General features: G+C 49.2%; 2 protein-coding genes across 2 annotated transcripts; both read right to left on the reverse strand.

The window, feature by feature from the left end:
- Nucleotides 1-24,178: 24,178 nt before the first annotated feature.
- On the reverse strand, nucleotides 24,179-31,220 carry LOC137834153 (pheromone-regulated protein PRM7-like). Its single transcript, XM_068642217.1, has 6 exons — nucleotides 31,114-31,220; nucleotides 28,921-29,250; nucleotides 28,206-28,808; nucleotides 27,864-28,064; nucleotides 25,183-26,373; nucleotides 24,179-24,965 (listed from the first exon to the last, which is right to left on the reverse strand). Exons 1-6 carry the CDS (start codon nucleotides 31,218-31,220, stop codon nucleotides 24,179-24,181), a joined length of 3,219 nt encoding a protein of 1,072 aa, XP_068498318.1.
- Nucleotides 31,221-42,450: 11,230 nt separating this feature from the next.
- On the reverse strand, nucleotides 42,451-43,457 carry LOC137834154 (pheromone-regulated protein PRM7-like). The gene is made up of 2 exons (XM_068642218.1): nucleotides 42,853-43,457; nucleotides 42,451-42,751 (listed from the first exon to the last, which is right to left on the reverse strand). The coding sequence occupies exons 1-2, from the start codon at nucleotides 43,455-43,457 to the stop codon at nucleotides 42,451-42,453; spliced, it is 906 nt and encodes a 301-aa protein (XP_068498319.1).
- Between the last annotated feature and the right edge of the window lie 27,845 nt (nucleotides 43,458-71,302).

Here is a 71,302-nt window from a genome sequence, read left to right on the forward strand (position 1 = left end):
TAACAAACTAAAAATATATTATAAATTGTTCACTATTGTTAAGATAATCATTATTGTTAATTTTATTTTTAAAATAAATATAGAATATAATATTAGTTATTTGTTTTCTTACGAACCTTAAAAATAATTTTAGAATAAAAATGATATAGTTAAAATGATATTTGAATATCTTAATATTAAAGTAAAATGTTTATATAAATAAATAAAAATTAATTATTTAGATTTTATTTAAAATAATTATAATTTTTTTTTCTTTTCTCTTCTGAACTTTTTGAAGAGAATAGAACAAAGTTGGTTGATTAGACTTTTGTTTAGAGTAAGTTTTTTTTGTTATTTTTTTTAAGTAGGTTTTAAGTTTTCTTTTATACATGGATAGACATATTTTGTATGTGGTGTCTGCGATTAGTTCAGAGTCCCTCTGATGTGTTCACAAAATTGATTAGGACTCTGGGTGCATGTTAGGTTATCTGTACCGTCCAGGTAGTCGGAAGTGATGACGTGGCACCAAGCTACAGTGTAGGCGTGTTGACAAGGCGCCAGGTTGACAGAAGGGGAGGAAGTCGGGGGGCTCGTGAAGTCGCCAGATGTAAACTCAGGCGACCAAGCGATTGGAGATCGCCAGAGCAAGCACATCGCCAGAGATGAAAGTGGTGCAGATTATGAAGGCGGCCGGCGAGACCACAGGGAAGGTGTACGAGGGCACCCTAACTCGCCATTTCCAGTAGAGATCGCGCTTCCAAGTTAGCTATGCACTGGGCAGTACCTTGCATAGATAACTTAGCCAAAAAGAGAGTCAGAAGCAGCGCCCAAGTCAAGGAGGCTCCAGATGATGGCACGTGTACGACTGGATGCGAGCCACGTGTCCAGGTCTGTAACTGCCAGGAGAGAGAAAGTGACCAGGTATATAAGAGTTCTCAACAAACTTTCTGAGGTATGCACGTTCAGATTACACTCTTTACGCTTGCGAATTCTAGAGCTTACTGTGAGAGAGAACATTGCACGGTTCCTTGAGTTTTCTTGAGTGTTCTTGCTCTTAGTATTTGGTGGTTCGGTCACTGACTTGGGCGTTGGAGTGCGATCGGCCGCAGCGGCGCCGCTCTGTTCTTTTGCAGGTTCTTGAGGTGGATCTCGAAGAAGGACGGAGGTTCGAAGCGGTGCACGAGTCGATCCTTTGACGAGGCAGGTTCCAACGTTCTGGTCAACAGGCAGGATCATCAGGCGCCCACCGTGGGGCCGTGTAAAACCTGTTCCCATCCACAGCGCGAGTTCTTGGAGGTTTTCGTGATTTTCTGTGTGGTTGTGTGCTGGTGCAACCGTTGTTTGCTGTTCGCTTGAGATTTGTTCGGTGTTTTCGCATTTTTCACCGTTCGTTTGGATTTTTGTTCGGTGAAGTGAAGCTTTCTGCTGTTTACGTGCGATCTGTTCGGTGGAATTTGAGTTCCCTCGCTCGTTTGGTTATCTGTGGGAGAAGCGGTGGTTTCTGGTGGAGTTGCAGGTTTCGTTGAAGGTTCGCGGTGTTCTTAAGCTTTGCAGAGTTACGCGCAGTTTTCCCGATTGATCGCTGAATCGATCGTAGCTGAAGTAGGTGTTGTTCGCTGCATTCTGTGAGTCGCTAAGTTTCATGAGAAAAATGAGAAGCAATCGTTCAAGTCCGGTTGCGCCCGTCGCTGCTGAAGGCGCCGCCACCATGACCATGGCGCAGATGGCGGAGATGATGCGTTCGTTGCAGGCAACTGTGGAAGCCTCGCGCATAGAACAGGCGAGAATGCATGAGGACCTGGTCACCTCTCGCGCCAGGAATGAGGAGCTTAGCAAGGTGACTGAGGAGCTGCGTCAAGCTCTTCAGGAGCAGCAAGGGCGTTCTTCTGCTGAAGAGGTTGCTCCGTCGTCGCCACCTCGTGTTTTTCCTATGCCTTTTGTTCAGGCGATTACTGACAGGCCCATTCCTGCGAGTGTGGTTCCTGTTAAGGCTGTTTTCACCGGCGTGGAGGATCCCGAGGCTCATCTCACCACGTTCCACACGCAGATGATGCTGTCAGGGGGATCGGACGCCGTGTATTGCAAGATGTTCGTGAGCACGCTCCAGGGAACGGCGCTGGAATGGTTTGTGAGCCTGCCCAACGGTCACATAACCAGTTTTCAACAGTTCTCGAAGATTTTCGTCGAGCAGTACATCGTGAATAAGGCACCGCCCAGGGTGTCTTATGATTTGTTTGATATAAGGCAATATCAGGGAGAGTCCCTCAGAGACTACCTGAATCGCTTTGGGGCGCAGATGGTCAGATCGCCGGCCAAAGATGAAGAAATGCTGGTCTATGCATTCAAGAAGGGCGTGTTGCCGGGACCATTCTGCGAGGCGTTGATCAGGGCGCACCCCGCCACGTTTGCTGAGGTTAGGCGACTTGCGGTGGCCCACATCGCCGACGAGAGCGAAGTCGCCGAGAAGAGAGGAAGCGTGGCTCCTGCTAGGCCACGCGCCCAGACGAGGATCCAGCCGCAGAGGGTGCTGGAGACAGCGGCGACCAGGTGGGATCAGAGGACTCGCCATCCTTATGATCCAAGGAAGAACAAGGGTAGGGGCCAAGGACGCCAGCAACCAGCACGCTGGGAATACAATCGCCCGCCTAAGCACAAGTTTGTCATGGGATTGGCGGATCTGATCGCCATTCCCAACATATCCGCTAGGTTGAAGGCGCCAGAAAAGGTGGGCGACAAGGTGCTGGGACCAAAGCCAGACGCTTGGTGTGAGTTTCACCAGGGTTTTGGCCATACAGTGGACTCGTGTTTAGCATTGGGATACCAGCTCGACGATCTGGTAAAGAGCGGGTTCCTAAATGATTATTTGCTGGACAGAAGGACGGGGGGCGCGTCGAGCTCCCAACCAGCAGGTGCTGAAGCTCAGCAGCACGAGATGCCCACGCATGGAGAAATCCACACCATTGCAGGGGGTTTCTCAGGCGGTGGATGCACCGCATCACAGAGGAAGAAGTACGCGAGGTCTGTGATGACGGTGGATATGTTTGAAGACCACTCGCCAGAAGTGGATATTACATTCACCAAGCAAGATCTCCGGGATGTTGTGCCTCATGACAACGATCCCATAGTAATTTCGTTGATAACAGCAGGAAGAAAGGTCCACAGGGTGCTGGTGGACCAGGGAAGCTCGGCAGATGTGATGTTCTGGCCGACTTTCACGCAGTTGGAGCTGCCCCTTGACCAGTTGAGGCCCTATGGAGGGTGTTTGTATGGGTTCGCTGGTGACCAGGTGGAGGTCAGGGGGTACATAGAGTTAAGGACAACGTTTACAGACGTGGCGGGTTCAAGAACGGAAAAAATCAAGTATCTGGTTGGAAACGCTCCTTCAGCGTACAACATCCTGTTGGGAAGACCCACGCTCAACAGGATAGGTGCCATACCATCAACCCGGCACATGAAGGTGAAGTTGCCGTCCATGGAGGGGGTGGTCATCACCATCAAATCCGATCAGAAGGAAGCAAAGAAGTGCTATGAGAATAGCCTGAAAAACAAGAGATCGGTGAGTTACGTAACAACCACCCCGCCTCCCGGTGTGAAGCCCAGACCGGCGGTAACAGAAGAGGTCGCCGGGAGGGACGTGGAGATGGTAGACGCTGAGCTGGGGGAGGGGAATGCTGGTCTGGAGGAGGAAGAGGCAAGGAATCACCCTAAAGAAGCGAGAGAACTGGGAATCGCCAGGGCGGTGATCGCCAGAGAAACCAGACCAAAACCCGTCGAGCAGTGGCTCGAGAGAGAAATCGGGGGAAAGATCTTCAAGCTGGGAAGATCCCTGGAGGTTGAGCTCCAGGACCAGATCGCCAAGGTGATTGAGCGGCATCTGGACGCGTTTGCATGGTCCGCTTCGGACATGCCTGGGATCGATCCCGACTTTTTGTGCCATCATCTGGCGATGGACAACTTGGTAAGACCAGTGCGACAAAGAAGAAGAAAGTTCAACGAGGAGAGGAGGCAGGCGATCACGGACGAAACACAGAAACTCCTCGCTGCAGGCCACATCAGGGAAGTTCAGTACCCTGAATGATTGGCAAATGTCGTGCTGGTGAAGAAGAGTAATGGGAAATGGCGCATGTGCGTAGATTTCACTGACCTGAACAAGGCTTGCCCAAAGGATTCGTATCCTTTACCAAGCATAGACGCCCTGGTGGATAGTGCTGTAGGGTGTAAGCTGTTGAGCTTCCTGGATGCCTTCTCGGGTTATAATCAGATTAAGATGCATCCCATGGACGAAGAGAAGACAGCCTTCATGACGGAGAGATCGTGCTACTGCTACAAGGTGATGCCGTTTGGGCTGAAGAACGCGGGGGCCACGTACCAGAGGCTGATGGATCGAGTACTTGCACCGATGTTGGGAAGGAACGTGCAAGCGTACGTCGATGACATGGTCGTGACCTCGCCGAAAAAAAGCAAGCACGTTGCAGACTTGGAAGAATTGTTCACGACGATCGCCAAGTTCAGATTAAAGCTTAATCCAGAGAAATGCATTTTCGGCGTGGAGGCTGGAAAGTTTTTGGGTTTCCTCTTGACTGAAAGAGGCATAGAGGCCAACCCTGATAAGTGTGCCGCCATCCTGGCGATGAGGAGCCCAGCTACGGTGAAGGAGGTTCAACAGCTAACAGGTCGGATGGCAGCCCTGTCTCGCTTTGTGTCAGCTAGCGGAGAAAAGGGCCATCCCTATTTTCAGTGCTTGAGACGCAATAACAAGTTTGCGTGGACGAAGGAGTGCGAGGAAGCCTTCGTCAAGCTGAAGGAATATCTGGCGAGCCCGCCGGTCTTGTGCAAACCGCTGGTGGGAACTCCTCTCAGGTTGTATTTTGCTGTAACTGAGAGGGCGGTGAGTGCGGTGCTCGCCCAGGATCAAGATCAGGCTCAAAAGCCTATTTATTTTGTGAGTAAGGTACTGCAGGGCCCCGAAACGAGATATCAGGCCCTGGAAAAGGCTGCGCTGGCTGTGGTATTTTCGGCGAGGAGGTTGCGCCACTATTTCCATAGCTTCACCATTCTGGTGATGACTGACCTGCCCATCCAGAAGGTCTTGAAGAAGCCTGACGTTGCAGGAAGAATGGTGAAATGGGCAGTAGAGTTGTCAGAGTTTGATATTAAAGATGAGCCTCGAGGCCCGATCAAGGGGCAAATCTTTGCAGATTTCGTGGTTGAGCTCTCATCTGAGGCGACGCGAGTTGAAGGGGACGACTTCCGTTGGGTACTCTCGGTGGATGAATCGTCGAACCAGCAGGGCAGCGGTGCTGGAGTCATTTTGGAAGGACCCAACGGCGTGCTGATCGAACAATCTTTGAGATTTGCCTTCAAGGCCAGTAACAATCAAGCAGAATATGAGGCGCTGATCGCCGGGATTTTGCTGGCCAAGGAGATGGGAGCCAGGGTGTTAATGGCTAAGAGCGACTCGCTGCTAGTCACAGGGCAAGTAACAGGCGAGTTCCAGGCTAAAGATCCACAAATGGCGGCCTATTTGGAGTATGTGCAGGAATTGAAGAGTTCCTTTGCCTCCTTTGAAGTAGTGCATGTGCCCAGAGAACAGAATGCCCGAGTTGACTTGCTAGCTAAGCTCGCCAGCTCAGGCAAGGGGGGTAGGCAGAGGACGGTGATTCAAGAAACTCTGAAGACGCCGAGAGCATTCGTGGCAGATCACCTGGTTCTTCAGATAAGCAAGTCGACGGAGAAAGCAGCGAGAAGTCATAAGTCCCTGACGCAAGAGACTTTGAGATCGTCGAGAATTAGAGCATGTCGAGGAGAGAAGGTGAACATGACGTAGGTCTGCGCGATCCATGAGCCAGACACCTGGATAACACAGTACAAGCGATGCCTGGCAGATGGCCTTCTCCCACTAGATCCGACAGAGGCTAGGAAGGTAAAGAAAAATTCTAGCAAGTACACATTGATTGATGGCGATCTGTACAGGTTTGGGTTCACTCACCCACTCCTGGAATGCGTACATGGCGAGAAGTGCACGAGAATCATGGCAGAGCTCCACGAAGGTATATGCGGAAGCCACGTCGGGGGTCGAGCTCTGGCCGCAAGGACTCTCCGTGCAGGGTATTACTGGCCATCGATGAGAGAAGACTGCAAGAAGTATGCCCAATGTTGCAAACAATGCCAACGGCACGCCGATTGGCACAAGGCGCCTCCCGAAGAGTTGAAGTCGATCTACAGCCCTTGGCCGTTTCATACGTGGGGAATCGACATCCTGGGACCTTTCCCGCTGGCGATCAGGCAGATGAAGTACTTGGTGGTGGTGATTGAGTATTTCACCAAGTGGATCGAAGCAGAGCCAGTGGCCCAGATCACCGCACACAAGATCGAAGGTTTCGTGTGGAAGAATATTGTGTGCCGGTTTGGAGTGCCCAAGCGCCTGGTGTCAGACAATGGGACTCAGTTTGCAAGCCACTTGTTGAAGAAGCTGTGTGAAAGGGTGGGAATTCAACAAGTGTTTGCATCCGTCGAGCACCCTCAGACGAATGGCCAGGTGGAGTCAGCTAATCGGGTGTTGCTGAGAGGTTTGAAAAGAAGACTAGAGAAAGCCAAAGGAAGCTGGGCTGAGGAGGTACCCCGTATAGTCTGGGCGTACCACACCACGGAGCAGTCAGGAACCCATGAGACCCCGTTCAGCTTGGTCTATGGGTGTGATGCAATGATTCCAGTAGAGATCCAAGAGAGCTCGCCGAGATTCCAGAACTTTGTAGAGGAAGACTCGAATGAAGAGAGAAGGCTGAACCTGGATCTACTGGATGAAGTCAGGGAAGAGGCGAGATTGAAGGCTGAAGCAGTGAAGAGAAGGGTTGAACGGAGATACAACTCGAAGGTGATGCCAAGACAGTTTAGAGAAGGCGACCTGGTGATGAGAAAAGCCCACCAGTACGAGATGGAGAATAAACTGTCGCCCAAGTGGACAGGGCCGTTCAGAATAACCTAGGCGCTCGGGAACGGCGCCTACCGCTTAGAGACATTGGAAGGAGGGGCGATTCCTCGCACTTGGAACGCCACGCACCTGAAGTTGTATTACAGTTAAGAAGCCTTGTAAGTAAAGACAAAAGCGAAGTTATATTACAATGTCTCTGTTAAAACAGTTTGAAGGGGGCACTCTTTTTTCCCTAAGGAGGGTTTTTAATGAGGCCACCCAATAAAGAAGAGTTTTCGAAGTACAAGTTGTTTTAGATTGCGTGCCTGTTGTTTTCAGAAAAGTTTTGAAGAAAGACCTTGTCACTTGTATGTGGCTTAAGGCAAGTTAAAGATATTGTTGCATGCATTCTAAAAAGTTTTAAGTCCTCATCGTCTTTCGGCGATCGAAGGCACCAGTTAAAAGTTTTAAGCCCTCATCGTCTTTCGGCGATCGGAGGCACCAGTTAAAAGTTTTAAGCCCTCTCATCGTCTTTCGGCGATCGGAGGCACCAGTTAAAAGTTTTAAGTCCTCATCGTCTTTCGGCGATCGGAGGCACCAGTTGAAAGTTTTAAGTCCTCATCGTCTTTCGGCGATTGGAGGCACAAGTTAAAAGTCCTCATCGTCTTTTGGCGATCGGAGGCACCAACTAAAAGACCTCAACGCCCTGGCGCGTCCTGAGGCGAGTTAAAGACCTCCTCGCCGTCGAGCGAGTGCAGGCGAGGAAGAGCGAAAAGTCCTCAGTGTTTCTGGGGGCAAGGAGATGTAACCCCTGGGGCAATGTAGAGGCACCAGTGAAAAGTCCTCAGTGTTTCTGGGGGCGAGAAGATGTAACCCCCGGGGCAATGTAGAGGCAAGTAAAAGACCTTCTCGCCCATGAGCGAGTTTAGGCAAGTAAAAGACCTTCTCGCCTATGAGCGAGTTCAGGCAAGATAAAATCCTTCTCGTCTCGAACGAGTTCAGGTACGGTGTTAAGGGTGGACGAAGTTTGGAAGGTGGCTAAGGTAGGTTCGAAGAGAACGCCTAGCCACCCGGTCTTTTATTCTGAGGTTCAGGAAGGTAGAGAAGGATCCGAAAGGCGCCTCTACCCCCAGATAAAAGAACAATGGCCAAGGCATGAAGCCAGAAAGAAGTTGATATCGCCAAGAGTCTTTGGCGACCAGGAAAAGTTCAAGCAGCGGCGAGAAAGTTAAAGACCCGTGCTGATGGAGCAGATCGGGTGAAGAAATGTTTTAAGCCAGTGGTTGACTTGAAGTTCGTTGCTCGAAGAGTGATTTTATGTTAAGGTTAATTGCCTTAAGATTACGAGCTGTGAAAGTGATTATTATTGCTTGAAGTTGAAATGGTTCGAAACAGTTAAGTGCAAGATCGGTTCCACAAAATTGCTAAGTTATTTTCTCTGAAGTAAAATTGCGCAAGGAAAGTTGAAGCAGGCAAAGAAATTACAGGAAGAAATACAAGGGCGATTTCATTAAAGTAAATACTAGTTCAAAGCACATGTATAGAAAAAGAATAAAGTTCTTTACAACTGCATACAAAGAAAAAGCATAAAGGTTTTTTTGAATTGCGAGAAAGTTCTTTACAACTGCTCCAGCTCTTCAATTTGTTTCTTGAGTTTTTCGTTGATCTCTTGAGCTTGGAGAAGGTCTTCAGCAACCTTCTTGGATTCCGCTTGCACTTGGCCCAGTTCAGCAGTGATTTTCCCTTTCTCCTTGTTGGCCTCAGCAAGCTCAGCAATGGCGTCGTCCCTCGCCTTCTCCACCTTACCCAGGAAGATCTCCCGATCAACAGACCTCTGCTCCAGTTTTTTTACCTTGGCGGCGTCAGTTTTTATCAAGCTTCCAAGTCAGCCACCTTAACGCGATAAGGCACAATTTTGCTCTCTAGTTCAATCTTTTCTTGCCAGTTGTTGTACCTTATGGCAGAGTTCAGTGGCCTCCTTGCGCGCCAATCGGAGCTCGGTGCTCATCGCATCTTCTACTCGGGAGTGTTCAATCTCCGCGAGCGTCAGATTGAAGGACAACTTCTCCACCTCAACCTTCATGGTGCTGTTCTCAGTTTTGAGGTTGAAGAGGTCGTCCTGGAGCTTCCTGGTGGAGCTCTGCACCGCTCTAGTTATAATGGCGGGGATATCTTCTGCTATCGTCTTCAGCTTAGCAGATAAAGGCTCCCTCATCCTCGTGACCTCAAGAGGGAGGTTTGCAGCTTGGAGAGGCGCTGGGTGGGCCTGTTGTTGGTTTTCGTCGCCACCTTCTTTAGTTGGTTCTTCAGTAGGCGCTTCTGCTCGTGGTGGCGACGTCGGGGACTCGGTGATCAGAATCGGAGAGGTGTGGGCAACCTCATCCCCGATTGGAGCAACATCCGCGGCTGAGGCGTTGGAAGGAGGTCCCCCTCCAGCTGATACATATGGCGTGGAGGCGCTTGGGGGGTCTTCCAAGAAATTGTCTTCGGCGGCCTCAACCGCGGGTGGTGCAGTTGCCAATGGAATGGCTTGGACTGGGGAAGCGGGAGCTGGTGGAGATGGCATTGTTGGAGGTGGAGCAGGCGTGGATGGCGGTGTTGAGGTTGGAAGAGGGGGTGGGGCAGGAGGTGAAGAAGGTGCCACCCTCTTCCTCTTTGTAACGAGGCCATCTTCGGTGACCTCGTCATCTTCTTCCTCCTCCTCGTGGACTACCTGGGGAGCTTTCCTCTTGGGCCTTTTGAGGACGAGTTTTTTACGCTGGGCGGCGGGTTGGACGTCGGAGGGAGCTGGGCCCTTAGGTGGCGATCGGCCCTGTGCGGCGACGATCTCCACCACAGAATTTGGCACTGTTTAAGAGCCCGTGGCCAACCCATGGAGTCGGGCGAGCGTCCTCAATTCAGCAAGCTTGTCCTGGCCCAACATGTTATCTGCATAAGAGCAAAAATGCATGGGTTAGTTCAGAGAGAAGATAAATGCATAAGGCAGTATGTAACAGCAAAGCAGACAAATAGTGCAGAAATATAAAACCAAAGTCTTGCGCACAACGCACAAGACGCCCAGAAATAGTTAACAGAAGCAAGTATTAAGACAAGAGGCTCGAATGTTCTAACCTATTCGAATTTCGAGTTGATCCTCAAAGAATTCGAAGCAGATCAGGGTGGTGGTGAGGAAGGTGATGTTGGCATCCGCCACACTTTTCCAAAAGAAGCAGAGATCCCTGTCCAGTGCACCCATGCTATCAGGACTTCTGGGTCTCCTGAAGCAGCTCTTGGACTCTTTGCTCCCCTTGTTCACCCAGTACAAGGGGAAGCCGTCGAGTAGGGAAGTGTCCTTGTCGTTGGGGCGCACTTGGACGAACTTTCCCTTCCAGTCTTTATAGGACTGCTGGAAGATGGAGAGGATCGACCTCCCAGCAATCCCATTCAAGCTCACTCACAGGCGGTCTCCTGGGTGCTTGGCTTAAAAAAGGAACAAAAACACATCTACGGATGCGGGCAACCCCAGATGGTCGCACATCACTTGGAATGCTCGCACAAACGCCCAGCTGTTGGGGTGGAGCTGGGCGGCAGCAATGTTGAGCTCGGTGAGGAGCTCCCTCTCGAAACGTGTAAAGGGAAACCTTAGTTTCACCTTCTTGAATAGCGTTGTGTAGAAGAAGCAGAAGGGCCCGTCATTGCTCGCCTTATCGTCGACACAAACGGGCAGATCGGGGGGGCAAGGTAGCACTGTCACCTTCTCATCGTGCTCCTTGTGGAATGATTGATGAAGTTCATCCCCCTTCTTCAACCGCAAAACTGCCCCCGCAGTGTTCACAGAAGATGTTTCCCTCAGCAGGGTCGAGTTGGCCCAGGGATACAATTTTTTGAAGTCTGGTGTGGGGACAGAGGCTCCTCCGGTGACTGGCGGAGTAGCCTGGGCCAGGTTGGGGCAGGAAGGTGCAGGCCTCTCAGCCTGGGAAGATGAAGCACCGCGTGCTCGCGGTGGGTTGAGTGCTTGAGAAGAAGGGTTTCGCGATGAAGGAGGAGGATTCAGGGTGATCTTGGTGCGAGTCATGATGGAAGCTGCAAAGGAAGAAGAAAAGGAAAAAATGATCAGGGGTCACAGAGGCTGACTCGATCATGGAAGAAAGGTGAAAAACGAACGAACGTAGGTTCGTTGCAACGATTGATGAAGCCCTAAGTTACGAAGAAGGAGAAATGGCAAAAGCAACCCACAACGTATGCACCAGGCAGTTACAGGATGATGCGAATCGGCTAAAATGCAGGGAAAACCAGCAGAAGAAGAAAAGGAAGTACCTTTTTATGATCAGAAAGGCGATGAAAAATGTTGATGATTCGGGAAGTTGAAGAGCGTCGAGAGCTTTTTCCCAGAAGAAGGTTGGAGCGTTTGTGAATACGAAGAAAAGTGATGGAACAGTGTGGAGTGAAAATGGGTTTAAGGGTTTTTCGAAATGGGTTTGGGAAGCGCAAACGGTAACTGAAGGTAACCGTTGATGAAGCCACGTGTCGAGCGATGGGTGAGGGGTTTGGTGGAGCGTCAGAGGAGCAGAGAGTACAACGGCTTGGAATTCTGCGTCAGTGCCACGTAGGTCGGTGTTTACGTGACTCTTTCAGTCTTTTCGCTGAACAAGTCTTCGCTTAAGACTGGGGGGCTTGTGTACCGCCCTGGTAGTCGGAAGTGATGACGTGGCACCAAGCTACAATGTAGGCGTGTTGACAAGGCGCCAGGTTGACAGAAGGGGAGGAAGTCGGGGGGCTCGTGAAGTCGCCAGATGTAAACTCAGGCGACCAAGCGATTGGAGATCGCCAGAGCAAGCACATCGCCAGAGATGAAAGTGGTGCAGATTATGAAGGCGGCCGGCGAGACCACAGGGAAGGTGTACGAGGGCACCCTAACTCGCCATTTCCAGTAGAGATCGCGCTTCCAAGTTAGCTATGCACTGGGCAGTACCTTGCATAGATAACTTAGCCAAAAAGAGAGTCAGAAGCAGCGCCCAAGTCAAGGAGGCTCCAGATGATGGCACGTGTACGACTGGATGCGAGCCACGTGTCCAGGTCTGTAACTGCCAGGAGAGAGAAAGTGACCAGGTATATAAGAGTTCTCAACAAACTTTCTGAGGTATGCACGTTCAGATTACACTCTTTACGCTTGCGAATTCTAGAGCTTACTGTGAGAGAGAACATTGCACGGTTCCTTGAGTTTTCTTGAGTGTTCTTGCTCTTAGTATTTGGTGGTTCGGTCACTGACTTGGGCGTTGGAGTGCGATCGGCCGCAGCGGCGCCGCTCTGTTCTTTTGCAGGTTCTTGAGGTGGATCTCGAAGAAGGACGGAGGTTCGAAGCGGTGCACGAGTCGATCCTTTGACGAGGCAGGTTCCAACGTTCTGGTCAACAGGCAGGATCCTGGGTGCATGTTAGGTTATCGATTTCATTTTAGGAGTTGAAACTCTTTGTGAGTACCTATACTACTAATCGGTAAGGAATTTTAGTTTTATCTTTCAATAAAACTCTAGGTTTGAGGATCTGTATGTGAACTTAGTACCATTAGTGATGTTGGTAGTAATAATACTGATGGTACCATTAGTGTTATTTGTAGTAATAACACTAATACTACGATCAGTGTTATTGGTAGTAATAATCCTGATGGTACCATCGGTGTTGTTGGTAGAAATAATACTGATGGTACCATCAGTGTTGCTTGTAGTAATAATATTGATGGTACGATCAGTGTTGTTGGTAGTAATAATACTGATGGTATCATCAATGTTGTTGGTAGTAATAATACTGATAGAACCATCAGTGTTGTTGGTAGTAATAATATTGATAGTACCATCAGTGTTGTTGGTAGTAATAATACTGATGCACTATTAGTGTTGTTGGTAGTAATAATACTGGTGCACTATCAGTGTTGTTGGTAGTAATAATATTGATGGTACCATCAATCTTGTTTGTAGTAATAATACTAATGGTATGATCAGTGTTGTTGGTAGTAATAACACTGATATACCATCAGTTTTGTTGGTAGTAATAATATTGATGGTACCATCAGTGTTGTTTGTAGTAATAATACTAATGAGACGATTAGTGTTATTGGTAGTAATAATACTGATATACCATCAGTGTTGTTGGTAGTAATAATACTTGTACCGATCAGGTAATCGGATGTGGGAGTCACGTCGGGGGTCGAGCTCTGGCTGCAAGAACTCTCTGTGCAGGTTATTACTGGCCAACGATGAGGGAGGACTGCAAGAAGTATGCACAGTGTTGCAAACAATGTCAGCAGCACGCCGATTGGCACAAGGCGCCTCCAGAAGAGCTGAAGTCAATTTACAGCCCTTGGCCGTTTCATACTTGGGGAATTGACATTCTGGGACCCTTCCCATTGGCGGTTAGGCAGATGAAGTACTTGGTGGTGGCGATTGAATATTTCACCAAGTGGATCGAAGCGGAGCCAGTAGCCCAGATCACCGCACATAAGATCGAAGGCTTTGTATGGAAGAACCTCGTGTGCCGGTTTGGTGTGCGTAAGCGCCTAGTGTCGGACAATGGAACTCAGTTTGCGAGTCACCTGTTGAAGAAGCTGTGCGAGGAGGTGGGAATACAACAGGTGTTTGCATCCGTTGAGCACCCAGAAACGAATGGCCAAGTGGAGTCTGCCAATCGGGTGTTGCTGAGAGGTTTAAAGAGAAGACTGGAGAAAGCTAAGGGATCGTGGGCTGAAGAGGTACCCCGCATAGTTTGGGCGTACCATACCACTGAACAGTCAGGAACCCACGAGACCCCGTTTAGCTTGGTCTATGGATGTGATGCGATGATTCCAGTTGAAATCCAGGAAAGCTCGCCGAGATTCCAGAACTTTGTGGCGGCAGACTCGAACGAAGAAAGAAGATTGAATCTGGATTTACTGGATGAGGTCAGGGAGGAGGCAAGAGTAAAGGCCAAGGCAGTAAAAAGGAGGATTGAGCGAAGGTATAACTCTAAGGTGATGCCAGGGCAATTCAGAGAAGGCGACTTGGTGATGAGGAAGGCCCATCAGTACGAGATGGAGAACAAGTTATCGCCTAAGTGGACGGGACCGTTCAGAATAACCGAGGTGCTCGGGAACGGCGCCTACCGCTCGCACCTGGAACGCCACACACCTCAAGTTATATTACAGTTAAAGCTTTGTAAGTAAAAACGAACATGAAGAGATTTACAAGCTTTCTGTTAAAACAGTTTGAAGGGGCCACTCTTTTTTCCCTAAGGAGGGTTTTTAATGAGGCCACCCAATAAAGAAGAGTTTTCAAAGTTTAAAGTTTCTGAGATTGCATGCTTGTTGTTTCGAAAGTTTTAGAAAAAAGACCTTGATCCTGCCTGTTGACCAGAACGCTGGAAACTGCCTCGTCAAAGGATCGACGTGTGCGCCGCTTCAAACCTCCGTTCCTCTACGAGATCCACCTCAAGAACCTGCAAAAGAAACAGAGCGGCGCCGCTGCGGCCGATCGCACTCCAACGCCCAAGTCAGTGACCGAATCACCAAATACTAAGAGAACAAGGACTGTGCAAATCCTCTCTCACAGTAAGCTTTATAACTCGCAAGCGTAAAGAGTATATTCTGAACGTGCGTACCTCAGAAAGTTCGTTGAGAACTCTTATATACCTGGTTACTTTCTCTCTCCTGGCTGTTACAGACTTGGACACGTGGCTCGCATCCAACTGTACACGTGCCATCATCTAGAGCCTCCTTGACTTGGGCGCTGCTTCTACTCTCGTTTTGCTAAGTTATCTATGCATGGTATTGCCCAGTACATAGCCAACTTGGGAGTGCGATCTCTACTGGAACTGGCGAGTTAGGGTGCCTTCGTACACCTTCCCTGTGGTCTCGCCGGCCGCCTTCATAATCTGCACCACCTTCATTTCTGGCGATGTGCTTTCTCTGGCGATCTCCAATCTCAAGGTCGCCTGAGTTTACATCTGGCGACTTCATCTTTAACCCGGTGATCGCCGATTCTGGTATGCTGGAGATCGGAACACGCCACCTTAATAACTGGCGACTTCACGAGCCCCCCGACTTCCTTCCTTTCTGCCGACTTGGCGCCTTGTCAACACGCCCATACTGTAGCTTGACGCCACGTCATCACTTCCGACTACCAGGGCGGTACAGACCTTATGACTCGTACGTGATCTAAGGCAAAATTATGCTGCATGCTATCAGTTAAAAGTTTTAAAGTCCCCATCGTTTTTCGGTGATTGGCGGCATCAGTTAAAAGTTTTAAAGTCCCCATCGTTTTTCGGCTATTGGCGGCATCAGTTAAAAGTTTTAAAGTCCCCATCGTCTTTCGGCGATTGGCGGCATCAGTTAAAAGTTTTAAAGTCCCCATCGTTTTCGGCGATTGGCGGCATCAGTTAAAAGTTTTAAAGTCCCCATCCTTTTTCGGCGATTGGCGGCATCAGTTAAAAGTTTTAAAGTCCCCATCTTTTTTCAGCGATTGGCGGCATCAGTTAAAAGTTTTAAAGTCCCCATCGTTTTCGGTGATTGGCGGCATCAGTTAAAAGTTTTAAAGTCCCCATCGTTTTTCGGCTATTGGCGGCATCAGTTAAAAGTTTTAAAGTCCCCATCGTCTTTCGGCGATTGGCGGCATCAGTTAAAAGTTTTAAAGTCCCCATCGTCTTTCGGCGATTGGCGGCATCAGTTAAAAGTTTTAAAGTCCCCATCGTTTTCGGCGATTGGCGGCATCAGTTAAAAGTTTTAAAGTCCCCATCCTTTTTCGGCGATTGGCGGCATCAGTTAAAAGTTTTAAAGTCCCCATCTTTTTTCAGCGATTGGCGGCATCAGTTAAAAGTTTTAAAGTCCCCATCGTTTTCGGTGATTGGCGGCATCTGTTTAAAGTTTAAAGTCCCCATCGCTTTTCGGCGATCGGCGACAGTAGCTAAAGTTTTAAAGTCCTCATCGTCTTTCGGCGATCGGAGGCAACAGTGATGGTTAAAGACCTCAACGCTCTCGTGCGTCTTGAGGCGAGAAAGAGAAAAGACCTCCTCGACTTTGAGCGAGTGCAGGCAAGAAAAAGTCCTCATCGACTTTGAGCGAGTGCAAGCAAGAAAAAGTCCTCCTCGACCTTGAGCGAGTGCAGGCAAGAAGAAGTCCTCCTCGCCTTTGAGCGAGTGCAGGCGAGAACAGAAGAAGTCCTCCTCGCCTTTGAGCGAGTGCAGGCGAGAATAGAAGAAGTCCTCCTCGCCTTTGAGCGAGTGCAGGCAAGAACAGATTGAAAGACCTCTCTGCACCAGCAGATAGAGGCAAGATTAAAAGTCCTCAGTGCATCCAGGGGGGAGAAGATGTACACCCTGGGCAAGTTGAGGCACCAGAAAAAGTCCTTCTCACCTCAGAGTGAGTTTAGGCAAGATGAACTGAAAAGTCAGGGGTGTTCGTGACCTTAAACGATGGGAAGGGAAGGAAAACGCCTTTCCCCCTTTAAGTGAAACATCAATATTGACTCAGTAAGACCAGAGAAAGCTTCCACGCTTGCAGGCGGTGTGAAGACAGATAAAATCCTTCTCGTCTTGAACGAGTTCAGGTATGGCGTGAAGGGAGAAAGAAGTTAAAAAGATAGCTAAGGTAGGTTCAAAGAGAACACCTCACTATCCAGCTCATTGCTCTGAAACTCAAGGAGGTAGAGAAGGATCCGAAAGGCGCCTCTATCTCCCAGATGAGGGAACAATGGTCAAGTCATGAAGGCAAGAATGTTCACATCGCCAGAACCCTACGGCGATCAGAAGAACTCCAGGTGATGACAGGAATAAGGGCTCACTTTGCTGGGCAGATCAGGTAAACTGTATTGTGATACTAGTTTATGTTAAAACCTGCTGCCTAGTAAGTAACTTATGTTAAGGTTTATTGCCTTGAGTTCACAAGTTATATTAAATGTCATCGCTAAAGAGTTAATAGTTGCTCAAGTTTACTTTGAGTTAACAGTTTGATAAGTTGTTATAAGGTTGACAGTTTATTCAAGATCGAAGCAGTGTGTGAAAGGTGAGGCTCGAATGTTGCTGAGTTAATTCGTTTGAGTAAGTCTCACCAGTTATGTTGATAAACCACACAGCAAGTAAAGATAAAAGCGTGCAAAGTAAATAGAAAACGATATATGAGAAGTGAAAATCATATAAGAAGTTGCAGTTCGAGTTTGCATATAAATGTAAACAGTTACATAAGCAGTAATTACAGATAAAGTTTTTACAAAAGAAAAGGTGATGGAGGAAGGCAGCTTGTCTTCGGAGGGTAGAATCTTCCCATCCACCACCTCGTTGCAGATCGACACCATGGAGAGGTCGAGCTCGGGGTATTGACATGCTACTTGCTCCAGAGCAGCGTCAAACCCGGCGGTGAGGACTTGGGCAGTGCTCTGCTCGAGCTCTTGTGTTTGTTTCTTCAGCTCTTCGGTTTCCTCGCGAGCTCGAGCAAGTTCTTCAGCAGCCTTTTTGCCTTCGTCTCGAGCCTGGGCCAACTCTGCAGCAATCTTTTTGGCCTCCTCTCGAGCTTCGTCGAGCTCAGCAAGAGCATCGTCCCTTTCTTTTTCGACCTTCCCAAGGAGAACCTCCCGATCTGCTGACCTTTTCTCAAGGTTTTCCACCTTGGTCGCATCCGCCTTTTTTGCGGCCTCCAAGTCTGCCACCTTAAGCCTATAAGGGACCAGCTTGCTTTCCAAGTCGATCTTCTCTTGGACTTGGAGATGCAGTTTCTGGCGCAGGTCGGAGGCCTCCTTGCGCGTGCTTCTTAGCTCAGCGTCCATGGCGTCCTCCAGCCTTGAGTGCTCAATCTCCACCATCAGCAGGTTGCACGTGAGCTTTTCAGCCTCAGCCCTTGTCATCAGATTTGACTCCTTCAGCGCGAAGTTCTCATCTTGGAGCTTCTTCAGTGAGTCCTTCATAGCTCTTAATACAATCGAGGGAAGATCCTCCGCCATCATCTTCAGTCGGGCTGAAGGGTCCCAAGATCTCTTTGAAGGAGGTTGGGGGGCTTGAGGTTGTTGCTGGAGGTGCTGGGGGCGTTTGGTGCTGACTTTCACCACCACCCTCTTCAGTTTGTCGGGCAAGTGGGGCTTCTTGGCGTGGTGATGAGGTCGGAGATTCCGTTATGAGTATCAGCGAGATCTGAGCGCCCTCATCTCCTCCTAGTGCGGCCCCAACAATAGAAGTGGTGGAAGGAGGACCCTCTCCAACAGATACGAATGGTGTGGAGGCGCTTGAAGGGTTCTCTATGAAGTTTGGGTCACTGCTCTCGACCACTGGGGGCGCGGCGGCTAAGGGCGTCGCTTGGACTGGTTGTAGTGGAGCTGGAGGTGAGGGCGGTGTTGGTGTTTGGAGTGCAGGTGGTGAAGAGGGGGCCGCCCTTGCTCTCTTAGTAATGAGGCCATCCTCAGTCTCTTCATCATCCTCTTCTTCCTCTTGCACCACTTGAGGAGCCTTCCTCTTGGGTCTCCTCAAGACTAGTTTCTTCCTTTCTGGGGCGGTTAGTACCCCAGAAGAGGTTGGACCTCGGGGAGGGGTCTTGCCTTGAGCAGCGGCGATCTCCACCACCGAGTTGGGCACGGTTTGGGAGCCCGCTGCGAGCTTGTGAGATCGGGCGATCGCCCTCAGTTCTGCCAGTTTCCCTTTGCCCAACATGTTATCTGCACAAGGTAAGGGATAGGTAAGCAACCAAAACAGAAGCAAAAGATACAAGTATATTCATGCAGAGGTAACACAAGCAGCACATGGATAAGTAATGGAATGCCAAAATAGAGTGGTAAAAATTCAGAGTTAGTTTTAACGCGAAGTGGGAGACTTGGTGTTGAGGTAGGGGCTGACCTATGTGAGCTTCGAGTTGGTCCTCGAGGAACTCGAAGGAAATTATTGAGGCGGTGGGGAAGGTGATGTTGGCAGCAGCCACACTCTTCCAGAAGAGACAAAGATCTTTGTCTAGCTCCCCCATGTTGTCAGGGCTCCTTGGTCTCCTGAAGCTTTCTTTAGAGTCTTTGTTCCCCTTGTTTACCCAATACAAGGGGAAGCCGTTGAGCAGGGAGGGGTCTTGGTCATTTTGGCACACCTTGATGAACTTTCCCTTCCAGTCTTTGTAAGATTGCTGGAAGATCGAGAGGATTGACCTTCCAGCAATCCCGTTCAAGCTGACCCAGAGGCGATCTCCGGGATTCTTTGCCTTGAACAGAAAGAGGAAGACATCCACCGAAGCCGGTAGCCCCAAGTGTGCACAGATAATTTGGAACGCCCTCACGAACGCCCAGCTGTTGGGATGGAGCTGGGCAGGGGCGACGTTGAGCTCGGTCAGTAGCTCTCTCTCAAAACGGGTAAAAGGAAGCCTAAGCTTCACTTTCTTGAAGAAGGTAGTGTAGATGAAGCAGAACAACTCGCCGTTGTTCCCTTTATCGTCTGCGCAGATCGGTTCACCCGGGCAGCAGGGCAACACGGCCACTTTGCTATCGTGCTCCTTGTGGAAGGAAAGGTCGGACTGATCTCCTTTCCTCAGTCGGTGCACGCCCAACTCGGTGGTTATCGAGGAAGTCTCTTTCAGCAGAGTTGGGGTGGCCCAAGGGTAGAGCTTCTTATAGTCTTGCGGAGGAATAGAGGCTCCTCCGGCGAGTGGTGGAGTTGCCTGGGTAGGGTTGGCATGAGAAGGAGCAGGCCTCTCAGCCTGTGCAGAGGGAGCACCAGAGGCTCGAGATGGGTTGCGTATCGATGGAGGATTTCTCCCAGGGACAACCCTACTGGTTTTGGGTGTAGGGTTTCGCGATGAAGAAGAAGGGTTAGCGGTGGACTTCGTGTGAGCCATCGCAGGAACTGCAAAGGAAAGAGAAAGGGATGAAATGAAGATAGCAGAGAATGACTCGATTGGGAACGAAGAAGATAGAACGAACGACTGAGGTTTCGCTGGGATGGACGTTATCAGGGACGAAACCTTAGGTTGCGAGAAAAAAGAAAAAACAGCCCACAACGTATGCTTCAGACAATTAATGGATGATGCAAACCGATTAAAATGCAACAAATATCGATAGGAGGAGTAAAAGGGGTACCTTTTTATGATCGGATGAGCAATGAAGAAAGTTGGAGATTGAGAGAGATGAGAAGCTTCGTGGTTCGCAGAGAAAGCGTTTGGAATGCTTGAGTATGAAGAAAGATGATGGAACAGTGAAAAGAGCGAAAGAGTTTAAGGGTTTTCGAACGTTTTAGGAAGCGCAAACGTCAGTTAAAGACGACCATTGATGAAGCCACGTGTCGTGTGATTGAAAAAGGGGTTGGTGGAGCATCAGAAAGGCAGAGGGTACGAACGTACGGAAATCTGTACCAGCGCCACGTAGATCTACAATGACGTGACCTCTTAGTCTTTTCGCTGGACAAGTCTCAGCTTAAGACTGGGGGGCTTGTGTACCGATCAGGTAATCGGAAGTGATGACGTGGCAGCAAGCGATAATATAGGCGTGTTGAACGGGACACCTGGCTGACAGGAGGGAAGTACATCAGGAAGTCTGTGTAGTCGCCAATCGTTGAGTTGGCGTTCTCCGATCTCTAGTATGTATAACCGGCGGTCACCAGGCTTGCGTCATAATCGCTGTATGAGAGTTTTAGGCGACCAAGTGGTTAGAGACCGCCTAGAGGGGCACATCGTCGACAGATCAGGAAGGCTCGCTTAAGGCTTTCAAGGGGTACAAATACGAAGGACGAAGTTATCAGATGATCATTCCCGAGCCAGAAGTCGGGGCAAGGGAACAGTTTACCAGAACATGCACGATGTGCAAGTGAAGCAAATCGTGATAGCGGCAGGTGAGACCACAGAGAAGGTGTGCATGGTGACACCCCGTACTCGCCGCTTAAGGGGTCGCGCTCCAAGGAAGCTATGCACCGAGTTACTCCTTGCATGGGTAACTTAGTCGAATAGCTTGAAGAGTAGAGGTGACGCTCAAGTAGAAGGGGGCTCCAGATGGTGACACGTGTACAGCTGGATGCGAGCCATGTGTCCAGAGGTGTAACCGTCAGGAGAGAGAAAGTGCTCTGGTATATAAGGAACTCTTAACAGACTTTGAGGTACGCTTTCTGAGAATACTAGAGTACGCTTTTCAGAACACTGAGATTCACTGCGCACGGTTCCTTGAGTTTTGATATTCTCTCTGAGTATTTGCTGATTCGGTCACTAACTTGAGCGTCGGAGCGCGATCGGCCGCAGTGGCGCCGCTCTGTTTTCTGCAGGTTCTTGCGAAGAATTGAGGTGTGGAGGACAGAATCTAACGTGGTGCGAAGCTGATCCAAAAGGAGAAACCTTTGACGTGGCAAGGCTCTTGCACTCAGGTCAACCGGCAGGATCAATACTCATGGTACGATCGGTGTTGGTCGTAAAAATACTTATGATACCATCAGTGTTATTTGTAGTAATAATACTGATGGTACAATCAGTGTTGTTGGAGGTAATAATACTGATGTACCATAAGTGTTGTTAGTAGTAATAATATTGATAGTACGATCAGTGTTGTTGGTAATAATAATACTAATGGTACCTGTACCGCCCTGGCAGTCGGAAGTGATGACGTGGCATCGAGCTATTATATAGGCGTGTTGTACGGGACACCTGGTTGGCAGAAGGGAAGGAAGTCGGGAGGCTCGTGTAGTCGCCAGCCATTAAGTTGGCGTGCTCCGATCTCTAGCATACCTAAACCGGCGGTCACCGGGTTTGAGATGAGGTCGCCAGATGTGAACCCAGGCGACCAAGTGATTAGAGATCGCCGAAACAGGGACATCGCCGAAGATTAAGTCAGATAGTTATTTCCCAGCTAGCCAGAGGATGAGCTCGGGAGATAGCTTACCTGAACATACACGGTGAAGCGAGTAAAGTAGATAGTGAAGGCGGCCGGCGAGACCACAGGGAAGGTGTATACGAAGGCACCCGATCTCGCCACTCAGAAGAGATCACGCTCCAAGGCAGCTATGCACTGAGTTGTGTCATGCATGAGTAACTTAGCCGCAAAACCTGAAGAGTAAGAAGTGGCGCCCAAGTCAAGGATGTTTCAGATGGTGACACGTATTCAGCTGGATGCGAGCCACGTGTCCAGATGTGTAACTGTCTGGAGAGAGAAAGTGCGTAGGTATATAAGAGATTCTAACGAACTTCTGAGGTACGCACGTTCATATTACTTCTTTACGCTTGCGAGTTTTGAGTACGCTGAGAGAGAACTTTGCACGGTTCCTTAGAGTTCTTGAGTTTCTCTTAGTATTTGGTGGTTCAGTCGCTGACTTGGGCGTCGGAGCGTGATCGGCCGTAGCGGCGCCGTTCTGTCTTTTGCAGGTTCTTGAGGTGGATCACGGCGAAGGACGGAGGCTAACACGGCGCAAAAGTCGATCTAGATTTGACGAGGCAAAGCTCCAGCGTCTTGGTCAACAGGCAGGATCATCAGGCGCCCACCGTGGGGCCGTGTAAAACCTGTTCCCATCCACAACGTGAATTCTTGGAGGTTTCTGTAGTTTCTGTGTGGTTGTGTGCTGGTGCAACCATTTTCCGTCGTTCATCTTGAGGTGGATCACGGCGAAGGACAGAGGCTAACACGGCGCAGAAGTCGATCTAGATTTGACGAGGCAAAGCTCCAGCGTCTTGGTCAACAGGTAGGATCATCAGGTGCCCACCGTGGGGCCGTGTAAAACCTGTTCCCATCCACAGCGTGAATTCTTGGAGGTTTCTGCAGTTTCTGTGTGGTTGTGTGTTGGTGCAACCATTTTTCGCCATTTATCTAGGCTTTGTTCGGTAGTTTCGTGCTTTCCACCGCTCGTTTGAGTTCTTGTTCGGTGAGATCTAAGTTTCGCCGCTCGTTTGGATTTTCGTGGAAGAAGCGGTGGTTTGTGGTGGAGTCGTGAGTTTCTGTGAAGATTTGCTGTTGAGGTTGTGTTCTTGAAGTTCTTTGGAGTTTTGCGAAGCTTTGACCGATTGATCGCTGAACCGATCGTCGCTGAAGAAGGTGTTGTTCATCGCTCTTTGTGATCTGTCAAGTTTTCATGAGAAAGATGAGAAGCAACCGCTCAAGTCCAGTTGCGCCCGTTGCTGCTGAAAGCGCCATGACTATGGCGCAAATGGTGGAAATCATGCGTTCGCTACAGGCGAATGTGGAAGCCTCGCGCATAGAGCAGGCAAGAATGCACGAGGACCTGGTCGCCTCTCGGGCCAGGAATGAAGAGCTTAGCAGAGTGACTGAGGAATTGCGCCAAGCTCTTCAGGAGCAGCGAGGGCGTCCAGTCGCTGAAGAAGTCGCGCCGTCAACGCCTCACGTTTTCCCTATGCCTTTCGCTCAGGCGATTACAGACACGCCTATCCCTGCGAGTGTGGTACCCGTGAAAGCTGTTTTTACCGGCGTGGAGGATCCTGAGGCACATCTCACCACGTTCCACACGCAGATGATGCTGTCAGGAGGATCGGATGCTGTGTATTGCAAGATGTTTGTGAGCACACTCCAGGGGACGGCGCTGGATTGGTTTGTGAGCCTGCCTACAGGCCACATAACCAACTTCCAGCAGTTTTCGAAGATCTCCGTCGAGCAGTACATAGTGAACAAGGCGCCGCCTAGGGTGTCTTATGATCTGTTCGACATAAGGCAGTACCAGGGAGAGTCCCTCAGGGACTACTTGAATCGTTTTGGGGCGTAGATGGTCCGCTCGCCGGCCAAGGACGAAGAGATGCTGGTCTACGCATTCAAGAAGGGCGTGCTGCCGGGACCCTTCTGCGAAGCGTTGATCAGGGCTCACCCCGCCACGTTTGCTGAGGTTAGGCGACTTGCGGTGGCCCACATCGCCGATGAAAGTGAGGTCGCCGAGAAGAGGGGAAGCGTGGCCCACGCTAGGCCACGTGCCCAGACCAGGATCCAGCCACAGAGGGTGCTGGAGACAGCGGCAACCAAGAGGGATCAGAGGACTCGCCATCCTTATGATCCAAGGAAGAACAAGGGCAGGGGCCCATGGCGCCCGCAACTAGCACGTCGGGAGTACAATCGCCCGCCGAAGCATAAGTTTGTTATGGGGTTGGCGGACCTGATCGCCATTCCCAATATAGCAGCCAGGTTGAAGGCGCCCGAGAAGGTGGGCGACAAGGTGTTGGGACCAAAGCCAGACGCCTGGTGCGAATTCCACCAGGGCTTTTGCCACACCGTGGACTCATGTTTGGCTTTAGGATACCAGCTCGACGACCTGGTCATGAGCGGGTTCCTAAACGATTACTTGCTGGACAGAAGGACTGGGGGCGAGTCGAGCTCCCAGCCTGCAGGTGGTGAGGCTCAGCAGCACGAGAAGCCTACTCACGGGGAGATCCACACTATTGCAGGAGGTTTCTCGGGTGGTGGATGCACCGCATCACAGAGGAAGAAGTATGCGAGGTCTGTGATGACGGTGGACATGTTCGAGGACCACTCACCAGACGTGGACATCACGTTCACAAGGGCAGATCTCAGGGATGTTGTGCCACATGACAACGATCCAATAGTCATCTCGCTTGTTACGGCGGGGTGGAAGGTCCACAGAGTACTGGTGGACCAAGGAAGCTCGGCAGATGTGATAGTATTCTTACTACCAACAACTATGATGGTACCATCAGTATTATTACTACCTAGAAGACTGAGTGTACCATCAATATTTTTACTAACAACAACACTGATTGTACGATCAGTATTTTTACTACCAACACAACTATTGGTACCATGAGTATTATTACTACAAACAACACGGATGATACTATGAGTATTATTACTAAACATAACATCGATGGTACCATCAGTATTAATACTACAACGAAAACTAATGGTACCATATATATTATTACCACAAACAACATTTTTGGTAACATCAATATTATTACTACCAGAAATACTAACGGTACCATCACGAATGATACCATCAGTATTATTACTACCAACAACACTGATGGTACCATCAGTATTATTACTACCAACAACACAGATGGTACCCTTAGTATTATTACTACCAACACAATTGATGGTACAATTAGTATTATTACTACCAAAACCACTGGTGGTACCCTTAGTATTATTACTACCAAATACACTAATGGTTCCATTAGTATTATTACTAACAACTCAACAAATAGTTCATCAATATTATTACTACCAACAACAATGATGGCACACTAAGTATTATTATTACCAACAACACTGATGGTACCCTCAATATTATTACTACCAACACAACTGCTGGTACAATTAATATTATTACTACCAAAAACACTGGTGGTTTCCCTTAGTATTATTACTACCAACAACACTAATGGTTCCATTAGTATTATTACTAACAACTCAATAATTGTTCATCAATATTATTACTACCGACAACACTGATTTTTCCATCACTATTATTACTACCAAATACACTGATGGTTCCATCTCTATTATTACTACCAAATACACTAATGGTACAATCAATATTATTACTACCAACAATACTAACGGTACCATCACGAATGATACCATCAGTATTATTACTATCAACAACACTGATGGTACTATCAGTATTATAACTATCAACAACACTGATGGTACCATCAGTATTATTACTACCAACAACACTGATGGTACCATCAGTATTATTACTACCAACAACACCAATGGTACCGTCACCATTATTACTACCAACAACACTGATGGTACCATAAGTATTATTACTACCAACCACATTGATGGTACCATCCGTATTATTAATACCAACAACAATGATGGTACAATCTATATTATTTCTACTGATGGTGCCCTCAGTATTCTTTCTACCAACATAACTTATGGTACCAACAGTATTATTACTACAAAAAACATTGATGGCCCCATCAGTATTGTTACTACCAACAACAATTATGCTACAATAAGGATTATTACTACCAACAACACTGATGGTACCATCAGTATTATTACTACCAACAACATGGATGGTACCATCAGTATTATTACTACCAACAAAACTGATGGTACTATCAGTATTATTATTACAAACAACGTTGATGGTAGCATCTGTATTATTAGTACGAACAAGACTAATGGTACCCTCAATATTATTATTACCAACACAAGTGATGGTACCATCACTATTATTACTACGGAACACACTGATGGTACCATTAGTATTATTACAACCAACAACAATTATGGTACCATCCGTATTATTACTACCATTAACAGTGATGGTACCATCAATATTATTACTACTAACAACAGTGATGGTAACATCAGTATTATTACTACCAACAACACTGATGGTACCATCAATATTATTACTACCAACAACACGGATGGTACTATCAGTCTTATTATTACCAACAACACGGATGGTACAATCAGTATTATTACTACCAACAACATTGATGGTAGCATCAGTATTATTACTACTAACAACATAGATGGAACCATTAGAATTATTACTATCAAAAACAGTGATGGTACCATCAGTATTATTACTACCAACAACACTGATGGTACCATCAGTATTATTACTACCAACAACAGTGATGGTACCATCAGTATTATTACTACCAACAATACTGATGGTACCGTCAGTATTATTACTACCAACAAAAGTGGTGGTACCATCAATATTATTATTAGCAACTGCACTGATGGTACAATCAGTATTATTACTACCAACAACAGTGATGGTACCATCAATATTGATCGTGCCTGTTGACCGGAACGCTGGGAACTGCCTCGTCAAAGGATCGACGTGCGCACCGCTTCTCACCTCCGTTCCTCTTCGGGATCTACCTCAAGAACCTGCAAAGAAACAGAACGGCGCCGCTGCGGCTGATCGCACTCCAACGGTCAAGTCAGTGACGGTATCACCAAATACTAAGAGAACGAGAACCGTGCAAATCCTCTCTCACAGTCAGCTATATCACTCGCAAGCGTAAAGAGTGTAAACTGAACGTGCGTACCTCAGAAAGTTTGTTGAGAACTCTTATATACCTGGCTGTTTTCTCTCTTCTGGCAGTTATAGACCTGGACAAGTGGCTCGCATCCAGTCGTACACGTGCCATCATCTGGAGCCTCCTTGACTTGGCGCTGCTTCTACTCTCATTTTGGCTAAGTTACTTATGCATGGTACTGCCCAGTGCATAGCTAACTTGGGAGTGCGATCTCTACTGGAACTGGCGAGTTAGGGTGTCCTCATGCACCTTCCCTGTGGTCTCGCCGGCCGCCTTCATAATCTGCTTCTCCTTCATCTTTGGCGATGTGCTTTCTCCGGGGATCTCCGACTGCTTGGTCGCCTGGGTCTACATCTGGCGACTTCATCTTTAACCTGGTGATCGCCGACTCTGGTAAGCTGGAAATCGAAACACGCCAATTTAACAACTGGCGACTATACGAGCCCCCCGACTTCCTTCCCTCTTGCCAACCTGGCGCCTTGCTAACACGCCCATACTTTAGCAGGATGCCACGTCATCACTCCCGACCACCAGGGCGGTACAAATATTATTACTACCAACAACATTGATGGTACAATCAGTATTATTACTACCAACAATACTGATAGTATCCTGAGTATTATTACTACCAACACAACTGATGGTACAATTAGTATTATTACTACCAAAACAACTGGTGGTACCCTTAGTATTAAAACTACCAACAACACTAATGGTTCCATTAGTATTATTATTAACAACTCAACTAATAGTTCATCAATATTATTACTACCGACAACACTGATTGTTCCATCACCATTATTACTACCAAATACACAGATGGTTCCATCACTATTATTACTACCAAATAGACGAATGGTACTATCAGTATTATTACTACCAACAACAATGATGTACCATCAATATTATTACTACCCAGAAGATTTATTGTAACATCAATATTATCACTACCAACAACACTGATTGTATGATCAGTATTTTTACTACCAACACAACTAATGGTACCATGAGTATTATAACTACAAAAAACACGGATGATACAATCAATATTATTACTTTACACAACACCAATGGTACTATCAGTGTTATTACTACCAACAAAACTCATGGTACCATCAATATTATTACCACAAACAACATTTTTGGTAACATCAATATTACTACTACCAACAATACTAACGGAACCATCAAGAATGATACCATCAGTATTATTACTACCAACAACACTGATGGTACTATCAGTATTATTACTACCAACAACACTGATGGTACTATCAGTATTATTACTATCAAAAACACTGATGGTACCATCAGTATTATTACTACCAACAACACTGATGGTACCATCAGTATTATTACTACCAAAAACACTGATGGTACCATCACTATTATTACTACCAAACACATTAATGGTTCCATTTGTATTATTACTACCCACAACAATGAGGGTACCATCAGTATTATTACTACCCACAACACTAAGTGTACAATCAATATTATTACTACGAACAACACTGATTGTACCGTCAGTATTTTTACTACCAACACAACTAATGGTACCATCAGTATTATTACTACAAACTACACGGATGATACCATCAGTATTATTACTACCAATAACACTGATGGTACTATCAGCATTATTACTACCAACAATACTCATGGTACCATCAGTATTATTACTACCAACAACAGTAGTAGTTCCACTAGCATTATTACTACCAATTAGACTAATGGTACCATCAATATTATTACTACCAACAACACTAATAGTACCATCAGTCTTATTACTACCAACAACACTGATGGTACCGTCACTATTATTACTACCAACAAAAGTGATGGTACCATCAATATTATTACTAGCAACTGCACTGATGGTACAATCAGTATTATTACTCCCAACAACAGTGATGGTACCATCAGTATTATTACTACCAACAACAATGATGGTGCAATCAGTATTATTTCTACCAACAACACTGATGGTATCCTCAGTATTATTACTATCAACACAACTCATGGTACAATTATATTATTACAAGCAATAACACTGATGGTACCCTTAGTATTATTACTACCAACAACATTAATGGTTCCATTAGAATTATTACTAACAACACAACTAATGGTTCATCAATATTATTACTACCAACAACACTGATTGTACCATCACTATTATTACTACCAAATACACTAATGGTACCATCAATATTATTACTTCCAACAACAATGATGGTACCATCAGTATTATTACTACCCATAAGATTAAGTGTACCATCAATATTATTACTACCAACAACACTGATTGTACCATCAGTATTTTTACTACCAACACAACTAATGGTACCATAAGTATTATTACTACAAACAACACGGATGATACCATTATTATTATTACTACCAAGAACACTGATAGTACCATCAGTATTATTTCTACCTATAACACTGATGGTACCATCAGTATTATTACTATCAACAATACTAATGGTACCATCTGTATTATTACTACCAACAACACTGATGGTACCACTAGCATTATTACTACCAATTACACTAATGGTAGCATCATTATTGTTCCGTCCGGTTGACTGGGACGTCTTCGTGCGCGACCTCAACCGTCAGCTAGGGACTCCTTCCCACTGGTTACCTGTGGATTCCTGCAAAAAAGAGGACAAAGGGGCGCCCTAGCGGCCGTTTGCACTCCGACGCTCAAGTCAGCCAGCAAGAAACACCAAAACTGTGCACCTCCGTCTCTGAGCACCGCGTATGTCACTCTGATGGTGGTAAAAAGAGTTGTGTATTGTGTGTGTGTTTTTCTCCCTCAGGCAAAGATCTTTTTCCCAGTCCCTTGTACGTAACCTCAAAGCACGAGCAAGCGACTCGAGAGTTCTGGTAAATTTTGCCAAAAGTTCGAACCCCGTTCCCAACATTCTCAGCGCTATTTAAACTACCCAAGCATTTAAAGCGCCTTAAAGCGCCTTTAATTACAAATGTAACGCACTCAATCAGCGTATCTAATTAGAAACGTAGCGCAATTAAGACGTTGAAACGCTTGGGAGCCATTATAGTACCTGAACGCTCGAAACAGAAACTGTGTTGAATGACTTTAATTACCTGACACCTGACTAAAGGGTGTTTCTATTCTGACATGGCTGTCGTACACGTGGAGGGCCTCACGACGCCGTGACCCCATCTGGGGGCGTTTCTGCCCATCTGGGGACGTTTCTGCGTGTGAGTCCTCCTGCTTGGGAGTGCTACTGCGCTAGGGGTGACTCTTTGGGTGCCAACTCATGCCCCCAATCATCTAGTCACTTACTTTGAGAGCGTATCTGCCTTCCTCTCGTACCCTGCACCCGGCTACCCTGGGCGTGACCTTCGTCTTGGGTCGTATCTGTCCCAAAGGCGTCTCTGGGGCGGCAGGGGTACTTCACGAGTCAGGCTGCCCTACACTGGTGCTATCACTATGGCCTTGAAGCCACCTTTTCCTTCTCTTTATCACTGCCCTGGGTTATCGGGATCTGAGGCCTTCCCACGGCGTCGCTCCCTCCATGGTCTTTCCTACCCATGGGTATCGGGAAACCACACTGTGATTGCCTTGCTTTGGTAATGTTTGATCTGGCGACGCCCTGGTTGGGCGACGCCTTCACTTAGGCGACGCCTTGCCTTGGCGATGCCTCTTCCTGACGATGCTGCTACCTAGCGTCTCTTCGCCTAGGCCACGCCTTGTGCTGACTTTGACTTTGACCTTGACTTAGTCAACGCCCCGGGTACGGGACGGTACACAAGCCCCCCAGTCTTAAGCCGAAGACTTGTCTTCAGCGTAAAGACTAAGGCCTCGCCCATGCCGTCCACGTGCCACCCTGATGACGTGTCGCTCCCTGGTGACTCAACAATTCTCGAATTATTGACGTGACACTCTCTGAATCATACGAGTGCTCTTAATGGTTGATTGGACATCCTCTGTACGGGGAAAGCAACGCTTTTTGGGGTCACGCTTAATCGCGTGCCACGTGGTTCATCGCGCGGTCATCCTTAAGAACCTCTTGCGCTCCCCTTGAGCACCTAATCCTGCAACACGTGGCATCATCGCACAGTCACCATTTGTTGTCCCTCGCGCTCCTTGTAACGTTTAAGTTACCCAAACCCCGCGCTTGGAACCATTGTTACATCCACTTTCTCTGCCTTTCCTAACTGTTCATCTTCTTTGAATCCCTTCTCTCGCGACCCCTGCTCTTTCGTGCTTCCGCTCTCCACGCCCCTCAACCGCCAAAGGTACGGTTTTTTCCTCTCCTTGATGACTCCCTTTACCGCATGAACTGCCTGGGACTGTCCATGTTACTGCATTTCCTTGGATATCGTTTGTATGCTTCTTCGTTCCTCTCGTTCCTCTTTTCTCTCGTGTGGGTAGGGTTCATCTAGGATTCTTCCATTTTTTCCCCTTTTCATCTCCCCACCCCTTTTTCTCTGAACCCTTTCTTTCTCTTTTGATCTTCAGCTTTGGCATCAATGGCGAAAACTAAGACCGCCGCGCCTCCCCCGCTCCCTAAGTCTTACTATAAAGGCGAATACGACTGGGACCCCGACGATCTCCTCGACGAATGCTCCACCCTAAACTCTGTTGAGGACGTGGAGGCTCACAGGGGGGACCCTGCGCTTTATAATTTCAACGCCTTCCATAAAAATCACGACTCCCACGTCCTGGTATGCCGGGTGAGACCTGGGATGCCCGTTTGTGTGGACTCAAGAGACACTGGGGGAAGTCCCTTCTTTTTCCATTATCAAATGGTACTCAAGAGAGTGGGTCTGCGTCTGCCTCTTACTTCCTTCGAGAAGCAACTGCTTACAGAGATAAACACCGGCCCAGCCCAGCTCCACCCCAACAGCTGGGCTTTCGTGAGGGGGTTTCAGATTCTCTGCGGATATCTAGGTGTCCCCTCTTCCGTAGACGTTTTCCTTCACTTTTTCGAGGTAAATAAACAGGGGAAGAGCCTATGGATGAGCTTTTCTGGCATCGCCGGGTGCATCATCCTTACGCTCTTCCAAAATTCGTTCAAAGGATGGAAAAGGAAATTCTTCAAAGTACGTGCGACCAAGCGCGATCCTACCATCCTAGAGGGCTTTCCCCTATACTGGACGGATAAGCCCATAACCATGAAGGCCCTGGCTTTGGATGAGCTTACCCCCTCCGATCGGGACGTGTGCAAAGCCTTGGCAGGACTGGGGGTAGTTTTTGATACCGCCAAACTCATCGCGAACGAATTCAACGCCCATGGGCTCTCTACCTACTTTGGTATCTGCCCTTGGTTGTTTATACTGCATTAGCTGTTGTGGTTATCTGCGTGTGTCTGGCCATAGAATTTCCCTTCTGCTTTATCTGAATTAACCTTTACTCTACTATTCTTCACTGCCGTAGGTTCAATGATGACTTGCTCGAGGCGGCTTGCTCTTGCCAAATTTTTGAAGAAAGCAAAATCTGCCAAAGAGGGTGGGGACGTCGTCGCCTCCGACGTGCCCACCGTCGCTTCCCTGCCGATTCCTCCACCGTCTGCTTCTCCTCCTCCCATTGCCGCGGTTCCATTAGCCATGGCGTCGACCCTTGCCCCAGCACGCCCCAACAAAGGGAAAAGGGTGCTGATAGTAGACTCTGACAGCGAAGACTCGGGTACCGCCCTGATTTCCCATAAGAGGAGGGCTACGGGCCTTCCTGTCCCATCAGCCGCGCCTCCCGGTGATGGGAGTTCTCTCAGGGACGACCCTCCTAGTGCTACATCACCTCCACCTCCACCAGCCCACGAGGAGCAAGAAGAAAGGATTAACTCGGTTCCCGCGCTCTCGCCATTGCATCGTGATGCCGCTGAGGCCTCGGGCTCCGCCCCTCCTGCATCAGTCCCTGCTTCGACTTCCCGCAAACCCCGAATTCCTCGCTCTGTCCATAGGGAGTTGACGCAGGGTTTCACCGAAGGAATGTCGCCAACTGATCCTCAAAAGGGGGGAGGCATGCCTTATTACATGGGGGCATTTCTGGCGGTGGCCCTCAAGTGGCGTACCCAGGCTCGGAACGCGATCAAAGGGAGGGAGGCTCTCCGCAAGCTTAGTCAAGAGGTGGGGGCGTTGAAGGAGGAGAAACAAAACTGGGGGCTCAAGGAGGAAGCTTCCCAATCTTTGCTAAAACTGGCCCACGAGGGTAGGGAGGGAGGTGAGGCGTACGCGCGAGAACTGGAACAGGTGCATGCCGATCAACTAGCCCAGCTCACCTCCTACCAAATTCAAAACATTGGCCTCCAAGAGGCGGCTCTTGCATCCGAAGTGCAGCGAAGAAAACTTGAAGAGCTGGATGCTGCTTGGAGGCAGAAGCTAAGTGAGAGAGAGGACGCCTTGGCTGCGAAGGTTGAAGCCTTGAGCCTTCTCCAAGCCGAGGCTAACAAGCTCCACGTGGAGAAGGAATTCCTGGAGAAGCAATTGACATCCAAGGACTCTAGGGTTGCGGAACTAGAGGGGGAGATCCAAGAATTGACTGGGGAGATGGCGGGCGCGTTTGAAGAGGGCTTCCAAGAGGCTCTGACTCAGGCGTCCTGTGAGAACCCTGGCATCAACATTTCAAACTGCGACCCCACACACCATGTCGTCGACGGGAAAGTCGTGCCTATGGACTTGGATGACTGAATCGCTGTCTCTCACCCGCCACCCTTACCTTTCAAGCTTTTACTCCTTTTACACTTTACCTTCATTTCTGACTTTCTCTGTTAAACTTGTAATTCTTTGAACTGTCTGCGCGCTCGCTACAACTCTGGGATTTTGTTACGATTTCTTTCGTGTCCTCGCGACATAGAATTCTGCCTGTGTGATTTTATTCTCGTCCTTTGCCTTCTGTTGTTTCGCTTGCATTATACTCGCTTCTTTCACTTCGTTGGGCGGCCTTGTATGCCCGGTAAAGGTCACGCGCCAATGCCCACGCCCATGGAGAGGATCACTTAATGGGGCTGTATCGTCCACGGGGTGCTTCTAACACCCAAACGGTCCTTCCTTTGATCCTTAGCGCCCGACGCCCACGCCTGAGGAGATGCCTGCCACCGCAGCGCCGTATCGTCCTCAGGTGTCTGAAACGCCGAGTGCTTTGGGGGGGGTCGTTCCCTCCATGGTCTTTCCTACCCATAGGTATCGGGGAACGCCCTGCTAGTGATTCGCTGACGTTTGGCTGTTCCGTTTCCCTCCACAGTCTTTCCTACCTGTGGGTATCGGGGAGGCGGCGCCAGTAACTAACTTCGCCCTCTTCGACTTCGTCTCCCTCCACAGTCTTTCCTACCTGTGGGTATCGGGGAGGCAAACTTGCTGATATTTTGGTGGGCGACGCCCGCGACGTCTCACGCTGGCGTCGTCCTTTAGGTCTTTCCAGGCGACGCCTCGGGTGTCTCATGCTAGCGTCGCCCGGGCGCTGCCCTTACCTTGACATTGACTTTGACCTTGGGCTTGGTCGACGCCTGGGGACAGCGAAGAGCTCAAGGCCCTTCCCGTACCTTCCACGTGGCGCTTCTCGTATAGCTGATGGGACGTTCAGTCATTCGACTTGATCCACGTGGCGCTTCTTGTATGGCTGATGGGACGTCCAGTCATTCGATTTGATCCTGACTCCTACTGTGCCCCTGATCCACTTTCGACGGCGCAACGTACCATCGGGTATTCTATCGATACGATGTGTTCTGAGTTTAACTAGGGATGCCAGGGCCACCCTTCCATCTGCTGCCACGTGGCTCGATCGTGCGGTGTACCCATTCGCGTCGTTTGGCGCTCTAACCGCTTTATTTAACTCTTCAAACTCTGAAACTGTTCTCATCATTTCTGCACTCTTCATAACCTAGTTACGCTCTCTCTTCTTGCACCCTTTCTTCTTGCACCCTTTCTTTTCTCACGAAGGGTTCTTCCAGCATTTGCTCCCATCGCTCGACTCTTGCATTTCCGGCGGGCCATACGCCTTTGGCGATCCCGGATCTTGTTAAAGAATGTCCTCTCATGCTGCCTCCCCCAGGGTCAGTCCCAGGGACCTGTACCCTTGGGCTTCGAGTGAACTTCTTGACGAAAGTTCATGCTTACTCGCTACCAGGGCCATAAGGGAACACAAAGGGGATTCATGTTCCTATGATCACCGGGCCTTCGCGAGGAGGCATGACGACGACATTGCTGTGCTCCCTTGCACTCTAGGGGAGCCAGTATGCGGAGACGAACGGGCCAACGAAGGGGTCCCCTTCTTTTACCTTTACCAGGTGGTTTTCAAGACCATCGGAGTGCGCCTACCCTTCTTTCGGTTCGAGAAGGAACTGCTGACGGAGATCAATGTCGCTCCGGCCCAGTTATACCCCAACAGCTGGGCCTTTGTCAAAGCCTTCGACATCCTCTTCGGGTTTCTGGGTTGTGCGCCCTCGGTTGACCTCTTTCTTCACTTCTTTGAGGTGAAGAGGCAGAGGCACAACCTCTGGGTAACTCTCAGTAACGTTCCCGGGAGAGTTCTCCTCACACCCTTTCAAAACTCGTTCACCGGGTGGAAAGGCCGGTTCTTCAAGATCTGCTGCACTGACCTTGTTCCCGACGCTCTGGATGGGTTTCCGCTGTACTGGGTGAGAGAGGCGAGGGCCCTCAAAACCAAACCCTTCAAGAAGCCAGCTCCAAGTGATCAAATAGCTTTCCGGATTCTTGCTGAGGCATGAGGTTTTGACTCTGCCACTTTGATCAGCTTGGAGTTCAACGCTGGGACTCTCGAAAAGTACATATGTAAGAGTCACTGCCCTAGAAACTTCGGCCTTTATTGCTTTCTAACCGTGCATGTCTTGCTTCATGGTGTCTCTGACACATTTATCTCCCTTGGTGTAGGTTCGAAAATAAACCAAGAAAGGAGGACACTACTTACTCGAGCTCTGCGGGCTGGGATCAGGGCTTCGTCTTCCTCTAATGTTGACTCCGATGGCCACTGAAAAGTGGCTCTTTTGTGATTTGCATGAGTTGTAATATTTGCCCTATTTACGCTACTCCCATTGTATCGAACATTACTTGTAACCTCAACTTTTTCTATATCATACTTGATTTTTTGCAACGTCGCTTTACTCTGCATACGTTTTGCATATTGTGCGCTTTTCCTTCGTCATGTTCCCCAACGGCGCCTGCCTTCATCCAGGCGACGCCTTCTTTCTTGGCGACGCCTTCACCTAGGCGATGCCTTCACCTAGGCAACGCCTTCTTTCCTGGCGATGCCTTGACCTAGGCGACACCTTCTTTCTTGGTGACACATCACATTACTTCAAACGGAGAAAGATAAAGGCTGAAAACCAAGGCACTTCTATTTCTCAAACTGGTTTTACCTTTTATTTGGGTGACCTCATTAAAAAACCCCCGAGAGGGAAAAAGAGCGTCCCCTTCAACTAAATTGTTACATAACTGCTTACATAAGTCAACTGAAATAAAACTTTAAGTTGGCTGCATTCCAACTGCGCGGGATGGGACCCCCCTCCAAGGTCTCTAGGTTGTATGAACCGTTGCTCTTAGCCTCAGTAACTCTGAAGGGTCTGGTCCACTTGGGAGACAGCTTATTCTCCAACTCGTATGGGTGAGCCTTTCTCATAACCAAGTCGCCAATCTGAAACTGCCGCGGCTTTACCTTAGAGCTGTATTGTCGCTCTACTCTTCTCTTCATTGCTTCAGCTTTGATTCTGGCTTCTTCTCTGGCCTCGTCTAGTAGATCCAGGTTTACCCGCCTTTCTTCATTGGATTCCTCCACCACAAAGTTTTGAAAACGTGGTGAGCTTTCATGTATTTCTACCGGAATCATCGCGTCCGACCCGTACACCAAACTGAAAGGCGTCTCCATAGTAGAGGATTGGGGCGTGGTGTGGTATGCCCATACGATCCTTGGTACCTCTTCCGCCCACGCCCCTTTGGCTTTCTCTAACCTCCTCTTTAACCCCCTCAGCAGGACTCTGTTTGCTGACTCCACTTGTCCGTTGGTCTGGGGTGTTCAACCGATGCAAACACTTGTTTGATTCCTACCTCAACGCACAGATTTCTCAGCTGCTGACTGGCAAACTGGGTCCCGTTATCAGATATCAGGCGCCTAGGTACGCCAAAGCGGCACACAATGTTCTTCCACACAAAATGTTGTACCTTGTGCGCAGTGATCTGTGCTACGGGCTCTGCCTCTATCCACTTGGTGAAGTATTCGATGGCGACGATCAAATACTTCATCTGCCTGATTGCCAGTGGGAACGGGCCCAGGATGTCGAATCCCCATGTATGGAAAGGCCACGGGCTGTATATGGATCGCAATTCTTCTGGCGGCGCCTTGTGCCAGTCGGCGTGCTTTTGGCATTGCCTGCACCGGTGGGCGTGTCGTGCGCAGTCCTCTTTCACTATTGGCCAGAAGAAACCTGCGCGTATCACCTTGGAGGCTAGGGATCTTCCCCCTACGTGGCTCCCGCAGATGCCTTCGTGTAGCTCCGCCATTATCCTGGTGCACTCGTCGCCACTGACGCATGTTAGGATAAGGTGAGTGAAACCGTGCCTGAACAGCACCCCATCCACCAGAGTATATCTTGCGGCATTTCTTTTGATCTTTTTACCCTCTTCGGGCTCCACTAGGAGAGCCCCATCCACCAGGTATCGCTTGTAGGGCTGTCTCCTTCGGTCAAAACGCATACCTGCATCTGCTCTCCCTCGGGCACATCCGCGTCCGTGCTGATGCAGGGCGCCCTCTGCGTATCTTGGGTCAAAGAGCAATGACTCCTCGGCCTTCCCCTTGTTGTATAAATCTGGAGGACATCCACCCAGTTGTCTTCCACGAATCTACGCGGAGCTTTGAGAGTCTCTTGGATCACCGTCCTCTGTCTACCCCCCTTGCCTGAGCTGGCCAGCTTTGCAAGCACCTTTGATGGATCCTCTAGGCTCATACTGGATGTCGAATTCTGACAGTTCCACCGCCCAGCGTACCATTCTCCCAGCCACATCAGGCTTCTGCAGCACCTTCTGTATAGGGAGGTTCGTCATCACCACCACCGTGAAGCTGTGGAAGTAATGACGGAGCCTCTTGGCAGAAAATACTACCACTAGCGCTGCCTTCTCCAGCGCTTGGTATCTCGTCTCAGCTCCTTGTAATGCCTTGTTTACAAAATAGATGGGCTTCTGACTCTGGTCCTGCTCTTGGACTAACACAGAACTGATGGCCCGCTCCGTTACAGTAAAATATAACCGGAGGGGACGCCCGTTACCGGTTTGCAGAGGACCGGCGGTGTCGCCAGGTACTCCTTTAGCTTAATGAAAGCCGCTTCGCATTCATCAGTCCATGCAAAGCGACTGTTCCTCTTGAGGCACTGGAAATATGGATGCCCCTTCTCTCCCCCGGCGGAAACAAACCTCGAGAGTGCCGCCATCCGCCCTGTCAGCTGTTGCACCTCTTTTACCGACGTCGGGCTACGCATGGCGATAATCGCCGCGCATTTGTCGGGGTTTGCCTCTATCCCCCTCTCTGTGAGCATAAAACCCAGGAACTTACCGGCCTCTACCCCGAAAACACACTTCTAAGGGTTTAACTTGAGGCGGTACTTGGATATCGTGACGAACAATTCCTCCAGGTCCGCCATGTGTTGCGCCCTATTCTGCAACGCCACCACCATGTCGTCTACATAGGCGTACACATTCCTCCCGAGCATGGGCGCCAGGACCTTGTCCATTAACCTCTGGTACGTGGCGCCCGTGTTTTTCAGCCCAAAAGGCATCACCTTATAGCAGTAACTGCAAGTCTAAGTCATGAATGCAGTTTTGTTCTCGTCTCTTGGGTGCATCTTGACCTGGTTGTACCCCGAGAAGGCGTCCAAGAAACTCAGCACCTTGCTGCCGGACGCACTATCTACCAAAGCGTCGATGCTGGGCAGGGGGTACGAGTCCTTTGGGGACGCCTTATTCAGGTCCGTGAAGTCCACGCACATCCTCCATTTTCCGTTCGCCTTTTTCACCAAGACGACGTTGGCAATCCACTCAGGGTATTGAATCTCCCTGATGTGGCCAGCACTCAACAGCTTCTGCGTTTCGTCTTTCACGACCTGCTGTCGTTCCTCATTGAACTTTCTCCTTCTCTGGCGCACGGGGCGGACTGTGGCGTCCATGCTGAGGCGGTGACATAGGAAATCGGGGTCGATGCCGGGCATAACCGAGGCGGACCATGCGAAGGCATCCAGGTGGCGTGAAATTACTTCCGCCACCCCTTCCTGTTCTTCTGGTCTCAGCAAACTTCCTAACTTGAATGTCTTGCCGCCAATCTCCCTTTCTACGGCGTTAGCCGCGGGCTGTTCCCTGCTATCATCCTCGACGGGCGCCGCCTCTTCCGCGGGCGCCGCGTCGTCAGGGCCTTCCTCCATAGGTGCATCTGCTTCGGGCATCGCCCTCGCCGGTATGGCCTCATTGGGCATCGACCCAGCGGGCGTCGCCTCAATCATCGTCGTGTCCGTTCTCGGCGGACGTTCATATACCATGAACACGCCTCTCTTCGTTTTCAGGCTGTTCTCATAGCACTTCCTCGCCTCCTCCTGGTCTGACTTAATGACTATCACCTTGCCACTGAGGACCGACAGCTTCATCTTCATGTGGCGTGTGGAGGACACCGCTTTCAAACGGTTTAACGCCGGCCTGCCCAGCAAAAAATTGTAGGCGGATTTGGCGTTCACGACCAGGTACCGAATGCTTTCCGTACGGGAGGCCTCTCCGTCCGTGACCATAGTCCTCAACTCCAGGTAACCCCGAACTTCCACCTGGTTATCCCCGAACCCATACAGGCACCCCGTGTAGGGACTCAGCAGGTCGGGGGACAACCGTAGCTTATTGAAGGTTGACAGGAACATGACGTCCGCCAAACTTCCCTGGTCGACAAGCACTCTGTCCACCTTTCTTCCGGCTGTGACGACTGAGATGACAACGGGGTCGTTGTCGTGAGGTACCACATCTCGGAGGTCTCCTCTCGTGAACACGAGATCCGACTCCCATGGCTCCCCCGAGAGTCTCTCTTCGATTGAATTGACCCCTCTCGCGTATTTCTTCCGCTGGGAGGCGGTGGGTCCGCCGCCGGAAAAACCTCCAGCAATGGTGTGGACCTCGCCAAGCACAGGCATCTCGTGTGCTGGTTCTTCCGCCGGCGGCGGCAAGGTGGCGGTCGTTGCGGGCTCTGCGACATAATCCTTCAAAAACCCAGTTCTCACCAGCTCATCTAGCTGGTAACCCAACGACAAGCAGTTATCAATGTGGTGTCCGAAAGCCTCGTGGAACTCGCACCAAGAGTCTTTGCGAGGCCCTAAAACCTTGTCAGTCATCTCCGGTCGCCTCAGCCTCTCGGCTATATTAGGCACGGCGATCAGGTCTTTCAGCTTTACCACAAAATTGTACCTCGCCGGTCTCGCTCTTTCTCTGGCCGGGCGTTCGCCTCCTGCTGGACCCCGGGGCTGGGGCTTTCTGGCCTCGTAGGGGCGTCTCGCCTCTGGCTTCTTTCTTCCCGTCGTGGTCTCATTGACCCTGACGGGTTGAGCTCGCGCCGGTCCCCTCGGGCGTGAGGGTACGACGCTGGTGCGCTTCACACACACCTCCCTTTCTGAAGCAATGTGTTCTACCGCCCTACGCCGTAGCTCAGCGAAAGTCCTAGGGCGGTTGCGAATGATGGATTCTCTAAAAGGACCGGGGCATACGCCTTTCATGAATGCGTACACTATCATAGGCTCCTCTGTCGTACCAACCTTCACGACCTGGGCCCCGAAGCGATTGATGTATTCCTTCAGGGTCTCCCCTTGATACTGCTTCACATCAAACAGATCGTAGGAGACCGGCGGCGGGGCCTAGTTTGCTAAATATTGTTCCCTGAACAATCGTGACAATTGGCGGAAAGATGTGATATGACCATCCGGAAGGCTGATGAACCAGTCCATAGCCATCCCGGTCAGGGTGCTCATAAAGAGCTTGCACTTGGTAGCGTCAGAACCGCCTACCAGGACCATCTGTGTGTGAAATGCAGCAAGGTGCGTCTCTGGGTCCTCCATCCCGGTGAAGATCACCTTGGGCCCCGCGAACGTGTTTGGGATCACGGCATCTAGGATCTCCTGCGAGAAGGGAGTGGAAAATTCCTTTGGTGGGGAATGGTTCTCCATCTCCTTCGATCATTTCTCAGGCCCTGGCGCAACTCCTCATTTACGCGGTGGAGCTCTTCATTCCTCTCATGCGAGGCATCGAGATCTGCCTGCATGCGTTCCTGTTCCAATTTCAACTCCGCCATGTCCTGCTCCAGCCCCCTCATTATCTCCAGGACCTGTTGCATGGATAGTTATGCTGGGGCTGCGCGTGCTGTACTTCGTCGGGTGGGGGCCATTGTCACTCCAACCTCCTCCAACGTTACTGCGACTTAGTAGACTTTCTCGAACTTGTGATGGGACTGATGTTTTATATCGGCCCCACGGTGGGCGCCAAATGTTCCGTCCGGTTGACTGGGACGTCTTCGTGCGCGACCTCAACCGTCAGCTAGGGACTCCTTCCCACTGGTTACCTGTGGATTCCTGCAAAAAAGAGGACAAAGGGGCGTCCTAGCGGCCGTTTGCACTCCGACGCTCAAGTCAGCCAGCAAGAAACACCAAAACTGTGCACCTCCGTCTCTGAGCACCGCGTATGGCACTCTGAAGGTGGTAAAAAGAGCTGTGTATTGTGTGTGTGTTTTTCTCCCTCAGGCAAAGATCTTTTTCCCAGTCCCTTGTACGTAACCTCAAAGCACGAGCAAGCGACTCGAGAGTTCTGGTAAATTTTGCCAAAAGTTCGAACCCCGTTCCCAACATTCTCAACGCTATTTAAACTACCCAAGCATTTAAAGCGCCTTAAAGCGCCTTTAATTACAAATGTAACGCACTCAATCAGCGTATCTAATTAGAAACGTAGCGCATTTAAGACGTTGAAACGCTTAGGAGCCATTATAGTACCTGAACGCTCGAAATGGAAACTGTGTTGAATGACTTTAATTACCTAGCACCTGACTAAAGGGTGTTTCTATTCTGACATGGCTGTCGTACACGTGGAGGGCCTCACGACGCCGTGACCCCATTTGGGGGCGTTTCTGCCCATCTGGGGACGTTTCTGCGTGTGAGTCCTCCTGCTTGGGAGTGCTACTGCGCTAGGGGTGACTCTTTGGGTGCCAACTCATGCCCCCGATCATCTAGTCACTTACTTTGAGAGCATATCTGCCTTCCTCTCGTACCCTGCACCCGGCTACCCTGGGCGTGACCTTCCTCTTGGGTCGTATCTGTCCCAAAGGCGTCTCTGGGGCGGCAGGGGTACTTCACGAGTCAGGCTGCCCTACACTGGTGCTATCACTATGGCCTTGAAGCCACCTTTTCCTTCTCTTTATCACTGCCCCGGGTTATCGGGACCTGAGGCCTTCCCACGGCGTCGCTCCCTCCATGGTCTTTCCTACCCATGGGTATCGGGAAACCACACTGTGATTGCCTTGCTTTGGTAATGTTTGATCTGGCGACACCCTGGTTGGGCGACGCCTTGCCTTGGCGATGCCTCTTCCTGACGATGCTGCCACCTAGCGTCTCTTCGCCTAGGCCACGCCTTGTGCTGACTTTGACTTTGAACTTGACTTAGTCAACGCCCCGGGTACGGGATGGTACAATTATTATTACTACCAACAACACTGATGGTACCATAAATATTATTACTACCAACAACACTGATGGTACCATCAGTATTATTACTACCAACAACAGTGATGGTACCATCAGTATTATTACTACCAACAATACTGATGTTTCCATCAGTATTATTACTACAACCAACATTGATGGTACCATCAGTATTATTACTACCATAAAAAATGATGGTACAGTCAGTATTATTACTACCAACAACACTGATGGTACGCTCAGGATTATTACTACTAACACAACTGATAGTACAATTAGTATTATTACTACCAATAATACTGATGGTACCCTTAGTATTATTACTACCAACAACACTAATGGTTCCATTAGTATTATTACTAACAACACAACTAATGGTTCATCAATATTATTATTACCAACAACACTGATTGTACCATCACTAATATTACTTCCAAATACATTGATGGTACCATCACTATTATTACTACCAAATACATTAATGGTACCATTTGTATTATTACTACCAACAACAATGAGGGTACTATCAGTATTATTACTACCCACAAGACTGAGTGTACCATCAATATTATTACTACGAACAACACTCATTGTACCGTCAGTATTTTTACTACCAACACAACTAATGGTACCATCAGTATTATTACTACAAACAACACGGATGATACCATCAGTATTATTACTACCAACAACACTGATGGTACCATCAGTATTATTACTACCAATAACACTGATGGTACCATCAATATTTTTACTACCAACAATACTAATGGTACCATTAGTATTATTACTACCAACAACACTGATGGTACCACTAGCATTATTACTGTTAATTACAGTAATGGTACCATCAGTATTATTACTACCAACAACACTGATGGTACCATCAATATTATTACTAACAACTACAGTGATGGTACCATTAGTATTGTACCGGCTCGTCCTCGGGCGTTGACCAAAGTCAAACATACGGTGGGACTCACCAAGGGGCTCCAAGGAGGAAAGTTAGTATATTGACCGCTTTGGGCTTCGCCAAGAATGGGCGTCGCCAGGTGTGGGCGTCGCCAGGTGTGGGCGTCGCCAGGTGTGGGCGTCGCCAGGTGTGGGCGTCGCCAAGTATGGGCGTCGCCAGGTTTAAGCATCTCCCAGCTTAAAGGCGTGACTCGTTGTCCTAAGAGCGCGCTTCGGCCCCGATTGTGCCACCCCTCAATACCCACGGGTAGGGAAGACCTTGGAGGGGGCGGCACGATAAGAGGCCACGGTACGGGCGAGGAGGCCTCGGACCCCGGTACCTCAGAACAGTAATAAAGAGAAGAGAAATGTTGCTTCAAGGCCATATTCCCAGTACCAGTAGGGAGTAACCTGACTCGTGAAGTACTCATGCATGAGGTGTAGGACGTGGCTACCCGCGCCAGCTTTGGAGAATCGCTAGGACAGATACGACCCGAGAGAGGGCCACGCCCCAGGGGTAATCCACATGCACGGTACGAGAGGAAGGCTGATACACTCCCAGGGCGAGTGACTAGAGGCTGGGGCGCATGAGTTGGCACCCAGGTAGTCACCCCTTGCGTCGGATGCACTTCGAGGAAGGAATACTTACACGTTGGGATTTCCCTAAGTTGGGTTACAGCGTCGTAAGGCCATCCACATGGAGCTGCGCTTAAGTCAGAGAAGCCACGTGGCAGTAAGCACTGAAACCCAAGGTATATAAGCTTTTATGAAAGTTTAGTAAGGTACGTTCTAATCCTTTGCACGCTTACACACTGTACGCACGAGTGATTTGAGCACTAGAGAGAAGTTCGTTATAATACAGTTACGCGCCTTCAGAACATATCATTTACGGTGTTCCGATATGGAGGTGCATGGTGTTTTCTCCCTACTGACTTGATCGTCAGAGTGCAGACGGCCGCGAGGGTACCGTTTGTTCTCTTTGTTTCAGGTACTCACGGCGGTGTTGGGTGAAGATCTGTAACCAAGACGAAGGTGTCCTTGATACGCGAGTCACAGCTACGCACGAAGCACATTCTGTCAACCGGCAGGAACATCTAACGCCCACCGTGGGGCATATCTAAAACATCAATCCCACCGCAAGTGTTAAGAGGTTCAGTAGCACTTTTCGAGAAGTTTTCCTAGAAACTTGCAAGATTCACCTTTCATCTTGAAGTTTACGCAATTCCACCGATTGCTTTCGGTCCAACTCAAGTTTTCGTTGTTTGTAGTTGAAGTTTGCTCAATTCTACCATTTGTTTGTGGTTTGCTCAGTTTTCACCGATCGTTCTTCAGTTTGGCTTAGTGGACCGGGCCCTTTATAGTAACCGAGGCTAAGGGGAACGGTTCGTACAAGCTTGAGACTCTGGAAGGGGGCCCCATTCCACGCACCTGGAACGCAACCAATTTAAAGTTTTACTTTAGTTAAAGAACATTATGTAGTACACAGTTTTAAAAGGGACACTCTTTTTCCCTTTCGAGGGTTTTTTAAAGAGGTCACCCAAGTAAAAGAATAAGTTTAAGTATACATTGTCTCAATTTCCTTTTTTCGCAATGTAAAGAAAAACTAAAAGGAAAGGGCGCGATTCATTAAGAAACGAACTCGCCACCATGGTGTGTAGACACCTCAGCAGGAGGGACGCGGATATCTCCTATGGGCATGGACACCAAGCGCGCGAACCAACTTGGACGTGTAGACACCCCAAAGGGAGTGGCGGGGGCGCACTATTCGGGCGTGGGCGTCAAGTTTGAAAGTGTACCGTCCCGTATCAGGGCGTTGACTAAGTCAAGGTCAAAGTCAACGACTGGAGAGTCAAAGTCAACTCAAGGTGTCGCCTAGGTGTAGAGACGCCAAGAGGAAGCGTCGCCAAGGCAGGACAAGGCGTCGCCAAGGCAAGGCGTCGCCTGGGTGGAGGCGTCACCCAACCAGGGCGTAGCCAGATCAAACAGTGTAAAAGTAAGGCAATCACGGTGTGGTTCCCCGATACCCATGGGTAGGAAAGACCATGGAGGGAGCGACGTCGTGGGAAAGCCTCAGGTCCCGATATCTCGGGAAAGTGATAAAGAGAAGGAAAAGGTGGCTTCAAGGCCATAGTGATAGTACCAGTGAAGGGCAGCCTGACTCGCGAAGTACCCCTGCTGCCCCAGAGACGCCTGCGGGACAGATACGACCCAAGAGGAAGGTCACGCCCAGGATAACCGGGTGCAGGGTGTGAGAGGAAGGCAAATACGCTCTCAGAGTAAGTGGCTAGATACTTGGGGGCATGAGTTGGCACCCAAAAAGCCACCCCTAGCGCAGTAGCACTCCCAGGCAGGAGGACCCACACGTAGAAATGTCCCCAGATGGGCAGAAACGCCCCCAGATGGGGTCATGGCATCGTGAGGCCCTCCACGTGTGCGACAGCCATGCCAGAATGGAAACACCCTCTAGTCAGGTGCCAGGTAATTAAAGATATTCAATACAGTTTCCTTTTCGAGCATTCTGGTACTATTAGGGCTCCCAAGCGTTTCAACGTCTTAAATGCGCTACGTTTCGTAATTAAGCGCTTTAAAGAGTACGTTACGTTAGAGATTAAAAGCGCTTTAAGGCGCTTTAAATGCTGGGGCAGTTTAAATAGCGCTGAGAATGTCGGAAAAAGGGTGGGAACCTTTGGCAAATTTACGAGAAACTCTTTGGTTGCTTGCCCGTGCTTTAAGGTTACGTGCAAGTGACCGGAGAATATTTTTGCCTAAAGGAGACAACACACACACATATACGCAGTTTCTTTTACCACCCTCAGAGTGCCATACGCGGTGCTCAGAGACGTGGGTGGACAGTTTTTGGTGTTTCTTGCTGGCTGACTTGAGCGTCGGAGTGCACACGGCCGCTAGGGCGCCTCTTTGTCCTCTTTTTTGCAGGAATTCGCGGGCAACCAGCAGGAAGGAGTCCCCAGCTGACTGTTGAGGTCGTGCACGAAGACGTCCCGGTCAACCGGACGGAACATTTGGCGCCCATCGTGGGGCTCGATATAAAACATCAGTCCCATCACAAGTTCGAGAAAAATTTACCAAGCTACAGTAACGTTGAAGGAGGTTGGAGTGACAATGGCCCCCACCAGACGAAGAGCAGCGCGCGCAGCCCCCGCAGACCTATCCATGCAGCAGGTCCTGGAAATAATGAGGGGGCTGCAGCAGGACATGGCGGATTCGAAGATGGAGCAGGAGCGCATGCAGGCAGATCTTGACGCCTCGCATGAGCGCAACGAAGAGCTCCACCGTGTGAATGATGAGTTGCGCCAGGGCACGCCGCAAGATATACCTTGGTGGATGGGGTGCTGTTCAGACACGGTTTCACTCACCCTATCCTAACATGCGTCAGTGGCGATGAGTGCACCAGGATAATGGCGGAGCTACATGAAGGCATCTGCGGAAGCCATGTAGGAGGAAGGTCCTTGGCCTCCAAGGTAATACGCGCAGGTTTTTTCTGGCCGATGGTGAAAGAGGATTGCGCACGGCACGCCCAGCGGTGTAAGCAATGTCAAAAGCACGCCGACTGGCACAAGGCGCCACCAGAAGAGTTGCGGTCCATATACAGCCCGTGGCCTTTCCACACATGGGGAATTGACATCCTGGGCCCTTTCCCACTAGCAATCAGGCAGATGAAGTATCTGGTCGTCGCCATCGAATACTTCACTAAGTGGATAGAGGCAGAGCCCGTGGCGCAAATCACTGCGCATAAGGTACAGCATTTTGTGTGGAGAAACATCGTGTGTCGCTTTGGCGTACCCAGGCGCCTGATATCTGACAACGGAACCCAGTTCGCCAGTCAGCAGTTGAGAAATCTGTGCGCTGAAGTGGGAATCAAGCAAGTGTTCGCGTCGGTTGAACACCCCCAGACCAATGGGCAAGTAGAGTCAGCAAACAGAGTCCTTCTGAGGGGGTTAAAAAGAAGGTTAGAGAAGGCCAAGGGGGCGTGGGCGGAAGAGGTGCCAAGGATTATATGGGCATACCACACCACGCCCCAATCCTCTACTATGGAGACGCCTTTCAGTTTGGTGTACGGGTCGGACGCGATGATTCCAGTAGAAATACACGAAAGCTCACCGCGTTTTCAAAGCTTTGTGGTGGAGGAATCTAATGAGGAGAGGAGGGTAAACCTGGATCTGCTAGAAGAGGCCAGGGAAGAAGCTAGAATAAAAGCTGAAGCGATGAAGAGAAGAGTGGAGCGACAATATAGCTCGAAAGTAAAGCCACGACAGTTTCAGGTGGGCGACCTAGTGATGAGGAAAGCTCACCCTTACGAGTTGGAGAATAAGCTGTCTCCCAAGTGGACCGGGCCCTTCAGAGTTACTAAGTCTAAGGGCAACGGTTCGTACAACCTGGAGACTTTAGATGGAGGCCCTATCCCGCGCAATTGGAATGCGACCAACTTAAAATTTTATTTCAGTTGACTTATGTAAGCAGAATGTAACAATTTAGTTGAAGGGGACGCTCTTTTTCCCTTTCGGGGGTTTTTTAATGAGGTCGCCCTAATAAATGTTAAAACCAGTTGACAAAAAGAGGTGCCTTGGCTTTCAGCCTTTATCTTTCCTTGTTAGAAGTAATGTGACGCCGCCTAAGCCATGGTGTCGCCAAGGAAGAAGGCGTCGCCTAGGTCTTGGCGTCGCCAAGAAAAAAGGTGTCGCCCAAGTAAAAACATGCATCGTTGGCAGAACGAGACGAAAGGAAAGCGCGCGGTATATGAAGCATATGCAAAGTAAAGTGGCGTTGCAAAAGAATTATGATATTGAAAAGTGGTTGTTACAAGCAATGTTCAGTACAAACGGAGCAAACGCTACAAATCATGCAAAAACACAAACAACCCACTTCTCAGCGCCCATCAGAGTCATCACTGGAGGAAGGCGAAGCCCCTCTCCCAGCCCGCAGCGCTCGAGTAAGCCGTGCCCTCTTTTCTTGGCCTATTTTCGAACCTGCACAAAGGGAAAAGATGTATTAGAGACACCATGAAGGAAGGCAGGCACAGTTAGAAAGGAACGAAGGCCGAAGTCGCCTAAGGCAGTGGTTCTTACTTATGTACTTCTCAAGAGTCCTAGCGTTGGACTCCAAGCTGATCACCGTAGCAGAGTCAAAACCTCCCACCTCAGCAAGAATCCGGCAAGCTATTTGATCACTTGGAGCCAGATTCTTGAGGGGTTTGGCTTTGAGGACCTTTTCCTCTCTCACCCAGTACAACGGAAACCCATCGAGGGCGTCGGGAACAAGATCAGTACAGCAGATCTTGAAGAACCGGCCTTTCCACCCCGTGAACAAGCTTTGGAAGGGCGTGAAGAGAACTCTTCCGGGTACATTGCTGAGAGTTACCCAGAGGTTGTGTCTCTGTCTCTTCACCTCAAAAAAGTGAAGAAAGAGGTCAACCGAGGGTGCACAACCCAGAAACCCAAAGAGGACATCGAAGGCCTTGACAAAGGCCCAGCTGTTGGGGTATAGCTGGGCTGGAGCCACGTTGATCTCCGTCAGCAGTTCCTTCTCGAACCAGGAGAAGGGTAAGCGCACCCCGATGGTCTTGAACACCACCTGGTAAAAGTAAAAGAAAGGGACCCCGTTGTTGGCCCGTTCGTCTCCACACACTGGCTCCCCCAGAGTGCAAGGGAGCACAGCGATGTCGTCATCGTGCCTCCTCGCGAAGGCCCGGTGGTCGTAAGAACACAACTCCCCTTTGTGTTCCCGTACGGCCCTGGTGGAGAGCAAGCATGAACACTCATCAAGATGTTCGCTCGAGGCCCAAGGGTACAAGTCTTTGGGACGAACCCTGGGGGAAGCTTCGTGAGAAGACATTCTTTAGCAAGATCAGGATGGCTAGAAATGCAAGGGTTGAGCGAGGGGAGCGAAGGTTAGAACAGCCCTTCGACAGAGAAGAAAGGGTGCAAGAAGAAAGAACGCAAGTAGGTTATGAAGAGTGAGAAAACGATGAAGATAGTTCCAGAGCTTGAAGAGTTAAATAAAGCGGTTAGAGCGCCAAACGACATGAATGGATGCACCGCACGATTGATACACGTGGCAGAAGATGAAAGGATGACGCTGGCACCACTGGTTTAAATCAGAAAATGTCCCGTCAACAGAATATCCAATGGTACGATCCGCCGTCGGGCATAGCAGGAGTCAGGACTTGATGAAATGACTGAATGTCCCACAAACCATACAAGTAGCGCCACGTGGATCAAGTCGAATGACAGAAGGTCCCATCAGCTATACAGGGAGCGCCACGTGGGCGGCACAGACAAAGCCTTGGGCTCTTCGCTGTTATCAGGCGTTGACCAAGGCAAGAGTTAAGGTCAATGTCGAGGTAAAGGTAACGCCCGAGGCGTTGCCAGGAAGGACGTAAAGGGCGACGACAGACGAGAAGTCGCGGGCGTCGCCAACCCAAATACCGACTGGCGTTACCTCCCCGATACCCACAGGTAGGAAAGACTGAGGAGGGAGAAGAAATCAGAGAACGGCAAAGTTAGTTGCAGGCGTCGCCTCCCCGATACCCACAGGTAGGAAAGACTGTGGAGGGAGACGAGACCGTCAAACGCCAGCGAGTCACTGGCAGGGTGTTCCCTGATACCTATGGGCAGGAAAGACCATGGAGGGAACAAAAACCCCACAGCACTCAGCGTTTTAGACACCCGGGGACGATACGGTGCTGCTTTAGCAGGCCTCTCCTTAGGCGTGGAAGCCGAGCGTTAAAAGATCAAAGAAAGAGCCTTTCGGTATCAGAGACGTCCCGTGGACGATACGGCGCCACTTAGTGAGCCTCTCCATGGGCGTAAGGGTTGGCGGGCGACCTTACCCAATCATACCAAACCGCCCAACGAAGTGTGAGAAATGGGCAGAACACAGATAAAATAATTGAAGCGTATGAAGGGAAAAGATGAGAACGAGATCGCATAGGCAGAATCGTATGTGACAAAGAAATAAAGACAACCATGCGAACGTCCCAAATCAGTAACAAGAGTGCGGATAGTTCAAAGAATTACAAGTTTTGGCAAATAAAATCAAAAAGCGAAGGTAAAGAATGAAGAGTTAAGCTTGAAGAGGAAGGTGGCGGATGAAGGGCAGCAGTTCAGTCGTTCAAATCCATGGGCACGACCTTCCCGTCGACTACGTGGTGTGTGGGGTCGCAGTTCGAAAGGTTGACGCCAGGGTTCTCGCAGGACGCCTGGGACAGGGCCTCTTGGAACCCCTCCTCGAAGGTGCCCGCCATCTCCTGGATAAGGGACTTTTTCTCCTTCTCCAGTTCCTCAATGGCGGCGTCTCTAGAGGCCACCTGCTTCTCCAGAGCCTCTTTCTCCACGCGAAGCCGGCTAACCTCGACCTGCAGTTTGTCGTAGTCAACTCGGAGAAGGTCCATAGCTTTGGCCTGCGTGGCCATTTCCTCCTCCATCCGCTCCACCTTGGCAGCCTGTTCACAGCAACGGTCCTTCAGGTCTTTGTGAGTTTCTGCATCCGCTTTGACCACTTCCTGAAGACCCGCCACCTGCACTTGAAGAGCAACTTCCCGAGTATAGAAGCCTGCCTGGAGCTCCAATGCCTCCGCCAGTCGCCTCTCTGTTTCCGCTTTGGACTCTTGCATTTGTCTCAGGGAAGTTTGATAGGCTTCGTTCTGGCGTCCCAGGGTCCTCATTTCCTCTTCCAGAGTAGTTGCCTTCGTTTCCAAGGCCTGGAGAGTTTGAGCTTGCAAGACAGCGTTTCTGGCCTGGGAGCGCCATTCAAGAGCCACCGCCAAGAAGGCCCCCAAATAGAAAGGCATACCTTCCCTCCTGTCGGTACCTTCTGGCATAGTCCCGCCACTGAAACCCCTCATCAGATGCATGATTGGAGGAGGGATGGCGATGAAGTCGGGGGAAGCAGCATCGGGAGCCGGGGAAGCAGTGGTTTCTGGCGGCGGCGGAGGCGGCGCAGATTCAGCACCTTCACCCCTTTCCTCTTGGAGAATCATAGGAGGGAGTGAGGTTGCGCTTGGAGGGTCGTCCATAAAAGGGTTCCCTCCCTGCGGCGGCGTCTCTACCAGAAGAGGAACCCGCGCGGATTTTCTCCTTCTAAAGGGCGCCACACCCTCCGATTCCTCATCATCTGACAGAATCTCCAAAACCCTTTTCCCTTTGTCAAGGGGGGGTGGAGCCGGTGACGAGGCCGCAGCTAGGGGGACAGCGGCGATACGTGAAGGAGAGTTGGGGGTTGGAAGCAAGTCGGAGCCAGGTGGAGACGTCGGAGATGGGCTAGAAGCAGCTTCAGCAGTGACTGGAGGCGGCGGTGTCGAAGTCGGCGGGAGAATCGGATTGGCAACAGGGCTGGAGGAGACGCCTGCCTTGGCGGCACGAGCCTCCTTCAATGCTTTCGCCAACATTATTCTTTTGGAAACGCCCATCACTGATCCTATGTCAAGACAGGCCAAACAACAAGGATTAGCACTAGAACAGTTATGCGAATTCACAATACATGAAGAGGCGTGAAAATGCAAGTAACATTGTACAGCGAAAAATGGTAATGCAGATAACCATAACAACTAATGCATCATAAATCGCCAAGAGCAGATACCGAAGTATGTAGAAAGCCCATGGGCATTGAATTCATTCGCGATGAGTTTAGCGGTATCAAAGACTATTCCCAGTCCCGCCAAGGCTTTGCATACATCCCGGTCAGGCGGAGCGAGCTCGTCCAGAGCCAAGGGCTTCATGGTTATAGGTTTGTCTGTCCAGTACAGGGGAAAGCCCTCTAAGATGGAAGGATCGCGCTTGGTCGCGCGTACCTTGAAAAATTTCCCCTTCCAGCCTTTGAACGAATTCTGGAAGAGCGTAAGGATGATGCGCCCGGCGATCCCAGAAAAGCTCATCCAGAGGCTTTTCCCTTGCTTCTTTACCTCGAAAAAGTGAAGAAAAACGTCCACAAAGGAGGGAACACCTAGATAGCCGCAGAGAATTTGGAACCCCCTCGCGAAAGCCCAACTGTTGGGATGGAGTTGGGCGGGAGCAGTGTTTATCTCTGTCAGTAGCTCTGTTTCGAAGGGAGTTAGGGGCAGACGCAGGCCCACCCTTTTGAGCACCATTTGATAGAGGAAGAAGAAAGGGCATCCCCCAGTATCCCGTGAGTCCGCGCAAACGGGCATCCCAGGTCGCACTCGGCTTACCAGGACTTGGGAGTCATGACTTTTGTGGAAAGCATTGAAGTTATAGAGAGCAGGGTCCCCCCTGTGGGCCTCCACGTCCTCAACGGAGTTCAGGAGGGAACATTCGTCCAGAAGTTCGTCGGGGGCCCAGTCATATTCGCCCTTATAATGAGACTTGGGGAGCGGGGAAGGCGCGGTGGTCTTGGTTTTCGCCATCAACGCCAATGCTGAAGATTAAAAGAGAAAGAAAGGGTTCAGAGAAAAGGGGTTTGGGGAGAAGAAAAGGGGAAAATGGAAGAACCCTAGGAGCGCCCTACCCGCAAGAGAACGAAGGGAAGCGAAAGGAACAACGAAGCATACAAACAATATCCAGAGAAATACGAGAATAACAACAGTCCCAGGCAGTTTCCTATAATGCGACAACAGTGAAGAGTTGAGAGTGCTCGAAACCATACCTTTGCTGTTGAAATGGAGGCGGTAGGAGAGCGCAGGAAGGGGAGAATCGCAATTGCAGAGAGAAGAGGTTTTGGAGGCGATGAACAGGGCAAAGTAGCAGAGTGAATGAATGTAACAGTAGGGTGAGCGCGGGGTTTGGAGTAACTTAAACGTTACATTTCGCGACTCAAGAAGCGCTAACTAAGGGTCGTAGGATCGGGCCACGCGTCAGAGGGTTGATTGCCCAGGGGAAACGCAAAGGTCTCTAAAGGAGGACCACGCGATGGGCCACGTGGCGCGCGATCAAGGGTAGCCCAAAAGGTGTTATCATCCCCTTTTCAGGGAATGTCCAATCGGTCATTAAGAATACCCTGTGGTTCAGAAAGTGTCGCGTCATTAATTCGAAAAATTGCTGAGTCAGCAGAGAATGACACGTCATCGGGAAGGCACGTGGATGGCGGGGGCAAGGCTTTAGTCTTTGCGCTGAAGACAAGTCTTCGGCTTAAGACTGGGGGGCTTGTGTACCGTCCCGTATCAGGGCGTTGACTAAGTCAAGGTCAAAGTCAACGACTGGAGAGTCAAAGTCAACTCAAGGTGTCGCCCAGGTGTAGAGACGCCAAGAGGAAGCGTCGCCAAGGCAGGACAAGGCGTCGCCAAGGCAAGGCGTCGCCTGGGTGGAGGCGTCGCCAAGGCAAGGCGTCGCCTGGGTAGAGGCGTCGCGCAACCAGGGCGTCGCCAGATCAAACAGTGTAAAAGCAAGGCAATCACGGTGTGGTTCCCCGATACCCATGGGTAGGAAAGACCATGGAGGGAGCGACGTCGTGGGAAAGCCTCAGGTCCCGATATCTCGGGAAAGTGATAAAGAGAAGGAAAAGGTGGCTTCAAGGCCATAGTGATAGTACCAGTGAAGGGCAGCCTGACTCGCGAAGTACCCCTGCTGCCCCAGAGACGCCTGCGGGACAGATACGACCCAAGAGGAAGGTCACGCCCAGGATAACCGGGTGCAGGGTGTGAGAGGAAGGCAGATACGCTTTCAGAGTAAGTGGCTAGATACTTGGGGGCATGAGTTGGCACCCAAAAAGCCACCCCTAGCGCAGTAGCACTCCCAGGCAGGAGGACCCACACGTAGAAACGTCCCCAGATGGGCAGAAACGCCCCCAGATGGGGTCATGGCGTTGTGAGGTCCTCCACGTGTGCGACAGCCATGCCAGAATGGAAACACCCTCTAGTCAGGTGCCAGGTAATTAAAGATATTCAATACAGTTTCCCTTTCGAGCATTCTGGTACTATTAGGGCTCCCAAGCGTTTCAACGTCTTAAATGCGCTACGTTTCGTAATTAAACGCTTTAAAGAGTACGTTACGTTAGAGATTAAAAGCGCTTTAAGGCGCTTTAAATGTTGGGGCAGTTTAAATAGCGCTGAGAATGTCGGAAAAAGGGTGGGAACCTTTGGCAAATTTACGAGAAACTCTTTGGTTGCTTGCCCGTGCTTTAAGGTTACGTGCAAGTGACCGGAGAATATTTTTGCCTAAAGGAGACAACACACACATATACGCAGTTTCTTTTACCACCCTCAGAGTGCCATACACGGTGCTCAGAGACGTGGGTGGACAGTTTTTGGTGTTTCTTGCTGGCTGACTTGAGCGTCGGAGTGCACACGGCCGCTAGAGCGCCTCTTTGTCCTATTTTTTGCAGGAATTCGCGGGCAACCAGCGGGAAGGAGTCCCCAGCTGACTGTTGAGGTCGTGCACGAAGACGTCCCGGTAAACCGGACGGAACAGAAAGGTACGCATAGCATATCTAAAATCCGGGCGTTTAGTCTCTGGGCAGGGGTTAACGAATTCCTTCGGGACGCCCCCTCCCCAGGTAAGAACGGCTAGCCCCGGTGTCTGGTGTCTAGACACTTCGCAAGGAAGTGGCGGGGGGCGCCTCCTTCGAGTGTGGGCATCAGGCAGTGAGGAAGTTCGGACCATATAGGAGAAGCGCCATCCTTCGGGAAACCTTCTCCTTAGGCGTAATCACCAAAGTCCCTGGACATCTTGGTGTCTAGACACACCGGGGACGACACGACATTGCTTTCAGCATGTCTCTTGATGGAAAATGGCCAAGCTCAACCTCCTATGATAGACAAGAGCCAAGCCAAGAGCGTCTAGAGCCAAGTGAAGAGCGTCTAGTGCAAAGAGGAGAGCGTCTAGTGCAAGAGGGAGAGCGTCTAGGACCTATTATTAGGTCCGTGGCCAAGCGAATCCATGAAGACTTGGGCCAAGCTACGGATGGAAGAGAAAGCTACTTATATATGCTACATGAAGGCCCATCAAGAGTAGCTTAGTATTAGTTGTAGTGTAAATAGCACAAACTTGATTCCATGAGGATTTGACCTAGATTTGCTAAGGATTTTGGTACGTTCTAGAAGGATTCCTCCACTAGGCCGACCATGTGCCATGGTTTCCTTGTGATGTCATTTACATTTCATTTAGAAGGCATTTGCTTATCATTAGGTTAACCTTTATGGTCCTCCTTAGCCTATAAAAGGGGGAGCCAACATCATGTATTTTCAAGATTGAATAGAGTATTGTTATGCTGCCAAATTTGTGCCATACACTACTCTTTGCCTAGCAGCTAGGTTTTAATCTTCACTTCATCACCTTCAAAGGGGCTGGCCGAACCTCCCAAATTCCCCACTCTCATGCACCTTCAAGGCACCCATGCTTCCTAGGAAGGCCTTGTTCCATCAACAACCATAAGCTTCCGCAAGTTCATCACCAAAACGCAAAGAAGAGCTCATAGGAATGTCATCATTTGGTATCATGAGCTATGGTTCTTCAAAGATGAGTATCTCTTTGCAATTTTCTTTTTGAGTTCTTCTTATTTCTAGGTTGTTCATCTTGTGTTCATCTTGTCTTGCTGTTTTTATGATTTTAATATGATTTGAATGCTTGTGTATTCATTTCAATCAGTGGGTTTGTTCAAATTTCTGCTTGAACATCTATTTTCAATTTTGTGTAGGATTCTTGATATCTTTGTGTTGCTGTTTTTATTTTTAGGTATTTGAGTCTAGCTTGAAATTTCATTTAAGTCATATGATGTTCTTGAGTCTTTTCATTTTATGAATCCATAAGTTTTGTCTAAGTCATGTGTTTCCATATTTGTCAACAAATCCTAGTAGTACTTTTCTTGGTTTATTTGTTTCTTGTTTTTGGTTTGAATACTTGATCTGAAATCTGCTGTGTTTTGATCCTTTGGTGCTTTTTAATTTTTAGTTTGAGTTCATATTTGTGTGCTAGATCCACACAAATTCCATTGTGTTTTTGTTGGTATATCATTCTGTTTTTGTTTCCAGATTTTCAGAATCCTCTGTTTTCCACCATTCTGTTTTGGCTGATTTTGCTTATGAAAATTAAATACAACATAAGAAAATTCTGAGCCTCTGGATTTTACTAGATTGAGGTGTTAGCAAAAGAACAAAAAAAGAATCAGTTGAAAAAAAGAAATAGAAAAAAAAGATAAATATTACAAAAAAAGTGTGCAATCCTGACACTACAACTGGCGGTTTTGAGCACTGATTTTAAACAAATTATTAAAATTAAATGGTGCATGAGTTTGGAGTGAAACCAACGCCAAAAATTTGTTGAGATCTTGATTTGTTTGAATATAAATTTTCAGAAGCAAATATTAAAAATCAAGCTCAGCATAAATCTGTGAAAGTCACGCATTCTAGACCACAACATTTTGTTTCAGTGGTGTTGTTTTTGGTTTTTAAATCAAATCTAGTGCTATTCCATAGGTTCCTTTTTGTGTGTCATCCTTTCTTTGAGTACCTTTTTATTTGCTTGTCTAATTTCATTTGAACTCTTTCTAAGTTGTGTCCCATTTAATTCCATTTGTGTGGTACTGTTTTTCAAATTAATTTGTTTCTTGCTTTGTTTCTTTGACCTCTAAGCTTGGTGGTGGATTAATTATCAATTGGTACTTGTTGAGTGGGAATTGACTTGAGAGGAGTCTAGTTTTGCTTAATAGGTGCTGGATTGAATAATTAATTACCTAATCCCAAGAGGATCAAAGGCAAAGGGCAGAAACAAACACATACTAAATACACCACATACCTTGGAAGGCCCAACAAAGAAGAAACAACAAAGGGAGTGCAATTGGAAAGACAACAAAGGCAGTGTCATTTAATTTCTTTGCAATTTAACTCTTGTTAATTACTTGTTAATTATGCAATTAGATGGTGAATGTGTCTTCAAGGGCTCCAAGTGTCCAAGAAGCCTCACTTAGGGCTGACTAGCTTAAAACTATCTAGCTTAGCATTTGTTAATTGCTTTAATTACATCAATTGCCTTTAGTTAGCTATGCTTATTTGCTTTGCTTTTGTCTTGTTTAAGCTTTGATAATTTTGCTTGGGTTGTACATAGTTTGCATTGTTTCTTGCATTAAAAATTTGATTTCTCCAACCTCATTGTGTTTTAAGTGGTTTACCAAGAGAAAGATTTGTGGAAGATCTTGAGGGATAGTTTTTGGCTACGGCAAGACTTGGTATTTAAGTAGTTCATTATGACTCACCTCTCTTATCTGGAAAACTACCTTCTTTAACTTCCCTCATTTTTCTCAAAGTTAAACATTTCTAGACACAAAGTTCTAGTCATGTCTTCTCATTCTTCAAAGTCTATGGAAAGTGATGTGAAATCCATCAAATCCCTTTTTAAACAACTTGCCAAGGATGTTCAACTAATTTCCTATAGACAATTGGAGAACGAGTCTAAAATCAATGAACTAACTAGAGCAAAGGAAGAGAAATCACAAAATTCCAAAAAAACACATACTCATGCATCGCATTCCAAAGATAATGAGTCTCTCGGGGAGGAAAGCCTTAGAATCAATGATTACTACCAACCACCCCCTAGAAGAAATAGGCAAAGGGAGCAAGAGGGCCCAAGGGAGGTTAGGGTAGACCTACCTCATTTCCATGGTAAGGAAAACGTAGAAATATATCTAGATTGGGAAATGAAAGTAGAGCAACTCTTTGCTTGCCGTAGGGTGAGTGAAGAACGAAAGGTACCCTTAGCCACCCTTAGCTTCCAAGGGAATGCCATGTATTGGTGGACCTCTCTCGAAAGAGAAAGACGTCTTCATAGGGAACCTCCCATTGAGTATTGGAATGACCTTAGGGGAGCCCTAAGACGTCGACAGATACCCTCATACTACCATAGGGAGTTAATGGACAAGCTCCAAAGACTCCAACAAAAGAATATAAGTGTAGAGGAGTATAGGTAGAAAATGGAGCTCTACATGATGAGAGCATCTATTAGAGAAGAGGAGGACACCACCATAGCAAGATTCCTTAGTGGCCTCTCTCTTGAGATAAGAGATAGGGTTGAACTCCTTCCCTACCAAGACTTGAATGATTTGGTTCAACTTTGCATTAAAGTTGAACAACAAAATTTGCGCAAAACTTCAAGTCAAAGGGTGGGTTCATACTCTAGCTTTTATCCCAAGAAAGACTATAAAAGGGATGGTAGCACATCTAGAGAAAAACCAAAGGAAACTACCAAGCCCTTAGCAAAAGATGCCTCCACTCCACCCATCCGAACTAGGGACGTTAAGTGCTTTAAGTGCTTTGGAAGAGGGCATGTGCAAGCTCAATGCCCAAACTAAAGGACTTTGTTCTTAAAAGGTGTAGACGAATACACTAGTGGTGAGGATGAGCCAAGTGAGAGAGAGGAAGGGGGAGAGGATGAGAGGGTAGCTCCATTACAGGGAGAATTGTTAATGATTAGGAGAACCCTCAACAATCAACCTAGCACATCCATGGAAACACAAAGGGAGAACATCTTTCATACAAGGTGTAATGTTTTAGAAAATATATGTTCCCTCATTGTGGATAGTGGATCTAGTTGTAATTGTTGTGGTGCTAGAATGGTTGATAAGCTCAATCTACAAGTAGTTCCTCATCCCAAACCTTACAAATTACAATGGATCAATGAAAATGGGGAACTAAGTGTAGATAAGCAAGTGGAAATCAAGTTTTCCATAGGGAACTACAAAGACAAGGTTTTATGTGATGTAGTGCCTATGGAAGCTTGTCATATCTTATTAGGGAGGCCATGGCAATTTGATAAGAAAACCTTGCATGATGGTCTCACTAACGAGATTTCCTTCACCCATAAGCATAGGAAGTTTGTACTTAGTCCTCTACCACCTTCTCAAGTGGTAAAAGACCAAATACAAATGAAACATAACAGGGATGAGGAAAACAAAAAAAAAAAGTGCTAGAAAAAGAGAAAATCCTTAGGATAGAAAGGTGTACCGTCCCGTATCCGGGCGTTGACTAAGTCAAGGTCAAAGTCAACACCAGGAGTCAAAGTCAACACAAGGCGTTGCCTAGGTGAAGAGATGCCAAGTGCCAGCGTCGTCAAGAAGAGGCGTCGCCAAGGCAAAGCGTCGCCTAGGTGAAGGCGTCGCCCAACCAGGGCGTCGCCAGATCAAACATTACTGTACCGTCCCGTATCCGGGCGTTGACTAAGTCAAGGTCAAAGTCAACGACTGGAGAGTCAAAGTCAACACAAGGCGTCGCCTAGGTGGAGAGACGCCAAGTGCCAGCATCGCCAAGAGGAAGCGTCGCCAAGGCAAGGCGTCGCCTAGGTGAAGGCGTCGCCCAACCAGGGCGTCGCCAGATCAAACAGTACTAAAGCAAGGCAATCACAGTGTGGTTCCCCGATACCCATGGGTAGGAAAGACCATGGAGGGAGCGGCGCCGTGGGAAGGCCTCAGATCCCGATAACCCGGGGCAGCGATAAAGAGAAGGAAAAGGTGGCTTCAAGGCCATAGTGATAGCACCAGTGTAGGGCAGCCTGACTCGCGAAGTACCCCTGCCGCCCCAGAGACGCCTTTGGGACAGATACGACACAAGAGGAAGGTCACGCCCAGGGTAGCCGGGTGCGGGGTACGAAAGGAAGGCAGATACGCTCTCAAAGTAAGTGACTAGATGATTGGGGGCATGAGTTGGCACCCAAAAAGTCACCCTTAGCGCAGTAGCACTTCCAAGCAGGAGGACTCACACGTAGAAACGTCCCCAGGTGGGCAGAAACGCCCCCAGATGGGGTCACGACGTCGTGACGCCCTCCACGTGTACGACAGCCATGTCAGAATAGAAACACCCTTTAGTCAGGTGCCAGGTAATTAAAGTCATTCAATACAGTTTCCGTTTCGAGCATTCAGGTACTATAATGGCTCCCAAGCGTTTCAACGTCTTAAATGCGCTACGTTTTCTAATTAGATACGCTGATTGAGTGCGTTACATTTGTAATTAAAGGCGCTTTAAGGCGCTTTAAATGCTTGGGTAGTTTAAATAGCGCTGAGAATGTTGGAAAAGGGGTTCGAACTTTTGGAAAATTTACCAGAGAACTCTCTAGTTGCTTGCTCGTGCTTGAGGTTACGTACAAGGGACTGGGGAAAGATCTTTGCCTGAGGGAGAAAACACACACATATACACAGTTCTTTTTACCACCTTCAGAGTGCCACACGCGGTGCTCAGACACGGAGGTTAATAGTTTTGGTGTTTCTTGCTGGCTGACTTGAGCGTCGGAGTGCAAACGGCCGCTAGGGCGCCTCTTTGTCCTCTTTTTTGCAGGAATCCACAGGTAACCAGTGGGAAGGAGTCCCTAGCTGACGGTTGAAGTCGCGCACGAAGACGTCCCGGTCAACCGGACGGAACAATTACTAAAGCAAGGCAATCACAGTGTGGTTCCCCGATATCCATGGGTAGGAAAGACCATGAAGGGAGCGACGCCGTGGGAAGGCCTCAGGACCCGATGATCCGGGAGAATGATAAAGAGAAGAGAAAGGTGGCTTCAAGGCCATAGTAACAACACCAGTGTAGGGCAGCTTGACTCGTGAAGTACCCCTGCCGCCCCAGAGACGCCTTTGGGACAGATACGACTCAAGAGGAAGGTCACGCCCAGGGCAGCCGGGTGCAGGGTACGAGAGGAAGGCAGATACGCTCTCAGAGTGAGTGACTATATGATTGGGGGCATGAGTTGGCACCCAAAAAGTCACCCCTTGCGCAGTAGCACTCCCAGGCAGGAGGGTTCACACGTAGAAACGTCCCAAGATGGGCAGAAACGCCCCCAGATGGGGTCATGGCGTCGTGAGGCCCTCCACGTGTACGACAGCCAGGTCAGAATAGAAACACCCTTTAGTCAGGTACCAGATAATTAAAGTCATTCAATACAGTTTCTTTTTCGAGCGTTCAGGTACTATAATGGCTCCCAAGCGTTTCAACGTCTTAAATGCACTACGTTTTCTAATTAGACGCCTTAATTGAGCACGTTACGTTTGTGATTAAAAGCGCTTTAAGGCGCTTTAAATGCTTGGGTAGTTTAAATAGCGCTGACAATGTTGGGAACAGGGGTCGAAGTTTTGGCAAATTTTCCCAGAATACACTCCAGTTGCTTGCTCGAAGTCGTAAGGCTGCGCACAAGGGACTGGAAAAGAGGTTGTTTGCCAAAGCGAGAATATACACACAATACACAGTTCTTTTTACCACCTTCAGAGTGCCATACGCGGTGCTCAGATACGGAGGTGCACAGTTTTGGTGTTTCTTGCTGGCTGACTTGAGCGTCGGAGTGCAAACGGTCGTGATCCTGCCGACAACTGGAACGTGGAGGAATCGCTTTGTAGCACTCTCTGCCCCGTCTACGCGACTGTGTTATCTGCAAAATCACCCTCAGAACCTTCTCTAGGATCTCCAAACGCGACCTGCAAAACACACAGACGGCGCCTCTAGCGGCCGTTTGCACTCTGACGATCATGTTAGATCACAGAACCACCAAATGAGAAAAACTAGTCGTGTGTGTGAAAACTCTTGCTCTTTTTGTTCCCTCCCTGACTCTCACCCTGATTCTCCCTTTTATGTCTCTGCCTGTATCTGGGCCTAACAAAATTCTGTTATGCCTCTCTGACATGTGCCAAAACCCTGTTATGCTTTCCTGCGACAACGTACCTCTAGAATCAGTAGAGTGAGAGCGTGAGTGTCTGTGCGTCTCTGCGCTTGGCTGCGCCTGTCTGTACCCTTAGCGGTACGGAGTGCACCTTTATCTGGACCGCGCCCTTCTCAGATGATGACACGTGGAGGCATGCAACTCACATCTAACCACACACGTGTCACTTACTTGAAGGGCTCTAGCGCTTCTCTTTGTGCGCCTAAGTCATTCCCTTGCGGAGTAACTTAGGATATTTCTTCCACCTGGGTAAATCGCATACTCTCAGGAGAACGCCAGGTGTGGCTGGTCTAGGCACACTCACCAAGCGTTGCTCTCTGCGTAAACGGCTTACCCTTCACGGTGTCGCGCACGTGATGGGTTGAGGGAATCACCAATCACTGACCGGTTTACTAGCTCCCTCAGGCCACTCTCGGGCACGATTCCCTGAGATGTGCTCATGCGAGGTCCATGCGTAACGCTCTCGCTGGGAACCTCAGTCCCAGTTTAACTGCGTGTAACACGAGACCCCGATGACCATGCACCCGATGACTGATCGGTGCTCTATTGCTTCCCGCGTTCTGCCCCCATATGTTCATCTGGGAACTGGTCTGTTGGTGGCCACTTGGTTAATGACCACCGATCACCATTCTGGGTGATTTGTCCCCTGACTTCGCTGCCGCCTGATCTGTCGGTGGTCATTTGGTTAGTGACAACCGATCACGTTCACCCCGATCTATCTGTCACCTGGTCCGCGTGTCACCCCGCGAGTGGTCCACGTGGTTCTCTGCTGCTGACGTCATCGACTACCGATGACCGATCGGATCACAAGCCCCCCAGTCTCGAGCCGTGAACTCGTTCTCGGCGAAGAGACTAAGTGGCCGTGCCCTCAGTCCACGTGGCAAGTGGGACCGCATCACGTGCTGCTTCTTTAACGTTAGGACTTCCTTCCTTAATCTCGCGACACGTGGCCCCATCGACGGCCAGCATGGTGTGTCGCTAGCGCTTCTCTTATTCAAATAGGCGCGCGCCTTCACTGTTCCTTCATCTTCTTCAATTAACTCTTAGACTTCCTGCGAACTCTCTCGCTGCGTAACCATTTTTCTTCAAGTTTTCTGCTTCCAAACCTCTCGCGATCACCCAAAGGTATGGTTTTTCTTCTTCCTTGGTCCACTTAGGTTACTTTTACCGATTGCATTCGTCTTTCTCGTTGTCATGCATTCATCTTCTCTGTTTTCCCTCTCTCGACCCGTGCTAGGGTTTTTCGCGTTCTTGCTCTGATTTCTGCTTCTCCTTCTTCCTCTTTTCACCTGGGCATTTCTTTCTCCTTCCCCTTCTCTGTTTTCACCGAACCATTCATCATTCCCTCTTCTTCCATTCATTCTGACTTTTCGTTTTTCCTCCATTGCAGCTATCTCACGATGGCTCGCTTGAAACAAACCGCTCGCATTATTGCCTCGTCTTCTGGTGCACAGCCTTCCGCAAGTGCGCCAGCTCCACCTCCACCCGTTGCAACCTCCTACCATGACAACGCCAGGGTCTGCGACTGGGCTCCCCTGGCGTTGCTGGCCGAAACATCCACCCTACTACCGCAGGGTCATCTCACCTCCCTTCTGAGCCATGACCCGGATGAGCCTTCGTGCGCCATGGACAGGGAGAACGACTTCAACATCTGCGTACGCATTCCTCCTCGTGGGATGCCCATCTACGCAGATGACAGGGCCACCAATGGGGTGCCCTTTACCTTCGTCTACTCTGCGATTTTCAAAAGGTTGAAGCTACGCCTGCCCTTCACCTTTTTCGAGAAAGAGCTGATGATGGAGCTGAACGTCGCGCCCTGTCAACTACATCCAAATGCCTGGGCTTTCATCCGGGCATTTCAGATTCTCTACAATTACTTCGGACTCAATGCCTCCGTGGACGTGTTCCTTTACTTCTTCGAGGCGAAGAACCCCAGGGACAGGTCCTGGGTGAGTCTGAATGGGGTTGCTGGACGGGTGCTCTTGGGCCTGTACCAGCAATCCTTCAAAGACTGGAAAGGCAGGTTCTACATGATATCTGCCACCCCACAAAGTCCAACCCTGCTCGAGGGGTACCCCCTCTACTGGGTTCCTGGGGTTGAGTTCAAGAAGCCCCGAGGTCTCGAAGTCATGGCCCCCTACGAGCGCGAGCTATGTGGGTTGTTCCTGGGGGCCAAGTATAACTCTGCTCGCCTTATCAAACATGAGTTCGATGTGTTGGCCCTGAAAAAGTACATAGGTAGGTTCTTCTTTCACCTCTTAGGATACTTGCACATTTTCATGCATGCTTGCATATATTCCGACTTACTTGCACAACTACCCCATCTAATTCTTCCTTTCTCTTCAATGCAGATTCAATGTCGGGGAAAGATAGGAAAAAGGCTTTGCTGGAGCTTGCCAGGCTCAGAGGGGCCCAGGGGTCTGGCTCCTCTTCTTCCACCACCAATCCCATTGCTGCTCCTCCCCTGTCGGTTGCGCCAGCTAAAGGCCCCGAGCTAGGAAGGAAGAGAAAGAGATTGGTGAAGGCCTCTGCTTCACCTGCCGCTGCTGCTGCTGCTCCCTCAACCGAAGAGGAGAGCTCTGGCTCTCCTCTCGTACACCGCAAGAGGAAACTTCCAGCGGTTGGGGGGGCTTCATCTCTTCAACCTGGGGAAGTCGAGGTGGTGGAGATAGAGGAAGGCTCAGCCTCGCCTCCCTCTGCTCAACAACTGCCCTCTCCAACCCCTCGACTTCCCTCTCCAACTCCGCTTCCATCACCTCCCCCAGCAGGCCAAGCTCTTGGCCAATCTACCTCACCTGTTGGGGATGATTTTGCTCCCTCGGGGGGTCTCCCAGGGCTCCTTGCATCACCACCGCCACCGCCAACCTCCGCTGCTACAGCCGAAGGTGGGGGCAGCTCGCGACCAAGCGGCTCTGGAGCCAGCAACGAAAACTTCAGCCGAGTCATAGCCTTGGTCCGACAGCTCCTTCGCAGCCGAGAGCTCGTTGAGTGGAATGGGGACGAGGTGGACCTGCACCTGGCAAAGCAGATAGTGCTCTCCTTAGAGTTCTCCACCCAGCACCGCAAACAACTAGCCCTGGAGAGGAGGGTAAAGGAACTTGAGCATGATAAGGAGTCGCTGCAGTGTGACTTCGAAGCTGCCCAAGAGTCCAGAGCCCTGCTAAGGGGTATGGTGGAGAAATCCAGGGGTGACTACCTGGCGCAGGTCCAAGAGACCATCACGACTGAGATCTTGATGGGACAAGCCATTACTGCCTTGGACTGCGAGGTAGCGGAGCTGCGGGGCAAGGTGACCCACCTGGGGGCCGAGACCTCCTCCCTACACCAACAGAACTTGCACCTAGCGGGGGAGCTCGAGTCCATCAAAGAAGCGGCCGCTACCAGGGAAAAGAAGCTCGAGGAGGTGGTGAGCGAGCTATCCGTGGCGAGGGGCCAATTGGAAGAAGCTGCTTCTTCCATCGCTTCCCTTACCACCGAGAAGAATGCTGTGGAGGCCTCCAAGCAAAAACTCGAAGTGGAGAAGGCTGACCTTATGGGCGTGGGCGCCGAGGCCCTTACTGATGGGTTCGAGCTGGCCCTCGAGCAGATCAAGTGCATTCTCCCGGATCTGGACCTCTCCCAGTTCAGCATTTACCACGAAGTGGTAGATGGAAAGCTCGTCCCTCCTTCTTGAGCCCTTTCTCTTTTCCCTCTTTGTAATTTTACATTTCTGCATGATCTTTGTATTTGAATTTGTATAAACTCTGGTGTGAATACATACTCGTTTCAGCTATAAGCTTCTTCTCTTGTACTTTCTTGAGCTTCACCTTTCTTTATGCACACGACTAACTGTTAGGTAGCTTAGGTTTAGCGCGATCTTGTACTCTTTGATCTTGGCCCTTAATTTGAGCGCGACCAACAACTTCCTTAGTTTTGTCTTTAACAGCTCTTGTGACTAGCGCATCCCCAGACAACTGATCGCTCTTTTGGCATTTACCCACCAACAACTAATCAGTCATCGCTCTTCGGGTTTCACTTTGCTTCTCTGTCGCTCTAGCGCTAGGTGCATAGAGGACTTTGACATCGATCGCTCGAGGTGATGCCTCGTTTTGGGGAAAGAAAAGTGTTTCTCGCTAACCCCTCTTGCCTTCCCCAAGGTCATCACCCTTCGGCGGATCGGGTCGTTCATTCCCTGCCTCACTCCTGGGGTGAGAAGGGTTTCGAACTAAGAGCCTTACTGGGCCAATATTGGTGTATGCCAAGTGGGTAAGGACATTTGTCAAAATCTTTCCTTTCCCTTTCTTGGTCTTACTAGCACCCCTGGCTTTTCAAACCCTAGTCGCCTGCACTCGCACCTGGGGCGAGGAGGACTTAGATCAGTGCCAGTACTCGCACCTAGGGCGAGTAAGGCCTAACCGATCACCTGCACTTGCGCCTGGGGCAAGGACGATTTTAACTTTAATACTTGCGCACACTTGATATGCTGGAAATTTTTTCATTGGGTGGCCTCGTCAAAAACCCTCCTTAGGGAAAAGAGTGCCCCCTTGTCTGTTCAACTGTTCACACTATATACAAAGCATGTATCTTTAGCGCGAGAACGCAACTACTTTACAACTTAACTGAAGTAAAATTTTAAGTGGGTGGCGTTCCACGTTCTGGGGATTGCTCCTCCCTCCAGAGTTTCTAGCCCATAAGCTCCGTTCTCCAACGTCTCAACCACTCTATACGGGCCTGTCCACTTTGGAGACAACTTGTTCTCCATCTCATTCTGATACGCCTTTCTCATCACCTTCCTGGAAGCGCCTGAGCCTTACCTTAGAGTTGTGCCTCCGTTCTACTCTTCTCTTTACGGCTTCAGCACTGACTCTGGCTTCTTCTCGCACTTCGTCCAGTAGGTCGAGATTCACCTTTCGCTCTTCATTGGACTCTTCAGCAATGAAATTCAAGAATCTGGGGGAGCTCTCCTGTATCTCCACGGGAATCATGGCGTCGGTCCCGTAGACAAGGCTGAAGGGTGTCTCAATGGTGCTGGACTGTGGGGTGGTATGATAAGACCATATGATTTTGGGGACCTCCTCTGCCCAGCCTCCTTTAGCCTTGTCTAGTCTTCGCTTCAGCCCCCTGAGCAGTACTCGGTTGGCCGACTCCACCTGCCCATTGGTTTGCGGGTGTTCCACTGAAGCGAAAACCTGTTGTATCTTTAACTCCTCACACATCTTCCTCAGCTGATGACTTGTGAACTGGGTGCCATTGTCGGAGACCAACCTCTTGGGTATTCCGAAGCGACAGACGATGTTCTTCCAGATGAAATGCTCGACTTTCTGTGCGGTGATGTGTGCAACTGGTTCTGCCTCCACCCACTTGGTGAAGTACTTGATGGCCACGACGAGAAACTTCATCTGCCTTATCGCCAGGGAAAAAGGTCCTAGGATGTCGATCCCCCATGTGTGGAATGGCCACGGGCTATGGATGGACCTCAACTCCTCAGGAGGTGCCTTGTGCCAGTCCGCGTGAAGTTGACACTGTTTGCAACGCTGAGCAAACCTCACGCAGTCTTCCTTCAGCTTTGGCCAGTAGTACCCCGCGCGGAGTATCCTACTTGCCAAAGCGCGACCACCTACATGGCTTCCGCACACCCCCTCGTGCAGCTCAGACATAAGTCTGGTGCATTGCTCGCCGTGCACGCAGATCTGCACAGGGTGAGAAAATCCAAATCTAAAGAGGTTTCCATCAATTAGAGTAAACTTACTTGAGCTCCTCTTTATCCTTTTTGCCTCTGCCACGTCAAGTGGGAGTACACCATCTTCTAAGTACAACTGGTATGGTGCTATCCAGGTGTCGGGTTCCTTCACCGCGCGGACCTCCATCGACTCATCGATCTTCGACGGTCGCGCTCTCACCCTCGGTGCTTTCAACGTTTCTTGAGTCAACGACCGATGACCGATCGTCAGACGCTCCATTGATTTGTACACCTGAAGTACCTGGTTGTCTGACACGAACGCTCGTGGTACCTTCAAGGTCTCCTGAATGACGGTCCTCTGCTTCCCCCCCTTGCCCGAGCTGGCCAGCTTGGCAAGCAGGTCTGCTCTGGCATTTTGCTCTCTTGGCACGTTGATGTGAATGTAACTACAAGAACACATGATTCTTGACATTCTTAGGAACAACTTGAGCTGGATTTGAAAGGCACTTTACTTTAGAATTGGATCAATGTTCTAAATTCAAGAACTCACCAAAACTTAGCACCAACCAAGACTCATATGGAAGTCCATGTTTTGTCAAATTGAATCAAAACACAAGGAAAGAAGAACAAGAATTAAAACTGGACAGAATTTAAAAGCTAGCTACTGAACCAAACAAAATTAAGAACACAATGCTGGAAACACAAAATTAAACGGTAGAAAAAGAAATAAAACTCTAGGAATCAAAACTACCGAATGGAAAATTGAAGAAAAGGGAAGAAGAACACTTATAGGAAGATGCTTGCTGGATTTTGAGGATTGGAAGAAGCCATTCACGCCACTTGGAACCTTGAACCAAGAAAAGTGATGGAGTGCCACCACTTGAAGCTCTCCATAGCTCACAAGATAAGGCAAAGAAGAGGAAGACTCAAAACTCACAAATTCTCTCCAAAATTGAGTATAGTCTCTCTACTATAAAATTCCAATCTGAACTGTGAAGGACCTAAGCCCTCCTTAGATAGGAGTAAGGGCTGGTCATTTACATAGCTTATTCCCTAAGCTACCCAAAAAACTCCTAAGATCACACCCCCCTTACTAAGCTCACTCCCCAAGCTTCTAGAATTTGCTAAACTAAAGCCTAAAGATGCTTTTACAAAAAAGGTGTCTCATGTTTCCCTCTAAGCACCTTTCTAAACATTATTCTATATTATTTACAATTTAAAAGAAACTATAAAGAGAGATATTTAATATGAAGCCTATTATTTGAGAGTTTGTAGACTTCTTTATCTTTAGGCTTCATCTTCTCTTTGACTTCTTTTAATTTGTGAGAAGACTAGAAGGAAGAACTTCAAATGTGTAGGTGAAAATCCTCTTCCTTCATTAATAAAATCCTCTCCTAGTGGATATCCATCACACGTGCACCAGTTCAGACTCGGTGAAGGACGTCTTCAGGAGCTGTACATACTCCAGGTAGGCTGCCATATGGGGATCTTTTGCCTGGAACTCCCCTGTAACCTGCCCGGTGACCAGCAAAGAGTCGCTTTTGGCCAGCAGATTTCTTGCTCCCATTTCTCTTGCTAGCAACATTCCTGCGATCAGGGCTTCATACTCCGCCTGATTGTTGCTAGCCTTGAAGGCAAAGCGAAGGGATTGCTCGATCAGTACCCCGTTCGGGCCTTCCAGAATGACTCCAGCACCGCTCCCCTGCTGATTAGAGGAGCCATCCACCGATAACACCCATCGGAAATCTAAACCTTCTGCAGGTGTCGCGATCGACGACAGCTCGACTACAAAGTCCGCGAACACCTGCCCCTTGATCGGTCCTCGGGGCTCGTACTGAATGTCAAATTCTGACAATTCCACCGCCCACTTCACCATCCTTCCCGCTACGTCAGGTTTCTTCAGCACGTTTTGGATGGGCAGATCTGTCATTACCACCACTGTGAAGCTGTGGAAGTAATGCCTGAGTCTCCTTGCTGAAAATACCACCGCCAGGGCAGCCTTCTCGAGGGCCTGGTACCTTGTTTCAGGGCCTTGCAGCACCTTACTCAAGAAGTACACAGGCCTCTGGGCCTGGTCTTGCTCTTGCACCAGGCCTGAGCTGACTGCTCTCTCCGTCACAGCAAAATATAGACGAAGAGGGATGCCCACCTAAGGTTTACGCAAGACTGGTGGGCTCGCCAGATACTCCTTCAGTTTGATGAAGGCCTCCTCGCACTCCTGTGTCCAAAGGAATCTGCTATTGCGCTTAAGACACTGGAAGTACGGATGACCTTTCTGCCCTCCAGCGGACATAAACCGGGATAAGGCTGCCAAGCGACCCGTGAGCTGCTGCACCTCCTTCACCGTCGTCGGGCTCCTCATTGCCACGATTGCTGCGCACTTCTCTGGGTTAGCTTCGATTCCCCGCTCTGTTAAGAGGAAACCCAAGAACTTCCCAGCCTCCGCGCCAAAAATACACTTCTCAGGGTTGAGCTTCAGCCTGTACTTGGCGATGGTGGTGAATAGTTCCTCCAGATCGGCTGCATGGTGCTTCTTTTCTCGGGACGTGACCACCATGTCATCTACATATGCATGCACATTCCTTCCCAGCATGGGCGAGAGCACCCTATCCATGAGTCATTGGTAGGTAGCCCCTCCGTTCTTTAGTCCGAATGGCATGACCTTGTAACAATAGCAAGATCGTTCAGTCATGAACGCGGTCTTGCATTCATCCATCGGGTGCATTTTGATCTGGTTGTATCCTGAAAATGCATCCAAGAAGCTGAGCAGCTTCCCCCCTGACGCGCTATCCACCAGAGCATCTATACTGGGTAAGGGGTAAGAGTCTTTGGGGCATGCCTTGTTGAGGTCAGTGAAGTCCACGCACATTCTCCACTTGCCGCTTGCCTTCTGAACCAGTACCACGTTCGCTAGCCACTCGGGGTACTGGATCTCTCTGATGTGCCCTGCAGCAAGGAGCTTCTGTGCTTCGTCGTGGATCACCTTCCTCTTTTCCTCGTTGAATTTCCTTCACCTTTGTCGCACAGGTCGAACCTTAGGATCCATCGACAGACGATGGCAAAGGAAATCGGGGTCGATTCCTGGCATGTCGGACGCTGACCATGCAAAGGCACCCATGTGCTTCTCGATAACACCAACAATCAGCTTTCGCTCTTCTTCAATGAGGGATCCCCCCAATTTGAACTTTTTCCCCCTGATGTCCACTTCGACCCATCCTTCAGCTGGGTGGGGCCTTCTCTCACTGGCGATGACCGCCCTCGCGATCCCTGACTCGCGAGGAGTGATCGCGCCTTCCTCTTCTTCTTCAACCTGAGCTACCTGGGAGCCCCCCACCGTAGCGTTCTCCATCCTCTGAGCGCCCTGTGTCTCCCTAACCACCGATCGCTCTTCGCGCACACCTGGTGGTGGTGTCGTGACATACACTTCTCTTCTGCTTTAGGGTGTTCTCATAACAGCGTCTAGCCTCAGCCTGATCCGACTTGATGGTTATTACGGTCCCCTCCATCGACGGCAGCTTCAGCTTCATGTGCCTCGTTGATGGTATTGCGCCCAACCTATTGAGTGTTGGCCTCCCCAACAAAATGTTGTACGCAGAAGGGGCGTTCACCAC

This window comes from Phaseolus vulgaris, chromosome 5 (genome assembly GCF_000499845.2).
Source record: "Phaseolus vulgaris cultivar G19833 chromosome 5, P. vulgaris v2.0, whole genome shotgun sequence".
Lineage (NCBI taxonomy): Eukaryota > Viridiplantae > Streptophyta > Magnoliopsida > Fabales > Fabaceae > Phaseolus > Phaseolus vulgaris.

What these genes read in the sequence shown, in the direction of transcription:
- LOC137834153 (XM_068642217.1), bottom strand. Translation starts at nt 31,220, where the DNA reads ATGAACCCTACCCACACGAGAGAAAAGAGGAACGAGAGGAACGAAGAA. An exon ending in ACAAATGGAACCATTAATGT is followed by an intron (nt 28,065 to 28,205) that starts GTTTGGTAGTAA and finishes TAGTACCATCAG; the next exon opens with TGTTGTTGGTAGTAATAATA. An exon ending in GATAGTACCATTGGTGTTGT is followed by an intron (nt 26,374 to 27,863) that starts GTAAAGTAATAA and finishes TGTTGTTGGTAG; the next exon opens with TAATAATACTGATGGTACCA.
- LOC137834154 (XM_068642218.1), bottom strand. Translation starts at nt 43,457, where the DNA reads ATGTTTGACTTTGGTCAACGCCCGAGGACGAGCCGGTACAATACTAAT. An exon ending in GATGAACCATTAGTTGTGTT is followed by an intron (nt 42,752 to 42,852) that starts GTTAGTAATAAT and finishes TTGTACTATCAG; the next exon opens with TTGTGTTAGTAGTAATAATC.